Genomic DNA, 72,089 nt, shown 5'->3' on the forward strand with positions numbered 1-72,089 from the left:
ATTCCATACATCATGTCTCTCCTGATTGAACTTTAGTTTGCTAGTTATTATGAAGATTACTTCAGGAAATGGTGTCTATACAACGTTTTCATTGTTACCAAGTTGGTTGCTAGGGACGCTGCTATCGATATTATTTCTGTTATGTTGTGTAACTGTTTAATGGTGTTATCTTTATTGCTACCCCCTTCCCCGTCAAAGTATAGTGTTGGTCCACAGCGCAAACGTATTAGTTTAACAAAATACGCATCTAAAATGGTGCAGAAACGTTATTTTCCCCTGTACAATTCCAGTCTCACATCTCACAGCACATCGTCATTAACAAATACCGGAAACAGACCTAAAACACTTTATTCCGAGTGTACTTGCTTTTCTCTTTGAAAGTCATCACATAACGGCATTGTAATACACGGTTCGGCTGCATTAAATATTACATATCTGCCGTAGTTCGGTATTTATAGAGCCCTGATGAGAAGACTTCTAGACAAACATGAGGAACTGCAGCCAACACTGGAAACGTGACGTGGATCATAAATATATCAACAATTAAACAACATCTTACATTTCTTTTCACACAATGCGTCTCCTTGCAGTATCAACACTAATTCGGCTCACTTTTATATTTGATCCAATTGGTAGATAGGCTGTATTTACACCATAAAGGTGCACAGCTGATATAAAGGGACACCTAGTGGTTAAAGCATGTTATTGAATTTCATTATTTTTATTATTAGATATTAATAGAATCCCTATAAAGTATGTTCATTACTCGTTATTCTCTACTAATAGTTAAGTAAAGACTGTATATAATGACTATTTTGCACATCCCTTTCAAGATTTCAAGATTTTCTAAGGTTTATTGACATATCATATAGGCCTACACAACTATGGTGTAGTTATGCAATGAATGAAAAACTTGGGTCGCAGGTTCCTCAACAGTGCATTACAAGACATCTATCAATATTTGTGCATACCTCCAGCAATGTTAACTATGTTGAAGCACTTATTTTAACTGATATTATACATATGTATTATACTCTTATAAGATGTATGTAGATAGTATAAGAAATGTGCAGAATATGACAATTTAATGGTGGAGGTACACATATTGAAAGATGTCTTGTGATGCACTGTTGAGGAACCTGTGACCAAAGTTTTTCATCTCCGACCTTGTCAGGTATTGAACAATCAATAAATAAAGAACACAGAATTATTAAATATAAAACACAGAATTTGTGTGATTATACTAAATGATTTACAAATAAACACCACTGCATATTTACAACTATACACATGCTGATGTAACGCAAATGTTTCCAACTTGGGATCAATAAAGTATATCTTATCTTAAGATGATCGATGGCTACTGCCATATTTGCACAATGTGCCTCTGAACCTTGACAAGTGCATGTTTCAGGCTCATCAATGAACAACAGGAGGGGTCACAGACATAAGACCAGCTGTTAAATAAAGCTCTTCTGACCTTAGCTGTCGTGTGGGTATATATTAATGCTGCCCATTATGGGCACAAGCAATTTTCACCCATTTATTAATTATATGTTTTAAATTTGAGTGTTTCCTATCCCCTAAACCTCCAGGGATGTACACAGTTTAATACTGGCAACTTCTTATTATGGGAAATATGAAAACGTCTTTTAAAACTACAACTCCCAGTAGAGACGTGCCATAGATAGAGAACATGTTGCGAAACACACAATAGCCAGCATGTGTAGTTCATGGGGAGGGGGTGGGGGAGGGGGGGACGCGGTGGACCCGTTCAAATCCAGTTTTGGACAGTCTGCCGTGGTTCCATCCCATTTCAAGTGCTGTTCGACGCTCTGCACACTCTCCAATCACAGAGCTTGAGGACTATCACGGGGTTTGTCAAGCGAAGCGGAGAGAATACTTACTTCCGGGTGTAATATTCTGTAAAGCAAATGAGCTGCTCCGACCCTCGGTCCTGACGGACTCCAACTTGTGTTTATTAATCAAACAAATAAATAAACACAAGGATAATTATGTGTTATTGTTGAGTAAATGGAGAATTGCACAGGGGAAAATAACGTATCCATTGTGGTGATTGACATTATTCACCCACGGATCTATGGGTTAGGGTATTGTTCTGCACGGACATTTTAGTGAGCCGGACTTCCTGTCTCCGCCGGTCTTCGCTTCCCGGGCATGAAGCTGTTTACATGTGTTTTGAGATGCTAAATAAAAGTCTAGCTTGTACCTTTGATACCCCGCCTCCGACTCCCATCTCTCGGCACCACACTATGCCACAATTTTAGATGCGGATTTTGTTAAACTAATACGTTTGCACTGTGGACCAACACTATACATTGACGGGGAAGGGGGTAGCAATAAAGATAACACCATTTTACCCAACATAACAGAAATAATATCGATAGCAGCATCCCTAGCAACCACCTTGGTAACAATGAAAACGTTGTATAGACACAATTTCTTGAAGTAATCTTCGTAATAACTAGCAAACTAAAGATCATGTACATCCACTGCACACATAATCTGAAATAACAACTCATATTTCTCGCATCAAATGACATCAAAGGGCATTTTAATCGCCAAACTAACCTTAAAATAGGCATTTTCCACAGAGAATAAAACGAATGTCGGCCATGTTTTTTTTTTCTGCAGGGAGAAATGTGAAGATCACGTGACATAGACGCCAGCCATTGGAATGAATGGTGAAAAAAAACGTAGGCATTTTACAATTTCAGAGGCGTTTTCGTAGAAATACTACGTCCTACGTTGTGGACCAACGTAGTTATTACACGTTTTTTTATGAGACTGGGTTGGTTAACCCCGTTTGCAGGTGTTTGTGTGCTTGGTAGCTTAGCTTGTTACTTATTAGCCAGCTAAGGACGTAACCCTTTATGCATACATATACATTTTAGTTTATGATTCAGCCTTGGGTAAGACTTTTATAGTCTATGGCTATGACGCCCATAATGCTAAACGCGAGCAAATGTTAATAGGGGACCCAATTATCCGAGATGGGTCTGGCTGCAGACCGCAGCAAGGAGGCGCCCGGGGCGGATCCTATAGGGGCGTTTCCTAACTTTTTTTATCCAATAGAATAATGACACTCAGCAGAAATACATACTGTAGGTGCAATTTAAGGGATTCCAGCTGCTTTTATAAATCCTCGCAGAAGAAGTCATTCGTTCTAGTGATGGGAATTCCGGCTCTTCTTGGTGAGCCGGATCATTTGGCTCGGCTCACCAAGAAGAGCCGGCTCTTTCAGCTCCCAAAGGGCTCTTCAGTTTACGACATATTATACCTTTTAATTAAATCAAATGTAGCCCTGTTTTGACTGATTTATATATGTACACATATATCACTTAAATTATTCAATACATCCTTTGTACTGAAGTATTCAAAAGTAAAAATGACATGTTTAATATAAATTATTTGCTGTGGCCAATTGTTTTCATTGTATTTACAGACCCGTGTAACTCTCTGATACCACCCAATTAATGCATTGACTTGCTTGTAGAACCACGCTACACAAAACAGATAGCAACACCTATAAAAACTATTTAAAAAAAGGGGCTACTGTATCAACCTATATAAAGTATATAAATATAGTTTTTCTCCCTGCAGGAGAGGGGAGCGTGCTTTGAGATCAGCTGCTAGGCTGCAGCGGGGAGAAGAGGGGGACAAAAAGAGATCTCCGTCCTCCGTGTTTTATTCTTATAGAAGTAAGAAGAGAAGTAATGGGGCAGAAACCCTCCTTTTTACGCAGCGGTCCAGACATAGACATCAAACGGCGACACATATTCAGTTGCCAGTTACTTTTGGCATTAGGGCAGGGATATCTAGATACTTTCCAAGGTTTGACATAATGAATTGTGCTACTTTTAAAGCAAGTAACGATGTTTTCAAATCTGTAATCAAAAAGCTCCTCAAAAACACTATAGAAGCAGTTCCTGCCGTTGTCACGTTAAATCCATAAAAGCATTTCAATTATTATTGGGAGTCATGTCGTTACTTTGTTGAGAATGTGGCCATGTGTAATAAGCGGGATAATGTCCACATTGCACATTGCATAATGTGCCTTCATGCCGATCTAGATCCCTCCGCAAAAAAACCCCGGCTCGTTTGCGGGCGAGAGCCGGCTCCCGTCGTTCACTTAAAAGAGCCGGCTCTTTGAGCCGGCTCGTTCGCGACCGACACATCACTAATTCGTTCATTCAAGATGGTCGAACAACAAGTTGAAACAGCGGTAATAGTATATTTATTGTAATGTCATTTTTCTTAACACACAATTGTCTGTTTTTATGATGCTGGAGGCACCTTCCATGAGAATGGCTGATGGGGTTAATAATAATTAGAACAGCCAATAAAATGTTTGTTTAATAAAGACTTTCCTCTTTGTATGTACTGTATATATTTTTTAATTAATCTTACCACCAGACACAACATGAACAAATGAATGATACACATCAGGACAGTAACTTAAACTTCAGTATTTTAGGTGTACAGAAACCTCTACTCATGTTGTTAAATGATATACAGCAATATCTTCCATAAAACGTAGTTGATTGATTTGAATAATAATTACTCCCACTGCACAAACAGTGAAAAATGATATGCCTACAATTTATGAATTTGTCTTCTCTGTGGGTTGTATACTCTTCATTCTTTATGCAAATTAATTATAATTATTATTTTTCAAAGTTCGTTTATGATTCATTCAAAGCATTAAAATAAATGAGAAACAGAGAGCGTCATATACCTTTAAGAAATACGTGGGGGCGGGGTTCATAACCCTTTAGGAAACGCCCCTATACGATCCGCCCCTATACGATCCGCCTCCTTGCTGCGGTCTGCAGCCAGACTCTATTGAATTATCCCAGTGGTGGCCACCGGAGCTAACGGAGCCGCAGGGGGCTAGCTCCAGCCGGCGTCCCGGAGCTAGCCCACTGCGGCTCCGTTAGGTCCGGGCGGTGGAGTCCGTCGTTATAACTGGAGATCAAGGAATGCAGCGAAACGCAGACTTGGTTCGCCTGCTGTAGTATTAGCTAAATAAATTATGTTGAACAAGGCTTATTAAACTGAACATCGCCACAATTGTTCTGCTATGTATCGGTAGGCCTACTTATTTTCTTAACGTGTGAATGACAAGCATTAAGAATAACAAAATATAGCTAATTCTCTTGCAGATTGTCTCATTTGATTATGAATGTAACATTTATATAGGGGAACTACACTGTTAGCAGTAACTTGGTATGCATGCATGTTAGCATGTATGTCATGTTAGCTTATCTTCTTAGCCTGAGCCAGAGCTATTTAATAGAAGAGTTACGACACCGGAAGTCCAAAAACGGTTATCATCACGTGGTTCATGTAGACGAGGGATCGTTCCCCGGAAGTTCATGGCAGGCAATGTGAATGCATTGATAACAGGAGATAGAACTACGATTTTTGTTAATTATTAGTGAATAAAGGTTTTGATTTGCAATATGTATACAACAAATCGATATGTGTATGTATTTACATCAATATGTTTTCAAAATAAAATCGAATTTGCTAATATTAAGTGATAATATTAGGATTAGTGTGAACAACTAGTTTACATGTTACTAACAGTGCCTTGGTTAAAGAGCCTGTTGCTGTTTATTTATAGCTTTGAATTCTTTCAAACCAATATTATCTTCTTAAACTTGTATGGTAGTCAGGAGGATCACTTTCTAATGTTTATTGATACATTTAGAGGGAGGGGATCTAAAGTAATGCTTTACAATTCAGATTGGATTCATTTCTACCATTTTCTTAAATTCATGGTAGTTTCAGTAATCCCCTGGTAACTGAGGACACGAGTTATCTAAATGACTAATGTCGTCTTTATGGCTTTCAGAAAGGACAGGAGACCGACAGGATATGATGATGATGATAATGATGTTAAATGTGTTGCTTTAGGAACATCCATTGCAAATACATGGAATTCAATAAACATAGAAGAGCATATCATGCAGTTTGTCGGTGCCTTTTCCTCCGTGTTGTCCTGGTTTGCTGTGCTGCCTCCTAGTCGCCACCATGGTTTGCTGTGCTGCCTGGGGATGCTCAAATCGCTCAGAGAAATGAGTACGAATGTACGGCTTCCCCACTGACACAGAGCGGAGGAAAAAATGGCTGGCTCAAGTCAGCAGGAGCAATTTCACGACCAACAGCAACAAAATATGTGATTTATATACAAACACTGCATTTGCACTTTTTCACAAAACGAAAACCACACCATTGGGAGAGCTTCATGTTTTGTTTAATACAAAAAAACAGGGAAAGGCTTGAAAAACACAGAGTTGAGACTCAGGGTGCAGGGTGAGGGTCTCAGTGCAGGTATTCAGGCTCCATTGAACCCCCCTCTGGTTCTTGTGCTGAGAGAGGGAGCAACAGACAGGAGAAAGGGTTATACACACCTATATAGCACACCTATTGCCTTGGGGAGATAACATGTTTACTTATATAAAACAGTAGTATTAAACGTACCTTGTGTTTTCACTCTCACTTAAGTCCCTATCCCTTTGCCATCAATCCAGAATCAGCTGGGCTGCAACATTATACATAATCACAAGGACACAATATGGCTCTGCTAAAAACACTCACTCTTACACGCACCAAAGTTATATTTATCTAATATTTAACTCCCTCCACCCCCGCATACAATCCCGTTTAGAAGCCCCTCTTCTCTAATTCAACATGTTGGACGAAATGACATAGAGAGAACGGAATTTACAATTAAAAGGCTGTTCAACGTGTGTTGCTAACTTGCTTCGGTATGCTAGCTTAATCTGTTATCTGTAAACGTTCCCTAAATCTACTAATTTAGGGATAATCCACTGACATCCTTTAATACACATGTTCATTTGAATCAGATGTACTGATAATATCCGCAATATACATCTTTAAACTTCTTCTTACCTTTAAAAGTCCGTCACGAACGGTGTATTATGCTGCAACTCCACAGCTCTGCCAGCCTTGGCGCTAACTTCCGGGGAACGATTGAGAGGCTCCACGATCCGCCATTGCTGTAAAAAAGTGGTCCATTGGAGTGAACGGAGATGTCGTAACTCTTCTATTAAATGGCTCTGGCCTGAGCTAGCTCTGTTTACTTCCAGTTCGCCTCGGCTCCGCCTCTTTGCCCTTATTTGGAGCAGGCGGGATTAGACTCTGATGTTGCTGTCAAACCGTTAGTGGCCGACTCCGCCCACTAAGGGCTTCTCGGCAACTCTGCAGAATCCTATGGGTGACGTCACGGACACTACGTCCATTTATATACAGTCTATGGTCTATCCACTCGCCGCACTTTGTAGAGCGCTGTGTCAGTGCTTCACTATCAAATCCATTCCACTTGTTTATTGAGAGAATGCCCAAATCAATGAAACTCCGTACCATCTTTTCACTGCTACTTTGTAGCAAGGCAGATTCTCCCATAGCGCGCACATGTTCAAGGAGTGTTGTCATAGTTGTACAGCTCAGATCTGTTGTATGAAGCGATGCCGGTAGCGGAGGTAAGGCACACACACCAAGTGTTCAGCACATTGTTAATACAGCGAAAATCATCGATCTCTTGGTTTGATATGTTTTCTCCCCCAGACAACATGGACATGAGAACATTTTTTTCAAAGAAGAGGAAAGTAAGTCATCAGCTGGTAGCAGTTAATCAGTTAACAGTGATGGCGGCGGTGGCGTCTCACTTCTGGAGAGGAGTTTCGTCTTTATGTCATGATAGAGATACAAATACTGAATAGTTTGGATGAGAAAAGGCATCGAAATGCCAGGTTACTAGTCTTTATCATGTAAACAGGGAACATGAATAACCCGATCTCTCTGTGCTCATGTAAACACCATGATGTCCATGTAGAGTCAGTGTGTTTTACTGGAGCCTCAGTTCGATAAGAGATTATTTTCTGAGTTCTTTAACTTCGGTACTCTCTCTCAAAATGGTAATGTGCATTATGTTTTAATTATACTTCTTATCATTCAGAAGCTTGTTGTGTGTGTTTATGTTTTACTGAGTGCTTATAGGCAATTTCCATCCCAGTATTCAGTTAACTATTTATTTTCTGTGCACATTACATAGACTAGCTAATATTCTACCTACTGCTTGGGACTTTGAGTCTTCAAAATGTCCAATGTCACAGATTGGGACTTACTTTAGAGTCAGTTGTATGTACATTCAGTATGACTTGTTATTATTCAATGTGAAAGAGTATACTGCTCAATCAATAATGATCACTTCACCACCTCTCTTGACATCTAGGCGCTCTTGAGAGTGAGTCAGAGGCAGAACACAGGGACAGTGGAGAGAGGTACGTTGCTGAGGTGAGTGATGAAAGGGAAATGACAGTTTAGAGTAAATTGTGATGTGGACTCTCATCCCAGAATGTTAAGGAAATCAGTGGGGATATTGAACAGGAAGCATTTCAGTCAAGGGGCATCATATGACCAATATAGACAGAAGAGCAACATTTAAGTCAATGATACCATTCCTCGGTGAACTTAACATCTGTATGGAGTCAGATCAGTCTCAATATTAATAAATGCTCACAGAAGGATTCACAAATGTATTTTGCGATTTATATATAAATGACTCTCCACAACAATATCTCTCAATGCACTCACACATATTTATTGTTGTATATAAATGTACAAAAAATGGGCATTTAAACTGCTTTTTATTAATTCAAAGACGGCTCTGAATTAATAATCAAATATATTTCCTTTCTTTACTACTGGATGAAATTACAAAATGTACCCATCATTTTCCTCATGCTAGTATAGCCACATAAAAGTATCAAACCACCTGTTAAAATGCACCAGAATACAGGAAATCTATATATATATTTTTTTTAAATGTCCCCCCCACATTCAGGATGCTTCCTACGCCCATGCATGTAGCTCACCAGTTGATGAAGTCCACGGACTGCATCTTCAGCTGGTCGGCGCTGCAAGGTGGTGAGGATGAGGATATCTGCGGTGCTCCAGACTCAAACTCGTGCACAGAGCATCCTCGCACATCACCTTCAGCCTCTCCAGAACATACTGCCAATGACAGAGGGAGAGGAGGAACAGCAGGTAAACTAAATTACTTAAACAGCGCTGCCACAAACAACTGTTTTCACACTGTGTAATGATACGGAAACACAGAATTACTCTACCGTGGCGGCAACAAGACTTAGATTGAATAAGAAGAAAATATGGCGAAGAGAAGGAAAAGGAACAGTTATGCAGACTGATGGTGGGAAAGAGGTTCACCTTCAAGGTAAACAAATATTTCCACTGCGTTTGATATTAAAAAATGGCTAGCTGTAGTAATTTTCTCTCTTATTCTTATGCACTTCAGGATGACTCATGCTGGTTTAGCATATACCTATATTTAGTGTGGTATATATTAACACTAATGATGTAAATGAGTTAATTTAAATGAACTCCTACTAAATACTACTGGTGCTAGGATGTCTTACATCTAGTAAACAAAGTGTTGTCTTCCAAAATTAAATGAAGAAAACCCACATTTGGAACTTCCACCTTGCATTCTTTATTCATGTGTTGAAAGCAAAAATATATTCAGCTCAGTAAAAAATCAAGAGACCACTTTTTCTTTTTCTTCTATAAACTACTGACAACATTTCTCTGTGTGGGAATTCAACAGACGCTGGAATGGAATGGCTGCCATACTGTACATGTTAAGATTTAAGAAAGATGGGTCTCTTAATTTTTTTCAGAGATGTATGTTCATCCTTTTTAGCTTACAACATTCAAATGAGTGACTGCGTACATGTAAACATTTTTGGATTTTTGCAATTAAGTGGCCAAAACTTTGTTGACAAGATTAAACAGAAAATCAAACATATCACAATGCATTGTACATCTTTGTTTACATAGTTCTTTGGTCTGAAAACGAAGCTTTGTTAAACAGTTCACTAAATCTTTTCACTAACCACAATCATGCTGGTCTGGTTAGAGGGTCTCAGGACAGAGAGAGGAGCGATGCAGGAGGAGGGCTGTGATATCTTCAATGAACAGCTTGATACTATTAATAAACCAAATATAATAAGCTCTCAGAAAAATTCAAGATAATGTGGCTCTACAGTACATAAATAGACAGTAATCTTTGAGTATACAGGGCCAGGACAGAAACAAACAATGAGTAATAGGATTCATTGGAGTCTGTTTACCTCTTCCTATACAGTGTGTTTGACTATGTGTATGTGTTCAGGCCTTGAAGAGCACTTGGTGCCTCTCGGATGTTCGAGGACATGATTATTCATAATAAAGTTGTAACAGGTGCAGGTACATCCACACACTCTCTGTGTACCTTGTCAGCTGCAGCCAGCAGGTCATCGGCCATCTTGTCCAGGTTGGGGGCTTCGCCTGTGTAGATGAAGCACATCATCTCTTTGAAGACATCTGGCTCCATGTCATATAACTCCATGCGGTTCTGAATGGGAGGAGGGGACAGGAGAGGATAATTCACAAAGGGTTTAACAAAATAAAAGGAAAGAGAAGGAAAAGACAAAACCATGAGGAGCAGAGCATTTTTTATTTCATGTAAAAAACCTGATTTCATTTCACAAACTGACCCTGTTGAACACACACAGGGACAGTCTGCCACACAGTGATACAAAACAGCTCATAAAAAGAAGGGGGAAAATGAACAACCTTCTGAACAGTCTGAACACATTTCCGCAAAAACTACATTTATTTAATTATTTTCGGCTGATTCTTGAAAATTAATCCCAACATTCATTCCTTGACGGCGCCTGCAGCCAGCGAAGCAGGCTTTATCACTCGCTGGCACAGTGACGCCAACCTGAACCTTTCCCTCCACACTGAGAGGCAGAACAAAGCAGTAAACCAATTATAACAGTGCTTTATCGTCGCCACGGTGACCGGCGGCGTTTTAGCAGGGTCAGGCTGGGTGTACCAACAGCTTAGTGCGTTTGTGTCAACTCTGACCACTCAACAGCAACATAAACACACAAAGAAATAATAAAGGGAGGGTCTGAAAGCAGCCAGGTTTACTTTACTGCATGCAGTGTGCTGTGGTGCCTTTTTACAGGAACACACACAAATACATAAAGGCATGTGTGTGTGCATTCATGCATTCATGCAGCAAAAAAACAATAACGTGAATCCTCTTCTCACTCCCTAATGCAAATAAAAAGGCCATATTGTTTTGAATTTAGCCTCAGAAAAAATAACAACTTGTGCTTTCTTACTTCTACAGCTTGTACACAGTCCAGCCATAAAGGAGGAGGCGTGACACACAGAAGATGGAAACTTGAGTAATTGCATTCTGCTGATTTTTTTACAAGCAAAGTGTGTTGGAGTGTTGATGAAATAAAAAATGCAAGTCACATGAGAAAAACTAACAGCGCTTCCTCAGTTCTGTGAAGGCGAGCTTCCACCAGTCTCATAAATAGACGACGCTTCTGTAGTTACAGTGTCTGAAGCTCCCCCTTTATTCACAGAGCAGTCCTCTATTAGAGTGTTTCTTTATGAGCTCATTTGTCTCTCCTATATAGAGTGCTGCAGAGGAGTGTTAACCCATCTATCTGTTTTCTGTGAATTGTATGGGGACGTGGCCCCCCGTCTCTCCCTCTTTCTGATGAAGACGCCCACTTAAACAGCAATTAAGATGCATTTCCTGGCTCTGTGCTTTATAATTTCCCCATTCGAGCCGTGCAGGCATCAATATTCCGCTGACATGCACGTCTAAATCACCAAGGTTCAATCTCACCACCTCCTACCAGATGAAGACAACCGACTGTGGCGCAAGAGCACAATCACACACGGAAACATGGACACATGCTAACAGAAATATCACAGAGGACACATAACAAATGCCAAGAGGCACACACTGCATGAAGTGTTGAAAGACATGTAAGACAACCACAAATATGTATTTAAAAAATGTAAACTAAATAAACCTCACATCCATAATATCAGCTGCACTCACAGCAAATTGCAATTAATGAATATATACAAAACAGGTTTCAGAGAGCTTAGTTAAAAAATGAATGCCGCAGTACTTGACATTAAGGTTAGGAAATTCAACAACTCAAAAATATCTAGCACAATTATAAATGAACTGTGGGCAACAAGATGACATTTAATAAAGGTGCCTTGCCTTTGGTTCTGTTTGAAGACACCATTAAGAAATAACTATGAAGTCAATTATGTTAAAAAAAGCACACACAATGTATGAAATGATTTTGCGTGTCTCTACTGTGTCATGTCTCCATGCTTTAATGTTAAAAAAAAGGAAATATAATGTAATCATACTGCCTATGCTGCAGCACCTCTTTTCACCCTAAGCTGATGGAAGCTAGCCAATGGAAGCACGAGTGTTACATAGTGATGTCACTATGTTACTGAAGTAAACAAAGGAGTCCAATTGAGGCAGGGAGGGGGGGAGTTTGTGGGAGAGAAACTCCCTCTGGAGGGAACTTTAGGATGTTAGCCTTTGCAGACCTTACATGAACAAAAACCCTCAACAACAGACCATAGGAAAGGGAAAACCAAAAAAAGCCAAAAATGGCCCCTTTAATGCCCAGTCCTATCCAGATTTGTTTTTTCTAGTCGTTTATTGAATATAATATTGAAGCAGTATGCAATACTGTGCAGCTCTAGTGTTACAATGTACAACTTTAGGTGTAAAAAAACACCAGAATTCCATCATAGAACTATTGAGATAATTGTGACAGACTGCAGTTATTTTCCCTGGTATCGTCTTATTTTGTATAAAACCAGCACATTGTGCCTTCAGAATCATTTCAGACGCCATTATCATAAAACAAATTCATCAATAGCTTTAAAGACACCAGATAATTGATATGTAGTCAACCAGACATGAAGAAACACATGCACGTGTCACATTTGGATGTTTTGCGAGGTGAACACATCCTGATGCAACAGAGAGAAAGATTAGACATCCGCCTCTCCGCTAAGGGAGCAGGAACAAGAGAGTCAAGTGCTCAACTCACCTTCTTACTCTCTTCCATCTCGGCTCAAACATGGCACTGAACACCGGCGAGTGAGCTGAGACAGACAAACAAAAGACACACACAGAGAGGGAGGTTTGTTATTGTGTGTAATGTTGATGCATGCTGAGGTTTCTGATATCCGTTAACAGCCTGCCACAGGGTCAGAGGAGAGCGGGGGGGGATGATTGACAGCAGTGACAGCAGAAGAAGCTTCATGTGGAAAAGCTCTGACGTGCTGACAGACTCATGACGACCTCTGAGGTGCGCTTAGCAAGAGTGTAACGCTGATAGACCGACGACTTGACTGACGCTTGTTTGATACATTATGCTTTAATTAAGATGTATCTTCCTGGCTTGATAACATGGTCACGTGCTGCCACTCAAAATAGACTATTCTCTAGTAATATATAAGACTGGTAAGGCTTATTTAAATAAAAAAAAAACTTAGTTATCTACTATTTTTTCCTTATTTACATTCATTTTCTTAAATTGTATTTAGCTAATTCAATTTGAACATGAATACATTTAAACCCAGTTACCACAAAGTGCTGTGCTGTAAGAGTTGTGACAAATGGAGGATTTAAGTGTTTCTATCACTTCACAGGTGAGACGGCCAATCACTTGTGTGTTTTCTCTCTCACTACTCCAGACATGACCCCATCTGCCAAGGTTATGTTCCATCTTCAGCACAGACCGACCATGCCAACGGTGTGATCCAACCACAGCACTTCCAATTACGTAAATCAGTCCTACTTCTTTGCTCAAGATCAACTCCTGTATGATAACGCGGCATGAGTAAAATAATCACCACATCTCGTCTCAACAACACTGTATTCTCTCTCTTATCATGGCAGCCGTGAAAGCTGTTAGCCTCGACTCAGGCTGAGGAGGACGAACCTCACACATTGTTTGAACTCCGTAACCTATTGCTTGTTTAACAGCGGAGAAACTGTCTCTTATAAATACCTTTAACCTTCACTAAAAAACTAAAAATCCCAAATGAACTAGCATTGTGCTCTTCTGTTTGACTCCACTTTGTTTGATAATGTGCTCATTGGGTAACACTTTACATTACTGTTCACTAATGAATGCTTAATTAACTAGTGATTAAAATGTAACAAATGTTTCAACACGTTATTAAGTATGTGTCAAAGGCAGTAATATGTTAATTAATTTCAGTACTTAATAATGAGTTATCAACCTCAAAGCTAGCTACCCATTTAATGACTCTTTGGAAACGTGGTGTCATCCATCAACTCGGAACGAGACACAAATAAGGAGAATACAGATAGTATCAGTAAAGCGTGGGCCTAAAAGTGGATCAATAAGGTAACCATGGGACATAGCTTCTTTGATATTAACTAATATCATCTATAATTAAAACAGTAACCAACACCAGCCCCCAAAGCACTCAACTCAAGGAATTCAAGGTGTGTTTCAGATATAATCCAGGGTCAGAAAAATGTCCAAGGTCAGGCCAGAAACAAACGCTCTGGGTTAACCCACTACCTATATTTCAATAGCCAAAACACAGAGATTTACGTTTTATTAATGTTTTCCGATACATCTATTGAGTTGTCATGGTGAGAAGGGTCTGCGTTGCTTTTATCATGAGATAAGATGTGACAAGACATGTGACAAACCATTTCTCAGTCAGTGTCAGAGGGAGCAGGTTAATGCTCTCCCTCCCAGCAGCTGGACCATCATAGAAGCTCAAAAGTGGAATGGGTGGTATCTAAGTATTAAAAGGCGAGGGTTGTTTAAGGGATTAGTTAAATAGATACAAGGCATTTTAGTATCCCTTCTGCTTTCTCTGCAGAGGTCATTTGTTTGTTTATTTTACACAGGAGGTGAACAAATCTGTCTGGACAGTTTAAGCAACTTAAGGTTTTGGACAAATCCACCAATGATGAGAATGTTGCCGTAAGAAAACATGGTCTACAGATAGAGAACCAAAAAAGGGAGTATGTGCAGTGTCAAAGACAACATGCCAAAGATTCTTGGTGCTTTGCCATGTCTTATATGGCAGGCCAACGTATCTTGGATCATGATTTTCCTACTAATGCTTTTGTCCCAGATCAGGTAGGGTCAACATCCGACAAAGCTCCCAAAAAAAGTTAGTGTAGTTGCCAGTGAATAACATGCATTCTGGATAGCATACTTAGCACTCAATGGGCAGGTGGGACTGTGGGGACAAACCTACAGTAAGTGTGTCTGGTGCAGATCAATACTGGTGAGCTCATACTGCAGCAACAAAGGGAAGGGGCGGGCAAGAGAGACAGAGCCAGAGAGAGAGGGTCATAGAAAGTAAATGTAGGGAGAGAGAGAGAGAGAAAGTCAGGATTTGGCAGTAAAGGGAACTGAAAAAAGAGATGAAGCAGAAACTACTTACAGGAAGACAAATAGTATAGTGATAGGGAGAGAAGGGGGCAGGAGAGAGGAAGGATGCAAATAGAAGACGGTAAAAAGAGACAAGGAAGAGATTTAAAGGGGAAAACATGAGAGTGAAAAAGGGGATATTGACAAAAGGTAGAATGAATGTAGAATAGGAAAGAAAAGCAGAGAAAGAGCAGGTAAGAGAGAGCGGTGTAAAGATCACATGGCCAATGAGGAGCCAATTTCAGTTGCTCTCCCTCCTTCGTTTGATCCCTCTCTGTCCGTCTCCACGGCGATTAACGGCCGGGAGAGTTGTCACGGGAACAGCCGAGAGGGGGAATAACGAGGAGGAGGGACTTCGTCTGGACCAAGTGGAGCAGAGAGAGAAAGGGAGGGAGAGGGGAAGACCCCAAACCACAGCAGCACATAATTAAAATGGCTCCTCACACACACATTTCAACAAATCCAATAATGAGCAGCCTCTGCCTCTCTCCACAGAGACGCACAGTTCACCAGTTCCCTCAAACTGACTGACGCCGTCCATCATTAAGGTGCCAATATATGCAACAAGTTGTTTACCGTGCATCATGTTTGTTTGTTTGTGTCTCAACATTAAAGGTTGTGGTCAATATATGTATATGTATATGAAGGCAGATTAAGTGCTAAAGGTGCTAGGAGCTGATACGTTGTTTTGATATTGGATCTGTTGAAATTGAACCATCTCTGTGATACACAGAAATTATTCATTAAAGGAATGTAATTTGATTAAGTATTTCCTCCGGAATTTAACTCCTTGAAGAGGGGGAAACATTTGAAGCAGAATTAAGACTGTATTTAAACTTTCAAATAAAAAATTCAGGATAAAGACAAACATTAATTTCCTCATACAGTATATTAGCTTGGAAGCATTCCAACTCTTACACCTGAGTCAATACTTGTTTAATCAATCTGCAGACACCAGTTTAGATGACCCAATAATATAGGTAACGTATGACACAAAAATGCCATTGAGTCACTTGTTTTAGATTGTTAAATGAATGAGGATTAGCTGTTTTTCTTTGTTTTATTTTATTATAATTTCAGTATCTGGGTTCTAAAGAAAAGGATTCACCTTGGATGCCTTTCTGGGATCAAAAACATCAAAGAATCGAAAGGCAACGAACCAATGCCTTTCAGTGTTTTCCCACTTGAACGCTAAGTATGTCTTATTCTGTCACCTATTTTAGATATGATGAATTAAAAAGCATATTATCCCCCACCATAAAGGCTTTGAGCGGTATTTCTGTCCGGTCACACACACTTTCGCACAGATCTCCAAGCTCGTTGTCCAGTCTGCAGTCAGGAACTTTCATGGTGTTTTGGTCACATGGTGTTCACACAGACCTGCACCACATTCACCTGAAAACACAGACGAGTAGAATGTAACATTTTAGTTGCTTGTCTAGCTTGTCTGAATACATTGATTAGAGTATTTACACACAGACTTTGAATTTAATAACTGCTCCTTTACCGCACTCACTAGTTCACACAAATAAGAAACGTGCAACGTTCATAAAAAGAAAATGAATTGGGTAATAAAAACATGCTGTGAATGACAAATTAGGGTTCTCTGCTTCTGTAATCAATACATCACACACTCAATATGGAGGCTATTCAAACAGAACCGATTCTTCCTTCTTTATCAAATCACATCGGCCACGCTCTCAAACAAGCCAGAAAATCGGCATTGATGTGAAATTGGGCGTGCACGTGTGTGTGTGTGTGTGTGTGTGTGTGTGTGTGTGTGTGTGTGTGTGTGTGTGTGTGTGTGTGTGTGTGTGTGTGTGTGTGTGTGTGTGTGTGTGTACATCAGAGTTGTCTGTAGCTCTTCCCTGCTGACTTCACCACCTGTTCCAGACAATGTCAACCAGACTCATTTATCTCTCAACAGGAGTCACTGCACACACACACACACACACACACACACACACACACACACACACACACACACACACACACACACACACACACACACACACACACACACACACACACACACACACACACACACACACACACACACACACACACACACACACACACACACACACACACACACACACACACACACACACACACACACACACACACACACACACACACACACACACACAAGGATAGTCACCCACAGCCCTGCATAAAATATGATAAGCAAGTTATTTACTAAGTTACAATTCATGAACAGGAGACCCGTCATACTCATTTAGAGTGAAAATAAATCCTAAAGTATTCTTTGATGGTCAGCATCAAGAGTGTAATAAAGCGTAAGGGTTGTACTACTAAAGTTCAGGCAGTCAACTCGAGCACCAATGATACATTAACACGTGACGTGTCTCTCTTACAACCAACCAAACACAATCTCCTTAACTTGCCGCTCTATTTAAGCTGCCAGGTCTGCCAGCCTCTGCCTCGCTAATGCTGCGGCTCTGTCACATTGCTGATGCGTTCACGTGCTGCTTGCCTGCCCCACCACCACCCCAGCTTCCACCTGTAGGCTCGGGGATAGTTACAGTATCTAATCATCACTCAATGTTCTATGTACATCTGTGGAGTGATGAGCCTAGACGCCAAACTCAACTATATGCTGCTCTAATAAACATATTAAGTGAGTTGTCTGACTGAAATACACTATACCAAAGGTTGTGATAGAATTTCACCTTATACTATATCTTGTATGGTGTGTTGTACTTTATCACATTCTTATGTTTAACTATAAATCAAAGTGTTATAATACATACTATGGTCAAATACTAAGTATCATTATTTAATCATTCTATACATTAGTCTGGTAGACTTTCTGACTTTAAACCACTGTCTCTTTAACCTTGTGATTGTTGTCTTAAATGGTATTGTTTTTACATAATTTTACTTTCCTTTAATTCCTTGTTTACCTCTTAAATGTTATATTTCACTTTCTTCATTTATCTGCACTTCTTTTTGACCTTGCGCTGCACCAACAACAGAGTTTCCTTAGGGATCAATAAAAGCTTATCTTATCTGATCTTGAGGCTGTTAAATGCATTCAGCAGCTTTTAGATGTTCGACCATTAAACAAACTATGGTGCACTTTAAAAATGTCATCTTGTAAAAAAAAAAAAATTCTTTAAATTGGCCAAGGTTAGACATTTTAATTAAAGGCATTAAAGTAATACAAAACAAAAAAAACAACAATGCTTGAAATACAGTCTAACAAATCTGGAAAACATTACTAAAGGTTTGTCCTAGGTTTGTTTAGGAACTTTAAGGTGAGATAATAATCAAATTTTTTTTAATATAAATCTGTCAAAATATATTAAAGCCTACCTAATTGTTGCTGGATAGTAATGCATAGATTCTGCTAAATGTTTTCACATTATCAAGAAAATATATAATTTCTAATAAAGTAAGCCTTTGTTTAATCTGAGAGTGCACATGTAAAGATGTTATACTATCAAATTGAAACTTTTAACATAAATATCAAAAGCATTTATAGGATTTAAAATAGTTTAGAGCACATACACCATTAAGTTATAAAAGGATTTGTAATACAAAATAGATTCTAAAGAAGATTTGTAACATCTTAAAAAGATCTTACTGGATTGTGAAACTGTTTTAAAGGTTGTTTTTAATTACCACACAAGAGGAAGAAGAAAATAAACTTGAGGATAATCTTGGTTCTCTGGCTTTTATTGCTGACAGATATAAATACATTTAGTATACAACTTTCAAGAAAAGGCTGAAAATCCCCACAAAGTGACCTTGCTATTAAAGCTTCACTGGGCGGGCACCCAAAACCAAAAAAAATAAAAGTAAAAACATCCCTGCTTATCCATCCCCATCCATCTGCCTGCCTATTCATCCAATAGCACACCCATCCACCTATTCAACTCACACAAAAAGAGTCCTAGAAAAGGAGAGAAAGCACATATAATAGACAAGTACGTGGCAAGCAGGAAATTGAATGTCAAGGAGCCTTGTTTGCTCCTGATGGAGGTTTTGGAATTACCCTGAAGCGGACAGAACGACAGAGAAAAAGAGATGGAAGGAAACATAATAAAACAGAGGAAGAGAGGAATAAAAAGGAGGATAGAGAAAGGGGAATATAGGGATAATAAAAGGCAGAGAGAATACAGATGCAGAGATACCAAGAAGAGGCCATCACACATGGGGGGCGGGGGGGATATGGGTGCGATCTGCAGTTGGAGATGGCCTCTCTTAAGAAGCAGCTCATTTGTGGCTGAGAAATGACAGGGACACAGTGAGAAGGAAATGTGACTTTTTTAAAGAAAGGAGCTTTCACAATGTGTGTCTATGACTGTGTGACAGTCTGGTTTTCACAGCTGGCTCTGTTAATCACACTCCAGGGGGATGCAGGTCTGACTGACTGACGTACATCCATCTCCTCACAGAGGAATGCTCACACACACATATATATACATTCACACGAGGAGGAGACAGTCCCACTCAGACACTGGCATTCATAAAACGCTGATAAGCAATATAGAAAGAGAGTTGCTGTGCGAAGGAGAAGAGAGGGAGAAAAACAACAACAAAAAAAGGGGAGAAAGACAGACGGACAGACAGAGGGCAGGGGACATTATTCAGTCAGCTCAAGTGTAAATGAAAAATGGCTTTAAGAGAGGAGGAGGAGGGCTGTGAGTGTTGCTTTGTGTCCTGAGAAGTAAACAAGTGCTGAAAAGCGAGTTGGAAGAGAAGCCAGCGAGCCTGGTCAATGCCTTTCGGTATAAATAGCCCAATTATCATGGCGGAGCTGTAGCTGGGCTCTCAGACGCAGCATGGCAGAGCCGGTCTAATTACTGGCTAACTTGACCAATTATTCCACTGTTTAACCAGGCAGAAACTAAATCGCAGCACCTGGTTATTTAGACACACCGGCTGCCCTGACAGTCTTCACGCCATAAGCTGTCATCTTCAGTCATTGTCAACCTCCTCCTCGTTCTCCTCAGAAACCCTTCTTCTCTTCTCATACTGCTGGGTGGACAGGGATGTAAACGGGTTGGATACATGTGCTTTTTTCTGAAAATACCGTTAAATGTACTCAAATCTATAATGGTAGTTTAAATGAAGGGCTTAAATTCTATTTTAGATTTTTTTAATGCTTTACAGACATAAGAACTGCAACTATTAGTCGTTAATCAGTTAATAGACAGAAAAAGAAACGTAGACTGTGAGTAACTATTCATGCAAAATTGGCAGAAAATTCAGTTTTCAGATTTCCTGATTTCTGCTTTATATCATATTGAACTTAACATCATTAGGTATTGGACATTTCTTTCCTGAATATGTAGTGTCCATCTTTTCAAGGCTTTTAAATGTAATAGATAAGTCATTACGGACTGAGTCAATCTGTTCATGTGAGTTTTGTAATTCTTATAGCAGTGGAATGTTTTTGGCTTGATGGTAGTACAACAATCTATGTCAAAATAATCACTAAAAATATTTGTGTTCAACCTATGTTTTTCACAGAGAATTAACTTAATACTTTTTAAGATATCAAGTAATAATAGGTTTTTCGTATATATTTCATTGTAATCCAACAAGCAATGGTGAAAATATCCAAACAAATTGTTAGACTGACCAACACACTGACTTTTATTTACTCCCCACTGGTGCTAATTATGATTATAATGACAGAAATACATTCTGTGTGTACAACCTAAGGTAAAGAATAACAGTAATGAAGAATCATTGCTGCTATATCACCACAATCATCATTTGTTTTAGTAATTAAGTTCCCAGGATAAGTACACACTAAAGCGCTTCCCAGTTAGTTCCTCAGACATCAAGATGGATCTGTTGTAAGCTCCCTCTCAACCCTCCAGGCAACGCAGAGTTAATATTGAGTTTATCTATCCAGATGATTTATTCATAATGCATCAATCTTTTTGTTTGTTTATGGATTTACAGTGCTTTGCCATGTGTGAAATAGTTTGGAAAAGGGGGGGAAAAATCTAATTAAATGAAATTCATTAAGTTATGGAACACTTGTTCGTTTACCTCCCAAAGTCTCACTTTCCTCGACACACGCGGAGATCAGGGACACATGGACATATTCATACAGTACACTGACCTTATCAGACTGCACACACTCATATGACACTACAACACTGCAGCTGTAAGGTTTGAAATAGAAAATCAAAGTGTTTTTTTCTCGCAATATATATATGCAATATTTGCATGAAAATTATTAAATGTGCACATTGCATAGTTTTACTGACCTGAATTGAAGAGGCTCCTTTGAAATCTGATTTAATATTACTGTAATATATTTCACTCCAAATTCAAGATATGTCAGTTGAACATGACATTTTCTTTCAAGCCCCCTTACCACACATTTTCATGACAGCACATGGTTCAAAATCAAACAAATATTGTTTCTTGACATAATATGAGAAGGGTTGCCAGTCTATCCCCATACTAGCTGGACAATTGGTATTTATTACATACTGTATGTGAAAAATAGGCACCGGTTTGATTGGGGAAATAATGGAGAGCTGCTGACAGGCAAGCACAATGTCTAATGATCTTTTACTGTAATCGATGGAGAAATTGTGTGTTTTTTTGACAGGCCGATCTTTCCACAGACTTGTGTGTAATTTATTACATTTGAGACATAATAAACAAACAAAAAATGACGGAATGTGCAAGAGAAAAATAACCAGCCCCATTCTGCTGACAGAGGGTCTGACAGCAAGTTTTGGAAATGGCTGCCACACAGCTATTGCCATAATGGTGGTCACATTTAAATGGTTCATAGCTAGAGTCATAATGGTCCCGTGTAATAAACAATATTTCAGTGAAAATACCAAGATTAGCTCAACTTATTCATGTTCAAATCCATATTGCACCTGCTGCAGCCCACTGTCACCTTCATCTTTATTTTTTAAACTCACCCTCTTCTATCTATTAGCTCTGACTGCTCACAATATTTTATTGCATTCCCTACTTATCTTTTATTCAGTTTTGGCTGGCAAAGTATTCAATGTATTATCCTGTGGGATATACTTTGTTGTTGACAGGTATCACTACATCATTTTACTCGACACTTTACTTTCACATTGTATTTCCGGCAGATGAAACCAGCACACTTTTTTGCCTATAGGTTAAAATAAATACTGAGCATTAAATACAAATGGTCGCTTTTTGAGGAACCAAACATACGAATTCAACAAAATGATTTAATTTAGCTTTACAGAAGGGGAAAACCAGATTACTGTATTGTGGCTCCATCATATTTTATTCATTAAAAGTTTGTTTTCAACTTAAACCAAACTTTTAGCAGGAAATACAGCACATATTAAGTCTATCACACACCTCATAGGTGAATCTATTATAGCTGATAAATGTTAAAGTAACAAGTGACTGCAGTATTTTCATTTAAACCACATAAATACACACTCAACATACAGGCAAACACTGCAATGGCTTAATGGATCTGTGATCTTTAAACTTGTCCTCTGAACCCTCCGAGCACGGAGCTCATCACCCGCTCTTTATAATGCATCACTCGCCCTCCAGTCTGCAGCCAGCCAGAGTAAACAGACCCACCTCTCTTCAGCTCCATTTCTGCCTCTGCCTTTTCTTATTCATCCTCTGCAGCCACTTTAATATGGTATTGCCTATTGCTCATCAAAACCAGAAGCAGAGGGCAATGATGATGATTTTCCAGTCAGGAGACTCGGATGAAAGATGTAGTTAGCCGGCCCTCTGGCAGCTGCAAAAGGTGACTGAACTGATTAAAACTGAGAATAATAGCAGAATCTGATTTGTTCTTGACACAATTAAACAAACACAGCCCCAATTCCCAATGATATTAAACCGAAGTCAACAATAAACACTTCTTTCCTCAGAAGGCAAAAGCCAGAATATTCTTTAATTGCAGGTTCTTCATTTCATCTAACTTACTCATAAATGTATTTCAAGGCACCATGTTCAATCAATAAGACACTTTTATAGTGGCTGTCTTAACAACATTTAGAGCACAATATGTGACATAATATGTTTGTTGTTGGGAAAACAGGAGAAATACTGGGCAGCGACAGACAACAAGCTGGAGGAGGAAACAAAAAGAGCGCACCATCACAAAGCATATCAAAGGCTGCTCAGTTAAAGGGAAATGGAAACACTTTTCAAACTGCTTTCCATGCGACAATATTCCCATTAGGAAATGTATTTATCTAGTCTATTTCCAATGTAAACGATCGAGATACGCGAATTTACTTTTTGAAATACGTGCCAAATGACCATGGGCGCTTCCATTGCTCCGGGACTTTCCCAGTGACGTCACTGATTGGGTACGGCTTCCTGGGCCAAAGCTCAATAACAAACAACATGGCGTGCAATGCACCAGTAGTTTACATTACAAGAAAACGGTCGTCGTCAGGAGTTTATTGTATTGCCCCAGGCTGCACAAATGGATTTTATACAAAGAAGGAAGAAGTACATTTCCATAGGCTGCCACTAAAGGATGAGAAGCTGCTCAAAGTCCAGTCTGGATGCCTGGTTCAATACAAAACATTGGATTTGAAGCCAGGATCTGTTCCCACAATATTCGATTTCTCAACGTATGCAGTCGGGAACACCGACCGTCCCAGCACGTCGGCCGCGCAAGACAATGACAGTGTCAACAAACGTGAAGTTGGAGCCACCAAACGAGTTGCTTCAGCTGCCGAGAGAGAGGTAAATATTGCAGCACTACCAGATTACTAGCTCACACATGTATTTACTGACACAGTGTGACCTTATTAATTAACGCAATCGCGTCCAAACTAAATGGTAGCTATTATTATGACGCACAATAGAGAATTGGGGGTGTTCTATAGCTCAACTAATTAAACTGGCATACACACGCTCATCTGTCGAAAACAGCCCTAAAAGGGCTAGTATTGCTATTGATGGATGGTATTGCAGGACCCAGAGCGCACGGAGCACAGAGCGGACAGCAGATAACGGAATTGCAGTTGTATTGCTTATAGATTATCAGAACATTTCAAAGGGGACACAGCCCCATTGGATATTAACCTATGGATTAACTACATCATCGTTTTTATCGTTGTAATGCCATTGAAGACCAGTTTAGACCAGACAATGAGGAAGGTAAACCGTTAGCCTGGCGTATGTTAGTACCTAGCGCCACTTGTTTTGATGTACGTTTTTGTGGATAACCTCGCGAGTTTGTATCTTCCAGTGTTGAGGTGGGCACCGTTAGATTCTGTGTCTCCTTGCGATCATAAACGATGTGTTGGATGTGCGGCTAGGATAAGTAATAAGGGAGCTATCGGTGCAGTAATAGGTTAGCATTTTCGCTCGGGGCTAATTCAGAGGCTCACTGTTAGCATTGTGTTTTTTTAATTTTTTTATTCCAGATCGTATGCCACTCTATTCGACCGAATCGGTTCATAAGCATAGGCCATGGGATGCCTGGTAACTGTAGATGCTTCCACATCAATGTCATCTCCCGACGAATAGTCAAATTCATCGTTCAAAACGTCGATCTCATTGTAAAATTCCTCCATCGCTGCCATATCTGCTACGTTGTGTTGACTTCAGGTGGAGCGAAAACACAGCCAGTGACGTCACCATTTGGGACTCCCCTAATGGCGGCGGCCTGGTCCCGGAATTCCCCACCCGGCCGGCGGATAATTAATTTTCTTTTGGCGAGTAATATCCTATACAATAAATATTACGATCAATATCCATTGTAAAATGAATAAACTACCGGAATATTATAACTGTAATTGGTGTTTCCTTTCCCCTTTAATCAGAGACTAAAGACTGCCAGTGTAAGAAGAAAGAGCTGCCACAGTGAGCCTAGGATGAAGGCTGTACAACAACTCCTCTGCAAGGTAACAGGCTTATGAGGATATTTGGCAGTACACTAAATGTATACACCAGTTGTTTTGAAAGCAAAGTAGACCTGTAGTATTGAACTCACTGTTACCAACAACAACTACAGGTGGCGCTAAAACACTCAACACAGAAAGATTATGGAAGGAAATAAGGGTCATTAATATTCTGAGCTTGTGAAATAATGCTCAAAGTATTTGACAGCCTTAATTAAAATAATTATAATAATATTAAAGTTTATGAATGTGTTATAAAGTGTTACAGTGGTACGAATATTTTGTTTATGTTTTGACAAAGTGATATAAAAGGAAATGCCATTTGTTACACATGCACACACATTTACAGGTGTATACAACTAATGGCCCTTATTTGAATCCATTGGCTTTCTCTTAAAGAAAAGAAGGTCTCACTGAGTTTCTGCTGAAACCCGAATGCTTGAACTAAACTGCCATGATTCTTCACTCAAATGTAATCCCACGTAATCACAAAACTGTATCCATTCATGTGTTAGAGCTGTGTAACCTTTCAGGTGGCTGTTTGCAGGGACGCAGATGTGTCCATTTCAATGGCTCAGACAGGCGTGCCAACCTGCCATTGATACATTTCATGCATGATTTCAAGTCAAGCTGCTCAACGAGTGTTGTGGCCGGCACCCCCGTTTACAGCCAAGTGCCTGCCCGGCCCTGTTCTTACATATACACACCCAAATACAAGCTGTCAGACATATGCAGGGTTTCCCCACACTCACACACACAATCACACACACTTATTCCCACTGACAGTTCGCATGAGCCTCTGCACGCCATCTGTGAGCACCATCCATTTGGGTCTCTTTTTAAGTAGATTTGTTCCCTGTTGAAAGATCACAGAAACAAAAGTGAAAGCTTTGAGACTTTGAGGCCCGATTTAAAGCGCTCGAAGGAAATGTTTGGACAAAGAAAACAAATAAATAAGCAGGTAAAAGTGTTCTGTTTGTTCAATTACTTCTGTCTTTACTCCTGGAGAAGAAAAAGGCTTTTGATGGGATATAAAAGACCCATTGATGTGGTGCTGCAGAAAACATTTTTCAGAGGAAGTATCACTTACAAGGATCCATAGTGAATCAAAAATGGGCACCAACAAGCTATCATAAACAAATCACAATGCAATGAATCAAGCTTTTATTTCCGTTAGGGTGTTCTCTTCCTCTGCTCACCGTCTCAATCAGCATTTTAATTTCCATCTTTTCACTCAGGTCAACTCTAAATCATCTAAGCCTTTAAACATTTCCCTCCTGTTCTGTTTGACACAGCTATATAATTATATTTTATGTAATTTCCAAGGAATTCATTATTGTTTTTGTCGTCCCTTTTTACACAAACCCAAATCTCTTGTGGACCCTCTCTCCTCGCCCTAATCTCCCAACTCTGCCTTTTTATCCCCCTCAGAGGGCTGGTTGGTGTGTGTGCGTGTGCGCGTGCGTGTGTGTGTGTGTGGTGCTCAGTGTGCAGGGAGGGAGCAGCTGGAGCATCTGCAGTCGTCTCCTCTGACAGCAGCACGGCATATGGCACGGCCCTGTGAAGGATGGGTGCTGTCACCCGGCAAAGTGCTTACCCACCGACAGGAGAGGCGAGCGGCACTAACACCATGAAGAAGAGGAGGAAACAGCTGAACATCAGCACCCCACTCATTTATTCTCCCACTGCCACCTCACCCAAGGAGGGAGACACGAGAGAAGCCTTAAAGGAAAGACTAGCTAGCATTGGCCAAGACGGTGCTTATAATGCAATTCAGTATTTGAAGAAGATCTACCAAACTCAGGTCAGAAAATAAATGGTGACACAGTGAATTTAATACAAAATGATCTACTTTGGTCCACTACAACAAAGACAAATTGTTGTGATGACACAACATATTGCTCTTAAAACGATATGATAATATTAAGCACATGTATAAAGAAATACAGAGACAGAAAAAGCAGGCAGAGGGGGAGAGGGTAGATATGATGTCCATACTGAGGTAAATGTAGCCAAACACACGCTTAATGGTCTAAACAACACAAAGAAAGATGCAACCTGTAGTGATTATACAGTTCAATGGTGGTCACGTTCAGGTTCAACTTTAATGGACACAAACCACAACATCTGTCCACTAGTCCACAGTGTCCATTAATGAAAGCCTAATTGCTTCCTTTTAGTTTCTTATAATCACTTTTTAGTTATTTACAAGCCTTTAGTTGCATGTTTCTTCTCCCACTGCAATCTTCCTTGTGGGTCTCGTAAATCCCATCAGTGCAGTGTTTACGCCTCGTTTTCAGAGGCCGGGAATTTGCAACTGTAAATAGCATGACCTCAGCAAACCTAGCAGAATACATAATCATCCTGTGTTAACATGTACCTCCTATGAATTATGATATTCTCCCTACATGCATATGCAACAACTGAAGGGTTGCACCTTGCAGACTTTTCCACAAACTGACTAATCTCTTCGACTATCCATCCATCCATCCATCTTCTCCCGCTTATCCGTGGTCGGGTCGCAGGGGTAGCAGTTCCAGCAGAGAGCCCCAAACTTTCTTTTCCCTGGCGACATCAACCAGCTCTGACTGGGGGATCCCAAGGCGCTCCCAGGCCAGCGAAGAGATATAATCCCTCCACCTGGTCCTAGGTCTACCCCTTGGTCTCTTCCCAGCTGGACGTGCCTGGAACACCTCCCTAGGGAGGCGCCCAGGTGGCATCCTAACTAGGTGCCCGAACCACCTCAACTGGCTCCATTCGACGCAAAGGAGGAGCGGCTCAACTCCGAGTCCCTCCCTGATGACCGAACTTCTCACCTTATCCCTAAGGGAGACACCAGCCACCCTGCGGAGAAAACCCATCTCGGCCGCTTGTATCAGCGATCTCGTTCTTTCGATCATGACCCATCCTTCATGACCATAGGTGAGGGTAGGAACGAAAATGGCCCGGTAGACAGAGAGCTTTGCCTTCTGGCTCAGCTCCCTTTTCGTCGGTGCGGTAAAGCGACTGCAGTACCGCTCCCGCTGCTCCGATTCTCCGGCCCATCTCACGCTCCATTGTTCCCTCACTCGAGAACAAGACCCCGAGATACTTGAACTCCTTCACTTGGGGTAAGGACTCATTCCCTACTTGGAGTGGACAGCCCATCGGTTTCCTGCTGAGAACCATGGCCCCAGATTTGGAGGTGCTGATCCTCATCCCAGCAGCTTCACACTCGGTTGCGAACCGATCCAGTGAGTGCTGAAGGTCGCAGACCGATGAAGCCATCAGAACCACATCATCTGCAAAAAGCAGTGGTGCAATCCTTAGTCCACCGAACTGCAGACCCCCTCCCCCATGACTACGCCTCGAAATCCGATCCATGTATATTACAAACAGGATTGGTGACAAAGCGCAGCCCTGGCGGAGGCCAACCCTCACCGGAAATGGGTCCGACTTACTGCCGAGGACCCGGACACAGCTCTCGCTTTGGGAGTACAGAGATTGGATGGCCCTGAGTAGAGACCCCCTCACCCCATACTCCTGCAGCACCTCCCACAGTAACTCCCTGGGAACTCGGTCATACGCCTTCTCCAAGTCTACAAAACACATGTAGACCGGATAAGCGTACTCCCAAGCCCCCTCCAGGATCCTTGCGAGAGTAAAAAGCTGATCCGTCATTCCACGACCAGGACGGAATCCGCATTGTTCCTCCTCAATCTGAGGTTCGACAATCGGCCTGACCCTCCTTTCAAGTACCTTAGAGTAAACTTTCCCGGGAAGGCTGAGTAGTGTGATGCCTCTGTAATTGGCACACACCCTCTGATCCCCCTTTTTAAAAAGGGGAACCACCACCTCGGTCTGCCACTCCTTCGGTACTGTTTCCGACTTCCACGCAATGTTGATGAGACGTGTCAACCATGACAGTCCCTCAACACCCAGAGCCTTCAGCATTTCTGGGCGGATCTCATCCACCCCCGGAGCTTTGCCACTGTGGAGTTGTTTGACGACCTCAGTGACTTCCCCCCGGGAGATTGGTGTTGATCCCCCGTCATACTCCAGCCCTGCCTCTAACATAGAGGGCGGAGTTGTCGGGTTCAGGAGTTCCTCAAAGTGGTCCTTCCAACGCCCTAACACTCCATCAGTTGAAGTCAACAACGTCCCATCCTTACTGTACACAGCTTGGATGGTTCCCTGCTTCCCCCTCCTGAGGTGTCGGACAGTTTTCCAGAACAACTTTGGTGCCGCCCGAAAGTCCTTCTCCATGTCTTCTCCGAACTTCTCCCACACGCGCTGCTTTGCCTCGGCCACGGATGAGGCTGCTGCCCTTCGGGCCTGTCGGTACCTTGCAACTACCTCGGGAGTCCCCCGGGATAACAAATCCCTGAAGGCCTCCTTCTTCAGTCGGACGGCTTCCCTGACCACCGGTGTCCACCAGGAGGTTCGAGGGTTACCGCCCCTTGAGGCACCTAAGACCTTGAGACCACAGCTCCCCACCGCGGCTTCGGCAATAGAGGCTTTGAACACCGACCACTCTGGTTCAATGTCCCCAACCTCCACAGGAATGCCCGAAAAGCTCCGCCGGAGGTGTGAGTTGAAGGCCTCCTGAACTTGGGCCTCCTCCAGACGTCCCCAGTTCACCCGAACTACACGTTTGGGCTTACCAGGTCTATCCAGAGGCTTCCCCCGCCACTCGACTATCCGACTAATAAAAACAGAACATGTGTTTGAGTGCTTCACATCTGCTCCTTAAAACAGGCTCAGAAGCGTTTGTAAATCTCGCCCTCTGTTTTTCCCTCTGTCGCACTTCACAGCAATGTTTGCTGAACATGACCAAGGAAACTCTCTTCATCTCCCCTCCCTCATGCATTTTATGTCAGACGGCATTTCTAAGTCAATTTCTGGATGTAACAGCGATTTGACCCAAAAACAGATGATCTTCCATGTCCACAAAAAAAGGGAATGTATTCCAAAAACAAATGAAGGCACAATGTTTGTTTGGGGGTATAAAGTACGGTAGGAATTCATAACCTAATTATAAACCCTTTATGAATCCTTTATAAGGACAATATAGTCTTATTGTAAAGTGGAACCTAAAGTACAAAGCCTTTATTATACAGCAGTGGTAAGTAACTAAGACTAGAGTATAGCACTTGACTGCACGCCCGCCGTCATCTGTTGACTGAAGGACTCCTGGCTGACTAAAGGTGGACTGGTGTGTTCCTTCACTTTTGAGCAGCCAATTTAACACGACTGACAGATAAGTTTCACCATATATTTCTTCCTTTCAAAACAAGCCCTTCTTTTCCCTTTCGTCAGTCAAAACAGACTTCCAGAGTGGTAACCCTCACAGTGTCAGTCAACACGACTGCCTGCAGGCAAATCCCGACAGCACAAAGTCGGAGAGATTTTCAGGGAGCCACCAGGCCCCACGTGTGTGTGCCTGTATAACTGTAGTATCTGCATTAGACAATGAACAGCTAGAGGGCAACAGTCTGACCAAAGAGCAAGAGGTCACCTGTTGTGCTGAAATGGAAAGAGAGAGGATAAATGAAGAGAGGATTTATTTATTTTACCTTTTTCACTTCTACGTCTCAGGAATACAAAAAAAGACATGTTATTCACATGAACATGAAACCACTCTCTGAAACCTAATCCTGTACCATTTTTATTTGTCCTTTTCGTCTGTTCTACGCCCCCCATTGGCTCGATGTTGCCAAGAGTGGCCACTTTTCCTGAGAAGGCCTTTTTCTTCAGTCTCTTATCACCCTGCCTTCTTCCCTCCTCCTTTATCTCCCTGTATGTTCCTCATGCTCTCTTTTGACAGCCAACGCAGCACCTTTAATGGGAGCTATCTCCTCATTAAATACCTGCAGGTGTCTGCAGCGCTTTGGCAGGGACAGAGACAGAAAGAGAGATGGAGACAAAGAGGGGAGACAAAAGGTGAGAGAACAGTGAAAGGTGTTGTTCAGGCTTTCTCCAACATGACATGTCAGATTCCCTGGGCTAAATCGGAATAACTTATGTCTCCGGAGGAAAATGAACCGAGCTCAGGGACCAGGGGTCAGGAGGAGAGGTTGAGCCAGTGTTCCCCTCCAACAGTGATCTGGTCTCTCCACATAGCCTTTTCGCCTCTTTGACACTTCGCTTCACAGAATAAAAGAGGAAGACAGACGGAAGATGAAGGAGGGCAAAGAGGAAGAAAAGGAAAGTAGGAAGGTTGAGCAGAGGGGGAGATAAAGGACACCAGGGAGAGATAAAGGTAGTGATGGGGTAAGAAACGGTGAAACTCCAAGTGTGAGGCATCCAGACATTAAAGGAAAAGGCAAAAGAGGAGGAGAGGATTTGGTCTGAATGAGAGATAAGATGGAGGGGAAAAAGAGGAAGTGTAGGGGATGAGAGAAGAGAGGGAGAGCGCTGGGCTCTGGGGCTCTCTCAGATGCAGGACGAGACCATCTGGACGAGAGAGGAGCCAGGTCTCTGACGGTAAACACTGGGCTTCACTTTCACATGGAAAAAGACCAGGAAAAGAGATTCAAACACCCGTTCTGCACTTACTCACCACCATCCACCCAGAACCCAACTCCAACAACCATCCGGCCCATGTGTCGGTGCGAAACGCTATAGACCTCGCTACTGGCAATCTCCTCACTTACTGCACACAACATCCCACTTCCAGACTGCTGCTTGTTATTTAAACACACAAACATGTTTAAGAATGACTGGTTGTTTGTATATTAAATCTCTGACATGCTTTAAGAAAACAAACTCTGTAAACTATGACGGAACATGTTCGTAAACAACATAATTACAAGACAAGATGGCAGTGATTCAACACAAGTTATTGGTTTTGGCTAGACTACATCAACTGAAATGTTAAAAATATAATCGGCAATTGCGTCTGAAGAGAAACACAAATTAAAATGGTAAATATAGCAGCCAAAATTGACACTGTTCTTAGGTCATCTGAGGGCTGTTCTGCTGAATGTTTTCTTTAAATCATGAAGCTTTAGTTATTATGCAAAGCACAGTTGGAGAAACCTTTCATGATACTGGAGAGTTATTCTAAAACCTAGAAAACGGAAAATATTGGTACAGGGAATGTTCTCTGCCTTTTTAAGTGAAGTACATTTTAATTTCATTTAATCATTTTTTCTGTTTGACTGTTTGTATATTACTTTGTGAATATAATGTAATATATAAATCAGGTTTGCCTCGCCGTGGTTTTTCATATAGTGCCGGTTAATTACCACAGTACAACAGATATTTACGGGGGAGGAAGTGGCCACAAAGGACTTCAACCACCAACCCCATCTCTCCTCCCCTTCAGGAGAGTGGATGCATTCAGTGAGAGGACTCTTCAAGGTAACTCATCTCTCTCCTACAGCTAAATCTCTCCAGAAATCCTCAGAATTACGTCCCAACAAGACACGCTTGCACAAACATACATAATATGTACAAGTTACTCCTACCCATACACACACACGCACGCACGCATGCACACACACACACACACACACACACACACACACACACACACACACACACACACACACACACACACACACACACACACACACACACACACACACACACACACACACACACACACACACACACACACACACACACACACACACACACACACACACACACACGGCTCTACCCCCTATCCCACATGGCTCTGGAGAAGCAGCACTGCCCCTCCTATCCCTCTGTCAATAAGCCCAGTTTGGAAACACTTTAAACAGACTTGCACATCGCTCCGCTATACAAAAAGGGAAAACTTCAAGACATGCTCTCCTCCATACCCGCAGGGTTAATTTGAATTGTTTTAAACAGCCACTGCCATGCTATTTAAACATTTATGGGTGCATGCATTACAACTAAGGCATTAACATATCCAGAAAGTTTAACCTCTTCTCTGCTCCCGGGCTCTATTATGAGGAGCAGAGGGGAACCAGAGTGAGGACAGTTGACCTCTGCTGCCCCCTGTGTTACAGCTGAAAAACAACAAGGGAATGTTCAATGAGGAGCAGCAGCCCGCTTTGGATCAGAGGAATCAGAGCCAAGCCACCATGCCGTCTGAATGACAATCAGCTTGTATGTTGGTGAAGAGAGAGAGGTGTAAACCCAGAGGCTGTGTAGTACCAATAAAAACATACATTATTCACTAACAGGGACATACAATGAGCTGTAGTGTAGAATACAAAGATGAGTGAGAAAGGAATTACAGTGCTGATCACTCTGAGGCAAACTCACTAGAACGTTTAGATATTTCAACCTTATTTTTAGATTAGTCATATATTCTGGGGAAATACAAGTAGTTCTTGTACTGTACACAAAAGTCTGCATCAGTAGATCCAACAGGACAATTTAGATTTTGAAAGTTAATCAAGTCTGTTTGTCTGCAATATTGAAAAGTTAATAATAATTGTATCTAGCAATATAATAAGGATTAGGGTTTCTTGAAAGATGTCAGCATGTACATTGACGGTCTTTTGGAAAAGATTTAGCTGAAAATCAAGACAGTGTGAACCTTGTGTAACAAATAAACAGAGTTCAGGTAAACTGGCTCAATCCTTAGCTCACAGAAAAGTTAATTTGTCATTGTTGTAAACTTTCCGAAAACCCCTGTCCTTCCCCTGCACAAAAAACAGTACGCTCTCTGACTGTCTGCAAAACATGACACACGGACAAAGAAGGAGAAACTAAATTATTAAGAGACTTTTCACGGTGTGATTAAGCCCTGCTTGTGTGAATGTGTGTGCGAAAGAGAAAGTTTGTCATGAGTCATGGCCATAAGCAGCGGAGAAACAACGGTGAAAGAGGCAGTGTGCAGGAAGTATAGCCTGCAGGGAGCTTTTAACACTTCAGAACAAAACAGAATCTCTCTTTCTCTCCCCCTCTTTCTCTCTTTGTAAGCTCTCGCTGCCACATAAAGACTAGTGGTAAACATGAGACAGAACTGCTCTGCCTCTTTGGCCAAGAAGTGAGAAATTGCAGGGATCAAAGCAGTCCAATTATCATGTGTTTATGGAGTGCCAATTATCTCTGACAGTGACAGGAAGGATTCTGTATCACTCAGTTTCACTACAAAGACATAGGAAAGGTGCCGGAGTTCTGCACAATAGTCACACTGTGGGGGTGGTCACAGCTATCTGCAGTCACCTAACAGTCACAAATGCTCCCACAAGGTCAAAAGATAATGACTATGGACTATGACTCCTGCAGAAATCACAGCAAATTAAAGCTAATTGCCGATAGAAGGGAGGCAGTCCACTGAATTCCGCAAGTAAGTGGAGCTCTGTTGGAGGGAAGTAACACCATTCTTTGGAGAAATTACATCATTCGCCATTTTGTTAATGAGGCGAAAACGCTTCCTCGGGCACTGCTCTGGGATTTCTGAATGTATTCAGCCGAGACGAGCTTCAAACCCTTTCTGAGTGTTGAGACATCTTTGTCCGTTCCTATCAGGGACGACATGCTTCCCCACACGATGAAGGTAATATCTTAAGGCCGTTTATGTTTGTTATTTTTCATTTGTTCCTATAAAGGCTTAAATGGCATCATAAGCTGCAGGGAAACCACTCGAAACCAATTCCCTATTTCATTTTCTTTGGTCATGAAAATGACCTACACATGCGTTGACATGCATCTGGATGATTGGATTGTGTTGAGAAAGAGCATAAAGACAATCCAGTAGTAAATTCACTAAAAACACACCAAATATCCAATCACCAGAATAGGTTGTCCGACGAACATTTGCTCGTAATGTCAAAGCGATATAGCAGTGTGTCCCCAGTCTACATTCAGTACATCAACTCTGTTATGGAAATGAGCATTTGTGCATGTATCATTTCAGAAAGCATACATGCAAAACCAAACCCCTACTAAGTTCTAAGAGGATAGTAAGGTGCCTAGCAGGCTGGGATTGGCAAGAGATGTCAGTATTCAACATGTAAATGAGGATTATTTTAATGTCACTGTTATCATGTCCCCAGCAGCATGAGATATAATGAAAAAGAGAACAATGTACAACAAAATAAACCTCCAAATGAATACAACTGTAAAGAACCTGTGTCTGCTTGAGCAGTCCTTAACGTTCACCAAAAGACACTCTGAACACTGTGGCAACTGCAATATAAAAGTCCTGCACCTTTTAGAAGGAGGGAGACAGCACAATAATGTTATCTATTAAAACTGTCCATGGGTTACCATTATTAAGTGGGGGTGCCTACACAACTTAGCTACTTACATTTTAACATAGTGCAGTCAGGATGAGGAGCTTTAAAAGATCTTGTTGGCGCAAAAGGTTTATTTCGGTTGAAAGTTTAAGTAAGACATGAAGAATAGCAGAACATACAAACAAACATACAGCCACAGATTTAACTAGCTAGATTAGGAAAAGCTATAAAACAACCCTTTTCAAACTGTGGAACATTGAACAGGAGTGTTTTTACTTCTTTGTGTCCGTTTAAAAAAAAATTCATTATCATGTTTTTTGTCTGGTAAATAAAAGAAAACGGTTTTAAATAGTAAAAGACTTGTGTCAACTGAAACAGGCTCACCACATACCAAGAGATCATCACCTGACACTTTCATACAGCTGCAGAGTAAACACTACATGTGGTTCGTGCCACCAGTTCAAACCGATTTCTCCTTAGGCCGCTCTAGAGTAGAGATCCCAACAGGAGATCTGCAGACAGATCACAGTGGGAAGCACTAAGATGAAGTGTCAATGCTGCTGTAAGATCCACTGTCAAATCCCCCTGTTTGGATCTGAGGGAGCAGGCAGCCTAAGAGGGGATTGGTGGAGGAGTGCAGTACATATGCAGTTATTCCCACTACTGCTCATGCAGGCGGTCCTTCACTGTAATCCTCTGTCCCCAGAGACTGAGAATGCAAAGACGCTGGCAGAAATCCCCATGCAAACTCACACACACACATAAGAATGCATACAAGCACAAAAATTACAAATCCTTGTATACTGCTTTTTCACAGCACCCTACTTTATTCATTCAGACGGGGAGAGTCAGTGCTTCAAATAAGAAGACACTGAGTTTTATAGACCAAATATCTCCCAACCAAAGCTGAGCGTGTTTGAAAAGGGAGTCAAACTTCTATACACTGTACTGTTTTTATTGGGTAGACACAAAGTAATCGTACATAGTACCTGGATGCCTCTAGAGCGTCTGAAGAAACTCTTTCTCTGCTGACTTGCACGTTCTCTTTCATGTCCTTTAAACATGTTTGATAAGACTTAGCATAGACTCTCCTTGTGAAGTTGTGTTATTTAGGTATGAAACAAGACTAGGAGTGATGAGTGAGGACTTCCCCAGGGGCATTATCTAAAGCTAAACTCGGGGTGTGAGGAGAGAGGCTGGCAAGCCAAGAGGAAGAGGTGAGGAGAGGTGAGAGGGAATGCTGAAAGAAACTCCAGCTAGTGAAGGGGCAGAGAGGTGTGACTTTTTCAGTACTTACCCGACACAGTGGGGGCCTGAGCGTGTATGTGCACTTGCATACAGGCACAGATGATTAGGATGTGTGTGTGTGTGTGTGTGTGTGTGTGTGTGTGTGTGTGTGTGTGTGTGTGTGTGTGTGTGTGTGTGTGTGTGTGTGTGTGTGTGTGGTGTGTGTGTGTGTGTGTGTGTGTGTGTGTGTGTGTGTGTGTGTGTGTGTGTGGGGGTGCGTGTGTGTGTGTGTGTGTGTGTGTGTGTGTGTGTGTGTGTGTGTGTGTGTGTGTGTGTGTGTGTGTGTGTGTGTGCGTGCGTGCTGAGCTCAGCTAATGCCATGCTGCCTTTTCCAGTGGGGCATCGGGAACTTGCATTGGCAGAGAATCAACTGCAGGTCAGATCTCTGCTGCTCACTCTTTCAATGAGTGTGCCAAGATGGCAGGAACACAAGCACTCTGCCAGAATAGCAAAAAGAGCTGGCCAGCGGTGGAGGGTGTCGGCGATACTGTCAAGACATCCAACGGGAAAGGTGTAAGTGATGAAAAAAGGCTGAAAGCCAGAAAGATATTTAAAAAAAGCCTAAAAAGGAGATGGTGTTTAATGTCACAGCAAACTTAATTACAATGGAATTTGTGTGAGTCACAGTCACAATGTAGACATGATAGGTACTGCTCAATAAAGAACAGAGATGATTTTACAACATCGTGATGCACTTCGATAGCTCGCCGGCATTGAAGGGTGAAGTTTCTCACCCTGCCAAAAATAAAGACTGAGGGTGATGGGGAAGGTGAGAAAAAAGATGTCTGAGCTGGAGACAGGAAAGATGAGGAAGGCAGGAGAGATGCCGGGTGTTTAAATGAGCGGGGGCATCCATATTCAGGCAGAGGGCTCAGGGGCACGGTTGGCACACAGAACGAGAAGGTCGCCAGAAGACGAGCTGGCATGTAGAGAAATAACAGCCGACACCGCAGCCAGAGTCAACATCTCCCTGTCTGTCTGTCACTCTTTAATATATATACATATATATATATATATTATATTATATTATTATTATTATATATGTATTATATATATATATATAATAATAATAACCATCATCCACAACCACAAACACACCATGCACACATCCATTTTCTAACCTCTCAAAACATTAAAAGGTAATTAGCATATCTATTAATTCACCAGTCAATACAATGGTGTATTTATCTCACTAGTAACAGAGTTTAAAAATCGAATAGCCATCGTAAATCCTTCCACACACTGATTCACATTGCAGACACATAAAGATGACACACAGTCTTTCGAGAAGAAAATCAAATCTCTATTGACAATTGGGCTCTATAAGCTAGTGTCTGCACAAACATGTCTATTGACATCCTTTCTACTTATGTCAATACCATCTGATTATAAAGACTGACCAATAGCTCCTCCTCCATTAGCCGTGCTCCACTCACCCACACAGAATGTCTGATCACCTCCATCAGTTACTGCGGGCAACACACTCTGACAAGCTCACACACAGAGCTTCAATTAACTGCAACAAAAAACACACAGTGAATCTCCAGTTACAAAATATAGAAGAAGCCCGCAGCAAAAACCTGCTGCAACGAGACTCCGTCCAACTCATACACACATAAGCTTACTTAGCCTTTGGCTACAAAACAACAAAACCATTGTCTGTAGGGGAGACTTAACAAGGAGACTATTTGAATACAAAACAGCTTGCGGCAGAGGATGAGAACTTTCCATCTCTCCTCTCCGAGCTGTCAGAACAGGAGTCTGCAGGGGGGCAGATGTTTTCTCTGGCAAAAGGAGGAGGAAGGGGGGAGTGTGTCAAGAGACAAGTTACAACCCACCCAACAGCCTCCGACGAGAGGAGCAGCACATTAAGCCAGGGAGAGAAATGATGTGGCCAAGCCGAGAGTACAGGAGTAAGGCGTGGGGAGGGGGGGGCGCAGGGCTACTAGTGCTGCCTGAATCTATCTCCATTAGCAAGTAGGGACCATCAGAGGATCCAAACACAGACACACACTCTGTAGTGGGGGGCTCAAGCGCTGAACGATGCCCATGTGGTGTTTCATCAGATAATGTCAAAATCTGCCATCGTAGCACAGCCTTCAAATCTTGGACTGTTTTTATATCTGCTTTAAGTACTGCAGGGTTGCTCTAATGCTCAGTATGCACATGCCAGTCAACACAAATCAACATTTATACCTGCTCAAGGTCTGGGTGAAGTTAAACAATTAGCGTATGGCTGATGCTTTTTCATCAGTGACATAGACTGGCTTGTGAGAGTCTGTCTAAAAGCTACAAAGACACACATTTCAACTGACACGTCAAACACAAACATCATCTCCTCAGATGCGCAGCCCAGCCCTGAGAATTTCCATCAGCATGATTTTTGACATTTGCTTTCCGTTCTAATGTTACTCTGTTTTGTTTCCATACAGCAAACTACAAAACGTTCCTTTCTGCATCGACAATCCACTCATTCCTCTATCTTACTTTTCCTGTTTGAATGAAGTACTTGTAAAGTACAAGACCTAAAGCGCCTTGTATTAAAAGTTGTCCCCACAGGGACAACGTGTACAAGCAGGCCAAGCAGTGACCTGCCTCATGAACAGTTCACAGTCACCCAGCTTTCGTAATTAAGGTACTTTGTTTTTATTTGGCCTTTTTTTGCGAAAGGCCTGGATTAGATTGGATTCTAAATGATCCAGAACCGATAGAGCAATCTTTACTGCCATATTGTTCGATGGAGTGCTCACTAAACTGTCACAAATATGCTGGCAGTTGTGTAATTTTCTCCTGTGACAAGGCGAGCGAAGACGAGGGCCCAGGTCTCCCCGGGGGATAGAGGGAAGATTGGAGGAGGGCATATGGTAAGAATGGGATGCTGTGTGCACCATAGAGCACACCATTTATAGGCGTAAGCCCCTTGAGACACAAAAAGAGAGGAGAGGAAAATGAGATCCTCTTCAATTTGCTCGGTATTCCCCACATTCAGGCTTTTCTGTGGTCATTTAAGAAAGCAGTGCTCACAAAATTGCCCAGTAAGAAAGTCATACACCTCAAAGGTCTGTTTATCACTCATACAAGAGGCAAATCCTCACCACAATACCACATCGCTGCAAGCATAGTATGATGAGCTTTTAGGACAATAACCGCAGTAAGGTTAGGTTTGTGTGAGTCTGTCACTGAGATTCAAGAGGTAGTATTTTAACATTGCAGGGCAGAAGTGGAATAAAAAAAGGATTAAAGACAAAGAAAGTGACATTGTGAATGTATAGAAGAGGAGAGAGAGGTCTAAGTGAGCAAACGAAGCAGCGAAAGAACACACAGGGAGGTGGGGGTGACAAGTTCACATGGGGGAATGTTTCTCCGCAGGAAAAACGATTTCCCTTATACACAATCTGCACCGCGGGGGGTTGTACACAGTTACACTGCGTACGCCTTCGACTTAAACACACTTCCGCCTTCCACCTCTCCGCTTCCCACCCGCCCCATCCTCCCTCCTCCACGCTTCCTGTACAGTATGCTGCAGGGCACAGGGAGAGAGGGAGGCAGCCAGAAAGCCTGATAACCAGGAAGCGGTCACATCTGGCCCTCACTAATTCAATTCCACACAAGTTTGCTTTTCCTCCCAATAACATAACCTAATTAAAAAAAGCAGGAATTGGAGGCACATTCATTTCCAATTCATCAGCGCGGCGAGAGGCGGACGAAGGTTTCTAAAAAGGTTGGGTCTTTTTTAATTAAAATCAAAATTGCCTCACGCTACTTTGAATTATATATTTACTAGAAATTAATCCAACTTGCAGTGATTACACAAGCCCATATGGCTATCAATAACTCACATTATTAGACACACTTGGGGTATTAGACACACTCCTCACCTCCTGCATTTACACATTTCACCGCCCCAAAGACACAGGTGTGACAGGAGGTTTTAATTTCCAACCTCTCAAACTTTTTATAGATATCCTCACTTTTTCTTGCTGAACATAGACTTCTAGGCAGTTTGTGCCAAAATAGTTTTTCAGTAATTAACACCAACTTATTTTCAATCACAAGTTAAAAGAATTACAGTGGTGGAAAGTTAAAGAAAATTGGAAATCAGGACTTTAGTTAGAGTTAGTCACCCATGGCTTTAGCCTCTTCCCCTTTGGCATTGAGGAAAGAAAACGTCCTCCGTACACCTCTGTTTGGACAGCAAAAGGAAGTAAAGTGACGGATAGCCTTTACTCTCCTCAGCTAGACATTCAGGGTTCACACGCAAACACCTGGAGAAAAGAAAAGAACATGTTGATCAGAAAGATAAAAAGGTTAAGTAATGCTTCAATTTCTGAAACATTTAACTCAATGTCTGCAACATTAACATTATTCCATCAGCAATGGCAACCTGGCTATCCAAATGCATGTTAGACTTTAGCCTGTAAAAGATGGTTGCAAAATTAGCATCCTTGGTTTCACAGTCTGATACAGTATATATCGATTTCATCCACAACACACATAACTGGTTATAACATGATATCCATGTAAGTTGTATTATTTCATATTTTGAAAACCGTGGACCAAAGTTTTAGCAATTTTAACAAAAACTTAAACATGTGTGCCAATTCATTTTTGGGCAAAATAGCAATACCCAATTGCCCCTTGCGGGATTAATAAAGCTGTTGATTGATTGAATACACTGCTTAAACGCTTATGTAGATGCCAAAAGCAGGACATTTCATTGATCAAACTGGAGGGGAAGGAAAAAGCCCCTCCTTAATAGTGGTGCTGTGTCAATATGATATTGTGTTGTTGTGTTCATGTGTTAATATTTGAGCCGTTACCGAAAAACAACAATGATTATTTGACCAAGATTGCAGTCTTTAGGCTAACCTTCGTGAACTCAAAATGCAAGCAGAGATTTCCATAGCTAACGTAGAAACAATGTACAGTTTCTTTCCAAACAAAAATATGTCCAAGCACATGAACAATATATTTTACCCAGGGTATTCTAAATATTTGCTGTGTTTAGTGCATTGACGCTACGGGTGAGTCGCAGTCTTTTATGTTTACAAAGGGCAGTTTCTCAAAAGAAATCCCTGTCAATTTCTAACATATGACAAACAACAAACAGTCCGTTTGTTGTACAGGCTGTTAGACATTGTTAGAACAGGGACATGAAACACATAACCATGGCTATTTAAATGGTTGCGCTCAACCATTTGTAGCACATACATTTCACATTTGCAAAAGAGAAACAATCCTGTTGTGCTGGAGCTCTTTACAACAAACACAAATCAATATAATTTCAAAGAGTCTGTAATGAATGATTCATTTAACAGGCAATTGTTAAATAGCTTTAATACTCGCTTCATCAAATATACTGCCAAATGTCTACTCCATTATTTGTATTCCCCTGTTTTGTTGATAACATATCCTACATTTTTGGAAAGTTGTTGAATCCATGATTACATGTGTTTTGATTAGTGTGTTAGAATTTGTGCTCTCTCTTTTTGTAATGCCTAAAGATATGGGGCTGACCTGCAGCGCACTCTGGATCTCTTTTCTCTAACAAGCATCTTTGGGAGCATCGAGAAACAAGCAAAAAGGCTCCTGACGGTGAGCTAAGATACAGAGGGCTGGAAAAGAACAATCACAATTGTTCACTCAGATAATATGAAACGAGCATGTTACTTGCAGGAAGAAGTGGACTAATGGCATAATGTCCAAAAACAATTTAAGTTAATGTGGTATTCGTAGAAAAGCCAAGTATTCTCTGAAATTGCCTATCACCATTTATTTCTAATTTAAGCAGGTATTTTACTAATCCTCAACTCACTGTTATTGTTCCCGAAGCTACAATCATTACATTCGGCCCCCCTAGAAGGAACCATGTTTTTGTGAGATACAGAATCTGTGTCCCCTTTTCTAGAAGCCAAGGTGTTAACATGATACAATTCAAAATAAAAGGATTTCAATCCGACATTATTTCTCTTTTTTAATCTATTGTATATAGTACTTTATAAATAAAGGACAGCTGTTTATGTGCATTAGAAATCATAAGCAGACGTTCTCAATGATTAGTAATCGATCTTTCAGAGCAAACCATTGTAGAATAAAATCATTATGTTTTTTAAAAAATATTTTTTACATCAATTCTTCCTCCGAGTTTTCCTCAGTTCTCAGATCATTGTGACACAAAACACACATAACTACCCCCATGCTGAGCTTGCCACTGCGGATGTTTAAACTTACATTGCAAGCTCATTATGGATTCACTCAAATATTCTAGCTCTGCCTCTTCTGCAATAATAATAATAACTTGAATTGATATAGCGCCTTTCATTAACCCAAGGTCGCTTAACAATGAACATATAACAAGACGACGTATACAAGACATAAAACAGGGGGAAGAAGAGGAAGTGTTACATTGCAGGGGGGGATGAGTGAGTTCATGTTGGAAGGCTTTGTTGAACAGATGAGTTTTCGGTGTTGATTTGAAGATGTTCAGAGAAGTGGCGTTACGGATTTCAGCAGGGAAGGAATTCCAGAGGGTGGGGGCAGCGACACTGAAGGCACGGTCCCCGAAGGTGCGGAGGCGTGAATGGGGAATGGAGAGCAGGCCGGAGTCTGAGGATCGAAGGGAGCGGCACAGGATGTAAGGGTGGAGGAGATCTGTGAGGTACTGAGGCGAGAGGGCATGGAGGGACTTGTAGGTGACGAGGAGGAGTTTGTAGGTGATGCGGGACTTGAGCGGGAGCCAGTAGAGGCTGAAGAGAGTGGGGGTGATGTGTCTACAGATAGTGTGACGTCGGCATGTACTGACCTAGATATACTTTTACAATTGTTTTCCAATTTTACACATATACATTTATCATGGCTTATCAAAGGTTCCATCTTTCACTCTGAACCTAATTCAATGTGAGAAGGGGAAGATGCAGCCATATTTGACTAAATTGAAGCAAGAAAGAGTGCTAGGTAATTATTATTTCAAGGACGTATTTAAGTTAATATTGTTGTTAATACAGAAAAGATTAATGCATGCAACGTTATATGTCTTAAGATGCAACAAGTGGAAAATGCTTGAGCAGTTCGATAGCTTCAATGCCCAGCCCTCACTAACCATTTGAGTTTGTCGCTGGCTCTATAGGAGAAAGTTGAGCTTTTGCTGAGTCCTCTCATCTCCTCGCGCCAGACACTGAAGGTGTTGATGGTCCCCATGTAGGAAAACCTCAGCACTTTGATCTGTGCAGAAAAGACACGGGAAGAGCTGGAACCAGATCTCTTTATTTATATATTTTGCTATTCTATATACGTAAGTGGTGTTTGGTCAGCCTGGACTTCAAAATACACATCAAAACTGCCTTTCATCTTAATAAACACTGACAACAAACGGAGGCAAAGAAGAAAGGATATTGTAAAAGCGGCAACAGAAAAAACAAAACAATTTTGCAAGAGGAGATGAAAAAACCGACATCATCAATGACTTTATCTACCTTGGCTCTTTACAGCAAAGTGATGTCTGAACTAGCAGAGCCTGTACTGCAATGACTGAAACAAACACCATTTTGAAGTATAGCTAACCTTGAAACAAAGCCTTAAATAACACCAATTTAGCAGGAAACATTACATTACATTACATTGCATTTAGCTGACGCTTTTATCCAAAGCAATAACAAGCGAAACAAAGTAGGCTTGTAATATTGAAATCATTCAGGAAAACACAGTTAATGTTAAAATCCCGACATGATGTATGCCACCTAAGTGCTTATGGATCAATCACATAAGATGTGAAGCTTTACAATGTTCTGATGTTTATTTAAAGTGAATATCTTCTGTTTTGACAGACAGGCTTACTTTCAGAAGCTACATTCACAGCAATGGAGTAAAAATTGGGCAACAAAAATAATATTTTTTACAAAACAATGAAACCCGCTCCTTTTAACACGATGACAATGCTTTACTTTGAACAGTTTTGCTCTGCATGCAAAAATGTGCTCCTTTGAGAACACACTCCATCCTCACCTGAGTATAACACCATGCTCTCAGCTGCTGGCCTGCTGCACATGTCCGCCAGGGGAGGGGGGAGGGGGGTCTCTGGACATTGCCAGCCTCAAGGCAGAGATGACCTCTATGGAGCCAAAGCATCAGCCAGATGTGGGGTGAGGTTCTATGGGGAGTGCAGGGCCAATACTCAGTCAAGCTGGCCGCCTCTTAAACAGCACCTGCCGCACAGAGAGCTGAATCCAGAACCACAGGACGCCCAGACTCCAAAATAGCTACGGGCACTCTGTAGGGACACACAAGCAGTCATTAAAATAACTTTAAACTAGTGAGGCACACTACTATGAGAAGAAGTGACCTTGTGTGAGAGCTGGTGTGTATCTGTCTGTTTGAGCATGTCAAGGCAATTCCTAATTAAACGGTTAGTCTAATTGAGCGGTATTTCCTAGTAAACGCAAGTAGGACATTAGGGGTCTGAATTCATTTGCTTTAAAATTAGCTTTAGCATTCAAAGCACAGCATCGGCACCAACTCTACTTCACTGGGGGAAGCCTTCCTTTATCTGTGCGTGGTTTCCTCTTTGTTTTGCTTTGAGAGGAGCAGAGCGCTGTGCCAGCCATCTGATTGCAGCCAGGCTGCACCCGTCCACTGTGGCTCCAAGTGAAGTGCAAGACTTTCATCTCAAGCTGCCAGTCTTTACTCGTACAAACACCCACAAGGTCATGTATTACTTTGAAAAGCTAGTGCTGGCTTAGAAAGGTCACAGTTGTTTTTAAAAAGAAGGATTTTTCTATTCTGAAGTGCTGCGATTGAGATTTAAACTGCAATTGCCAAATAAAAACTGGCATAGAGAAAGTTCCTCATTATTTTTGTATAATTTTTATACTTTCCTTTTCCTTTCCTTCACCAGCAGTCTCGTGGGATTTAAAATCTTGATGGGGAAAAAAAAGCAAGAAAAAGGAACATGCAACAGTTTGGTTTCAAAGCTTCATTTCTCGGCCGCCTTAATCTCTCATTTCCTCTGGTTTCATGCTCCTCTCAAGTTCCTCTCACATGTTTCAAACCTCAGTTGACAAAAGGTCTCAGGATCTTGCTTTTCTCATTCAACCTGCAAGTCCCCTCGATCTCCTGCCAGAGAAAACCTTCCACTACACTGCTTAATTAGTAGCTGATTGAAAGAGGAGTTCAGGACCTGAGAAAACTTGTCAGAAACTGAATATCAGCCCGAGAGCGCAGAGAGACAGAGCGAGAAATGAGAGAATGGGTGTAAAGCGAGAGAGACTCCTGTACCCGCGACTGGATTGTAGACGGGAGAGGCAACCTCAGCAGCTCCATTTTCACTCAGTAAAACAATAAAATATTAATTACAGAAGTTGGGAGAACAAGGCTGCACTGATTTGCAATTTAAATTACTTGAGACTTCCTGGCAATTAATTATCTTCTATAAGAGTGAGTGAGGGCGTTTACGCAGATTTCCGCACGTGTGTTCCTCTGTGCACGTGTGTTCCTCTGTGCACGTGTGTTCCTCTGTGCACGTGTGTCATTAATCCGGCAGGTCTGATTATAATGTATCAAGCGCTTTGCTGGAATCCTGTCACCTTAAAAAGAAACATCAATGCCAAGTTATCACAGGGAATCAATTTAAGACCACACGACAACACTGACTGCAGCCTCTCAGCTTTCTAAATAGACCCAGATGACATTTTACCAGAATAAAGAATAAAGATAAGGATGTGTTTTTTGTATTATCCTTTTTCACATCAAAAGCAGGGCATCAGGAGCACAGCAGCAATAACAACTCAGAGAGACGGAGGAGATGTATGCTAATCATAGGACTCCCTCAGAAGAAATGTCTTCAGACAGTTCATTTGTCATGGGAATCAGATGATGACAGCATACATGGGGAGAATGACTAATAGGTGATAATGCACATAGAATAGAAAAATAAATATTGTCACATAACGGTGTATGGCAGGGAGAAATGAACAAGAGTGTGTGTCCCCTAAAGGCAATTAAAAGACAGTAAAGGACATGCTATACTTCAGATAAGGGAGTGTTTGTAGCTGCTACTTTGGCTCCTTTTGTACCTCGTATGTTTGATAAAAAGCAATTAAAGTGATGATAAGGTAGAAAACGATGAGGAGAAACTAGTTCAGATTCTGCACAGTATACAGTCTTAATCTCTTCTCTGGCAAATACAGCAATCTTAAAAAAAAACAGACATATTTTCATATTGCGTACATGCACTGAAAGGCGCCGCAGTGAATAGGACATTGAGAAATGTGCAATTATTGCTCGGATTCACTATCATTTCTGAGGACTACTGAGATATGAAGTAGAGGATTTTTCTTCCAACAAATTGAACATTATGAGTTTCAGAGAGATAGTATTCATTTCATTGCTTCGTCATTTAATTGAATTTGATTGTATAGGTGTCCATGACTATACTGACCTTTAGAAAAAGAACAACTAATGCCACGTTGTGTTTGAATAAGACATTGGACTGCATAATGACTTTTTCTACAACCCAGGTGTACTTAAGCTGTTCTATAAAGACTATTTATAGTATATAGTCTATAAAATGCCGGAAAAACACACATGTATCATTTTAGAATTATATGAAACGGATAAAAGCAGCAAATCATCACATTTCAGAAGCTGGAACCAAAGATATTTTTGACAATTTTGCTTAATAAAAGACGATTACTGGTGATTGACTCAACAAATCCTTTCAGAACTGATAGGATGTATGTGTATCTTAAAGTATCAAAAGATGTTGTCACTTATCACACCAACTTTCCTAATTCATTGATGAAGAGATCTCTCCTGTCATGAGACATCATCATCAATCAACACAATTAGCATACACCATGAGACAAAGAGTAACATGGCAACCAACCTAAACTGATATATACACAGTTCATTTTTATAGTACAAGTACACACTCTGCCTTAACATTGTGCTCAACGTTTTTGAATATATTAGTTGAGAAAGTGCTTGTCAAAAATATATATATATATATATATATACATATACATATATATACATATATATATATACATATATATATATTCATGGATTTCAACAACTAATCATTATTTGAAAAGAATCAAAAAACACATTGTTGTAAGTTGTACCTTTTCTGGAGAACTAATATAAATGCTGGTATTTATTTTGGTTTACCTCGTTCAACTTATATTGTTCACATTTCTTGGATTTACTGAATATGATATGAATCTCTTTTCCCTTTACCATTTGATTATTTTATATATTAAGTATATGTTATTTCCTTTATACATTGCTTTGTTGTAAAGTTGTTTGAAAAAGTTGTTGTCTAAAAGAAAAGTTACAAATAAAATTGAAAGATTAGTTTTAGATAAATTCACTTTCGTAATAAACGTTAACGTTAAAGTTAACTTGACAACACTCTGAAGACAATATTAAAAACGCTGGTGTGCTCTGCATATATTGCAGAGATGAAGGAGAGAAGGAGAGAAGGAGTGTGGGCTGTCTCCTTCCCATATCCTCGTCCTATGGCTGCTTTCAGAGAGGGGCGCAAGATGAGGAGAGTGAGACCTGGAGCCCATTTATATTCATTACAGAGAGACAGTCAGCTCTCCCTCTGCCAGTCCAACCTCCATCTCTCTCCATCTCTCTGTCACACACCTCAACACGCCAGGGAGGAGAGTCTGACAAACCAACAGACAGATAGATTCAACTTCCTCTGTATAAACAAGAGCTAAGAGAGGTGATGCCACATCGGTCCCCCCACCCCATCAGTACGAGAGCCCCGATACTGACCAGCCGCACTACACAACGTACACACATGATACTCAGCTTATGGAGTAATAAAGCTTGTGCTGTGATATTAACTCCATCTGTACATTTTATATGGTGATAGCATATATTTCTGCACATATGTTACCTCCATCTGCAAAACTGGTAATGAGAATAGCCACAATGCATATTTACATAGAGTCGAGGACTCATGACTGTTGCTATGTTTTCCCATCTGCACCCGTGGCCGTGACAATCTGAATAGCTGGTGATGAACGTGTCATCATTGCCTTTCTAACCTGCACGTCTGCGTTGGAGACAATGCATATTTAACTGCTTTATTATTCAAGTTTAACACGTTCAGCTGTGAACTGTCATTATTCACATCACAGGCATCACCTTAATGAGAAAAGGAATACCAGCAGCAAGTATCTTGATAGATATATATTTAAGTTGTGTCTAATGTGATGCTAATTTGGTCTATCTTCTCACTTTGATTAAAATGGGAGGTTCAGACTCTTGGCATCAGGCTCTTCTCTGCTGTGTTAGCCGCACAGTAAATCACACAATGTGTCAGTCATACCATGCATGTAACTTATTGAGTGTTATGAAGGTGATGTTTAGCAATTGCCATTTAGCATATTAGCATGTAAATACATATTATATTCAGTTTTGTATATATATCATGTAATCATTTATTTAACCTGCTTCAGTTTCAGTGTATTGGTATAGTGCAGGCATGCTAGTTCACTGTCCCATTCTTCTAGTACACTTAAATAAAGTCTTATCTGATATTGTTACATATCAAGCCACATGGCAAAATGCCTTCTGTGAGAACAGCCTTTGTCAAAAATATTTCACTCAGAATTGCTGAAACAGACTGATTTAAATATAGAGCCACGCAGTTGGCATGCTTTCTGTAACCCATTTATTTCATAATATGAGCAATATAATAAATATGAGGACAATTCATTATTACTTCATCAAAAAATCTCATTTCCAATTCATTTATTTGTATGTTTAATAATACATCATGTATTAATTAGATATTTTATGTGCGATTATTTGAATCTGCAATATAATTAAATTAGTCACTTACATATGAAACAAGTACAATATACAACCTTCCCTCTAAAATGTATTGGAGAAGAAGTATAGAGTAGATAGACTTTACAAATGTGCAGTAAATGTACATAGTTCATTTCTACCACTGGCTGTTGGTAATACTGATGATAATACCCTTCATGAGCAGTTTTATCGACAGATTTGTATAAAATAGTTAAGTGTATTCCTCAAATCCTTCAGTATGGCCATATGGCCGAGACTTTAGGCGACTAGGCCTGCTGTGAAATGGGAGGTAAAGAGTGACAGAATCGAGAGATGGAAAGCCTTATATGGAATTCATTACAGCTTCTGCTGAGACTCTCAAAAAGAGAAAAAACATGTATTATTAAAAAACAAAAAGAAACACACACGCACTTACAAACACACACAAACACACACACACACACACACACACACACACACACACACACACACACACACACACACACACACACACACACACACACACACACACACACACACACACACAACGCTTCACCATCTAACTTCCCTTTAACTTAGCAAAATGAAAGGGAAACATCAGAGAATTTCCCACAAGCCTCTCCCTTAGGGAGCTGCTTTCTCCTGCTGGGAGGAGAAGAAAATGGGTGGCACGGTGCAGAGACGACAGGGGGTGGAGCGGTGCGATTTGGCTGCTGCAGAAAAGGAAGGGATCACAGCAGGGATCCTGGAGTGTAGAGGGTCACCTTGTGCGACAATAAGCAGCGAGAGGAACTGTGAAGAACAGAGATGGGCTGCAGAGTTTAAAGGGGAAACACTACAAACACTGAAAACATGCCAAAAAGCTGAGGCTGAGCGTTGCAGTGTGACGCATTTCTGAGCGTAAATAAAAAGCCCACACGCCGGCTCCCTCTTCCACGGCTTAGAATCAACCCTGTGCTTACTTTAACAATCCCCCCCCCCCTCCTACCGACATCACCAGCCTCTTTTCTCCCGCTCTGGAGAGAAATCTGACAGAGGGTTAATGAAGCCTGTTTATTATAAGGTCAGACAGCATTAAAAGTGGACGGGATATCCAATGAAAGCTTACAGGAAGCATGTGCAGAAGCATCCAGGGGATCAAGTGAAGTAGCTGACTTTCATTTCTAAAAATCCAAAGCTGGCTGGAGGCGCGCTGCCTGTCAAATAAGCACACACACACACAGGGATCAAATGACGGAAGTGATTCCAACTTTTAGATAAGATAGATTTCAGGAGCTTTGGCAGCACACATGAGAGAGGAAAGTAGAACTGTGGTGTCTCTGATGTTAATGGAGAGAAAACCTATCCGAGGAGCCGCTTGTGCAAAACAGGCAGAGGAATCGATAACTTCTCCTCAGGTGTGAGTGAAAGACACATCCTTGTGAGCAAGTGTGCATGTGGAACATGTTTGAAAACATGTCTGCTGTAAAACAGTGTCTGTCCGTCTGGCCCGAGGCACTGCTGGTAGCCTGACACTCACTGAGAGGATGAAAACAGGGATAAGGGAATGCGGGGAGCAGTGGGCACACATGCATGACAGGGCTGAGCGCGATCTGGGCGGGGGGGGGGGGGGGGGGACACTGGAGTGTATCGGATCCAGGGCCGCAGGAGGTGTGATGGATTAAGAGGCGCTGGCAGAGACACGGGCCCTCACACCGCGGTGCAAACTCCGGTGAAACAGCACCACCATGCCTCTATCGCTGATGGTCTCCTCTCTTTATCTCTTTTTCTCCCTTTTTTAAACCTCCTCCATTTTCTCCGCCTCTCTTTAAACTAGTCACAAGGGCTATAAAAACCAGGCAACCATGCCAGTGCCACGTTTCTTTCTTATTGCTTTCATTTTGATCACATTTCCTGCTTTTCGAAGATACACAATTGAGAAAAGTTTGAATTTCTGCAGATGAGATAATGCAAATTACCCTAGGAAGTCACACACAAAGAAAGAAAGATAGCTTAGCCACAATTATTGATAGTAGTAAACCTAGCTGCTGCACCTCACAGCATTACATATGGCTGTTATTATAACATTTAATTCTGGACAATTAGAGATAAGCACTGAATATATTGATTGACTACATTTCTAAGAGATCATTTTACCTTGTTGATATACCTTTGACGTACGACTGAGAGCAGTTCTGAAAACATAGAGTATTCAAGTAAGGCCAAATACATACTCTATGTATTGCAACAGGTACATCATAACAGTGTGTCTACCCAATTGCTTTTTTAATTAATCAAACAAGCCTGCCACACAGGGAACAGCGAAATGGTCAAACCTTGGAGACATGAGAGAAGAAAATCAGCTCTCTATGCTACATCATCCTTCATTGTTCTAATACAATCAATGGCCTACAGTGGCTAGAAGCTGTCTCAGCCTAATGTTATTCAAGATGTGAAAAGACAGTACTGTAGGATGATGGCAGAGAATACCATCTCCCCTTCTCTCTCCCCTTCTCTCTATCCTTTCTGATCTTGAAGCTTTTATTTTCGGAGAGCTCAACAGCTACTGTGAGACTTGATGTCTCAGTGTAAAAGTCCTAAACATGTCTACATCTTAGACAAACAACAGGGCAGCCCCAACAGTGTTCACCACATGAAAACAATCTCTACCGTCAGCATGTTGAACACTTCTGTGTAAAGTTACCATATGTTGGGACTAATCTGCAATCTGTGAATGAATATCTCAGTAAATACATGATCTGGTTTACATACTTCAGAAATACCTCCCTACTTAACAGATGTCCATTCTTGGTAAAGCATATTACCAAGCCCGCCTTAACCTGCCATCAGGCCCTGGGGCTGATGGCAGGCCCCCTATTTAAGGCCCCCTATTTAAACAACAAATCAAAGTCATTTCCTCGGCAGGCTCTGTGATCGCTCTGCTCTACGCGCGCCTGGTCCTCTCCTCCAGATGACTGATGTATCGGGCCTCCCTCATGTATTTGTCCGGTTGCCGTTGGCTCCCTCACGTAGCAAGTCCTCGTCGTCCTCTCCATCTCCTCCAACAGATAATGTCCCTCCTGTCTGTTTTTCCTCTCCCGCTACTCCATCGCTATCAGAACCAGACGGCCTACTTGGTTCCGAGGCCCCGCTGCCGCTCGGTATAGAACTCATCTGTCCTTCCTCCTCATCCTGGCCTACAGGTTTAAAATAACCTGTAAGCTTCGGCATTTTTTGTAATAGCTGCTTGTCTCGAAACTCCTTTTCCCTCAACAATTTCCTTTCCCGAGCGCCACTCTCAAACTTTCTCTTCTCCGACATTTTCTCCTAAACAACCTTCATCTGTCACTCAATCACTCGCAATTTGAATAAGTCACATGTGAAACATATTCTCATTCTGATTGGCTGTTAAGTGGTGCCCACTGACTGTTTCGGAGTCATCATGTTTGAGAAAAATCTCTGGAATCCATTGGTCTGATTGATTAGCGGAGCAAATGATCAAAATACTACGGAGGGAAGATATTTTCGTTTGGATTACTGGTCTGGGGGAAGCTCGCGAGTGTGTGTGTATACGTGTGTGTGTTTGTGTATTTTTGCGTGTGTGTGTATTGTGTTTGTTTCCCGGGGAAAACACGTCACGAGAAACACCGGCTGTTGTTATGCCTGCTGTGACGTTAAGTTACTCCGTTCTCCGCTTGTAATTATGCCGTTACAAGCTTCAAAGCTGTATTTATCATCTGAATTTGCCGAAACAAGTTTAATATTCTGAAAGCCAAGACTTTGTTTATTTGAAACCAGATGAAAACAAACTGTAATGGACCCTGCCGTGTTATCTATGATTACTATACGCCTTACATTCATAATTTCAGCGGAGGGAGGGGAACAGCAGAACAGCAGAGTGGCGAGGGAGAGCTGTCTTCTTCCCTTTACAAGCTTCAAAAATGTATTTATCGTGTGATTTTGGAAATAAAAGTTTCATATTCTGAAAGCCAACACTTTGTTTATTTAATCTTTTTTTTTAAAACATCTGAAATAAAAAACTTTTTTTGTTGTTGTATTGGCTCATGATAGGCCCCTGATCTCCGTAGGCCCCTGGGCTTCAGCCCGGGTCAGCCCGTGCATTAAGGCGGCCCTGCATATTACTCATGCAAGTCAATCTTCTGCATATCTTCTTTTGATATTTTGCACACTCAGCTTGAAAAAAACAATGTTACTCTCGATAAGATTGGCCGGCAAGAAAGATAAGGGGCTCGTCGGCTCTAAAAACTTGGTCATAGTTTTGCACGTGGTTACACACACTACCCTTAAATATTGCTATATATATGTTGCTATACAGTATGCTGGAGCATTCCACATCTAAAGCCTTTCAGTACGCACCATCACCATTTGTCCTCACACAAACCAATGCGATCAATTAATCGTCTTGTGTGAAAAAACACACTAACACTTCTACAGAAGTCACAAACACACACAGAAACCCGGAGTGGGCCAAATCTACTGTGAACATTTGAGACATGAAAAATGCTGTACTCTGAGGCAGACATCAAACCACAATGGGTAGCCAGATAACAACAGAAAAGTGCTTTCTAAAGGACAAAATGGTACTGACTGCAGCAAGTCCACAGCTCGCTCTCCCTCTGCGTTTTCTTCTCTAACACATGCGCCCACTGCAACACAGCAAAGTCTCTCTAACCATCAAAATAAAACTCTTTGGTGGCATTTGATTTCTTCCTTTCTCTGTACTGAGCTGCTGAAAATATCTGTGCAACAATGTTTGCATGCACCCACTAAAGTAAAGCTCCTCTCACCTTGATTCACTCGTGTTATACTTACCGTGTCTCAGTGCTGTACGATACCAGTCACCTCTGTGGAAACATTGGTATAACTGCCTTTTTTAATTTATAGTTGAGTGTTGTGTGTCTTTTAAAAAGATGGACCAAGAGTCTCTTTAAATAAAGCTGATGATTACCCTGCCTGTTTATTTTCTGCCCTGCATGAAGCTTCTTTCTAATGAAGTGAGTGGAGCTGGATCAAAGAGGAGAGAAAGGAGGGAGAGAGAGTTGTTTTGTCACTCAGTGCAATGATGCAATTTATAATTGAAATGCAAATAGAACGACAAGGAGTCTCTCTCTTCACCTTGTTTTCACTTTACTCAAACATTCTCAGAGGAGGCGCATCTTAGCCCAGGATCAATGTATCCAAGCCAGTAAATCAATATTCATATGAAGCGCTGCAATCAATTTCAAATTTAGGATGCTGCTTTGCAGGGAGAAAACTTGAAATGCATGGACAGACACACCCAGCCTGTGGCTATAAAACATTTTTCTACTTTGCTATGATGATGTGTGAAGGATATTTAAAAGCTCACATCCCTAAACTGAAGGCTAAAAGCAATTATTTTGGCAACAGTGAAACACAGGCCTGTCTGACACGTCCGCCATTGGCCTGTCTCAGTTTTGTCTATAGCTTATCACAATAGGTGGCTCATACATCCCCTAAGCTTCAATCTCGACAAACAACAAAGACAAACGCTGTGGAATGAATCATTTGGGGGAATTTTATTTCAAAAGTGTTCCTGACAGAGAAAGCAAGGGGGGGGGGGGAGTAGAGAGAAGGCCTTTTTTAGTGGTTGTCCTTCAGCGTGACTTTGTCATGTAACACATTTCCAGCTAAATGATCTGCATCCAGTGGATTTCAAACACATTTAGCAAGGACCAGAGAGCTTGGTAATTAGCAGGAGCCCTGGCTCATAAGGGGGCCAAAAACAAAGCCTGTCTTTAGCTCTATCTTTATCCCCTCCGCTTGTCTAATCTCTTCTGATCCTTCTCTTATCACAGAGTGTGTTAGACAGTCAATGCCTTTGCGGGCCAACAGGTTTCAGCTTCTGTGGACCAAAGCATCATGGGAAAACCAGATATCTAGTGCAATAGAATAAAAGAAATACGTGAACCTGACTGCAGGTATTATCATTAATAAATTGCAATACTAAATGTAACATAAATATCAGTTATCTCTAAGCAAAGGAATGTAAAGTAGAGGTATTTATTATTATTTGAATGTATACTCACATAGAGTTATATATAAAGAAGAATAAACAGGCCTAACTAAGACTAAAAGACCTTTGATATTCAAAGAGAGATTTCTGAACCATTAATAGCTACAATGCACTCAAGTGTGATATTGTTCTGATTTCCTCAGAAAACAGAACATGTAGTTGTGATGACATTTCACACAGAAAAGAAACAGCAGTCTGAAAAAATCGATTGAATGTTCAGATTCATGACATGATTAGAATTTCAAATATAAAGGTTAAGACCATTTCAGACTATTGGTCACCAACCTCCTTCTCATGTTGTTTCGACTTTAATTATGGTTTGAAATCATGTCCGCTTGTTTTGGAGCAGAAACGTTGCCTTAGGTAAAACTATTTTGTATTATATCCCAACATACAAAGGCTCATTTCAGCAATGGACAGCTACAGCACTTTGTCCAGAACCATTGCCCATTTCATTGCTTTCCAAGTGTAGTATACTTACATACTTACATTCAGATATTTTAAAAAAGCCCCCTAAAAAATAGAATAATGTAATGGTTTGCTGCCACTCCTAAGGTTACACAATATAATGATTCATGATAGAGTCTTGAATCTCATCATATAATAGACTATTGACTGTTAATATGCATAATATGGTGAGAATTGTAGCCTGAAAAAAGAAGGGAGCGATTGCAGACACAGTTAGGTTTTACTCTTTTTAATCCAACACTTTTTCCCTTCATTCTCTTCTCACCATTTCCTCCATTCTTTCCGACAATTAAAATGATGAAGTGTGCCGGCAGCAGTACAAGTAACTGAATTTGTGATATGTCATCTTAAACGGAGTCATGAGGGAAAGAAGAGAAAAAAATGTTGGTTTGGCCAAAATATCCATTAAAGTTTACTCTTTTGGGGAAGAAAAAAAGAGCCTTAAAAAAATACAAGGCATGATTGACAGCCAGGTGTACCCGGGAAGTATCCTTTATCTCAGCACACCACCAATGAAACAAATATTAGTGACAAGTCAACATCTTTTTACTCTACTGTTGGACTTTTTATAAGCACAAGGTACTTCAACACAGACACACTGAAAAGGATCCAATTAAGACCAACTGCTCACTTAACTTGTCATACTGTCTATTGCTGTGCAGAAATATGGGGATCAAGGGCAATCTAACACTATGGGGGAGAGGCTGGCATTCTTCCACACAACAGCCCATCTTCACCTCAGGGGACGATATCCCTGCTTCCTGCCAGATGTCACATCTAATCTTCTCTCACTTTGGACTGGAGACCGTTCGGTACTGCTGAAGCAGGGAGACGCAGTACGGGTTCATCATTACGGGTGGTCCTGGGTCATCCCTTGTTAAGACTGTCTTCCCAAGGAAAATTACAGGATCACTTGTTTCAGCAAATGTACTAACACAACATTGTGTTAACGTTCAAGTGACCTCTATAGCCCTGGACATGATGGTGGCTGGATGGGTCAATCAAACAGGTTTCCATTTTTAAAGCCTGAGGCTGCGGCCACACGAGGACGAAAACGGTCGTTTGCGTTACTGTTTAGTGTCATATAGACCGTTCGGCCACACGAGGACGACCGAATACGGCACTAAACGACTGAGGAAACGATAACGGGTCCCAAGGTGGATAGAACGGCATACGCAACGCTCTGGGGGGTCCAACGGCTCCGTGTGTACGCCCTATACGATCATTTTCTGATAATGATGAGGCAATAGCCCCGCCTCTCCCCACCTCTGCTGCTCACCCCCGCGTCAAAGTAAACTGCACCCTGAATTCAGATTATTTATCTTTCTCTTGATATGGACCTAAACGCGAGTGAAGTCTAATATGACAGGACGGAGACACGCAGCTCTGCTCACCTGCAGCTCCTCCCGCTGCAGCAAAACACACACTTCAAGTCAGATCATCACCCTTAGCTATTTTAATTACCTCTCAAACTCCCTAAACTAGTTATAAATATGTTTATTTTTACTGTCGGCCGGGTCACTCATTACTGGATCAGCTGCTGCATGAGACAGACACTGACGCTGTCCGAAGAGAGGGAGGAAAAAGAGAGGCTCCGTGTATTTTATTATTATATATATAGAGTCGTTATTCATTTGTTTTAAAGCTCAATAAATAACAAAGAAGACCTTTGACCGGCACTTTTATAATTTTGTCCGGAAGATTTAAACTTTAATACACGTTGACTGGCGAAAAACTCTGCCCGGTTCCCTCGGCCCCCACCGCGGAGAATAAACAGAAGGGCAACCATGACAACCATGCTTCTTCGCTGCTTTTGTGGAGGAAGTTACAGCGCCACGTACAGGCTCCTGCATATGTACTGCAGCTTCTCCAGCGGTTGGAGCTAAACGGAGCGGTCTCGTGTGGACAGACACTATCCGGATAACTATTGCGTGTGGACGGAAGCTTTTTTGCGATTGTGTATGCGTTAATCCTATGCGTTTAGCCGTTTTCATCCTCGTGTGGCCGCAGCCTGAGACCACTCTTTGTTTCCCGTTTCTAACCAACAGTCAAGCTTGGGTTATTCCAACTGACCATATTCCATTAGGATTAGCAAGTCTTTATTTCCATGACAATGAAACATCCCCTAACCTTTACAAAGAAGTAATTTAAACCCAAACCAACAGGGCTGCACCTTTGAAACACTTGTTTGAGTCGTAGTCAAAAATTACATATTCTTTTGATGCTGAATGATAATTCATTCAAGAAAATGTACATTAAAAAAAAAAACTGAAACGTTGAATTTAAGCTATTATGTCAACAGATTTCACATAACTGTATTAGGTTAGTTGAAAGCAATAATATTATTATGTATGCTCACATCTCTGGTCAACACATAAAAGGGGGCTTTTGCATGATTCTTTGTGGAAAGTCTGTTGTACAAATCTGTCAATTAAACCGACTAAGCGATTAGGCAAATACATATTTTAAGGTTTACATATAATAATTCAAACATCAAGCAAGTCCTAAACTGATGTTTGTTATGCTGCGAAATGTAAAATGCAAGCGGTGGGTTTCAATCACCTCTACTGAAGTGAAGACATTGGCTTCCTGACGGCAGAGTACAGATACAGCCTTCAGAAAGTCAAGGCAAGATGTTGTTCTCATTTTGTGGTCTACTCATGTGAGGCCATATTTGATAAAACCCAAAAATTGAAACAAAAACATGTGCCAAGTATTTAAACAAATCAGTTCCTGATGGTTATGCAAATACAGGTGTTTTATATTTCATTTAATAACGGTCAGCATCTATCTAATTATATATAGTTTAATCTGTCAACTCCATGGTTTTTCATTCAGATTCACCTTTTTCTCAATTGCTTCAGATACTGAATTCACATATTCATTTTACAGTGTATGGAAACCCAGACAGAGTCTAACAGACCATTGTGATTTGGAGACAGGGAGACAGTCGCACACGGCACACCCTGTCTTATTGCCTTGCTGTTGCTCTTTTCAGTGAAAGGAAGGGAGAATAAAGGTACGTCAGCGCTAATAAGTTCACTTCTATCCATCGGTTGCACTTGGTACGACATGGGTTACTCCTTTGTGTGCCCTAACGTCACTCTGCCTCCCAATTATCACATTTACACACACATTCACACACACATACACTAATTTATATTCAGAGAGAATTTTAAATGCTCTCCATTAAATTCATAAAAGATGGAACGTTTTTTTAAACCAACAGTGATCTCCTCACCTTTTATACATTGCTAGCTATACAATAAAGAGCACATACATTATACAGTGTGCTGAAAATGAGCCGTCTCACTCCGGAGACTGTCAAACCACAGCCCTTATAACGAAAAGGGAATTGCCAGTTATACTAAGTCGAGAAAAGTATTGCTGGACAGATGAATCATTAAGAGTAAAAAGAAAAAACAGAATCGGCTGCAAAGAGCAACGCTGATTGAATTTTACTGCTATTCCATCGCAAATAATTCAGTAATGAGCATGAGCCTTTACTTGTTGCTAACCGTTTCCTTACATTGTTAGCTCCTTATGCATTATAGTAGAAGTATATATTTATGTGTGGCGTGTATGTAAAAAGAGTTACAGTACAATGACACTACCATACATTTGTTTCCGATGAGACCTGTAGATAACTGTCTTTATGAGATAGACGATATTAAAAATGCTAAAATCTCAATAGTTTCAATATTTACATATAATTTCCAGGTGACATTTTCAATATTCACTCCCTGAAGAACCCTAGTTGAGATAGTGGTGGGCGTCGAGTACTTGCAGTCGTACGTCTGTTTGGCTGCTGGCACCTAAATGCCAACCTCTATCCACGCATTGCCGAAGTGGAAAAGACTGCAAAGTTGCAGCCACAGACTGATGCCAGACAACTGTGAATATGTAGTATCTTCTGTATTAAACAGTCAGATTTGAGATCCGTTCATTACCTGCAAACCAGTGCTCACAGACAAGCCAAAAAAAGAGGAATCAAATCCGAGCTCCTACGACACTATTAAGATAAAGCGCTCAAAATAACGGCCGGTGTTAGCAAAGGTGACAAATCCCTGTATGTCATCCTACAAATCCCAGCTTTCCTAATTCAAGTTAAGGTTACGTGTGTTCCCCTCAATATTCGAGCCTTTTGGAGGGTCATCAGATGGTGCTAGTGCTGTGGTTGCTTCTGAAAGCAGAAAATGCCACACAGATAAAGCTGCGAGATCAACACAAACACACGCACACACAAACACACACACACAGTGACATTTCAGATCTCCGCAGTGCATCTAGTGCAGGGACCAAGTGTTATGGCTTGGATTCAAGCCTTTCTAGTACATCGCCCTCTTTTTTTGCCATCGCTAAAAGCACAACTGCCACTGAACTAAACTTGCAGTCTTAAAACCAACACATCCTCACTCCCAGGTCGGCCTATGTTGACGTTATGTCAAGTCCCCTGTGTCGGCTTTTTCCAACGCAAGGGGGGGCCCTTAGCGTACATTTTCAAATTTCCGGGATGTCCATAGGCTTCTATATAGCTCCCTAAACGTATGTTGTAGACGACTTGAGATGACGAGCGAATGCTACCCGCAGATCCATTCTCACAGCGTTTATCAACCTTTTTCTTACTCAATATCAAGCCACACTTATTGTTTTTACTTCTTTATTTTAATTGAATAATGTAGGACTTTTGTTGCCGTCCGTTCTGCGGCGGGATTTGATGCTCATGGAAGCAAGGCATTTGTTTGTGTTGACTGCCTTTAAAGGCAATGTGAGCGTCCATTCTCATTGGATAACGGAGAATTGTACACCCGGAAGTAAGTATTCCCCTTACTGTCGATTGATTTTACAGTGATATCTGCACTACTCATCGACTAAAAAACACCAGATTATCCTTGTTAATTACACAACATTGATTGGTTTAAATTGTGTGCAATGCTTTTGTATTTTTCCCCTTCGATTCGGAGAAACAAATATTTTTTCGGAGTAAAGGATGGCAGAAGACACTACACTACCCAGAATCCCCAGCCAGAACTCATCTTCTATTCCTATTGTGCCATTTTTTATTTCTCGTGTTAACTATTCAACACGTTTTATCTTTGTCTAAATGGCCCTGACAAATCATCGCATCAGGCTGCTTTTGTGGCAACCCCCTCTGAGATTATCACTCTCTAATGAAGCCATTTGAGTCAGGCAGGCACATTCCAATCTCTGAAAGCCCAATCAAAAGCACCAGAGAGACTTTCTCTGCTCCGGCAGATGCCAAGATGGTGGTAACAACAGACAGTGATGGACAGAGGGACAGAGACAAATAAACAGAGAGAGAACAAAGTGGAAAAACACAACAGTGGGGAGCCATATGTGTTTATCTTTGAGCATGTTGAATAGGTACTCCATAAATCCATAAAGATATTTAGATACAGTAAGAGTAACAGGGAAAAAGTGGTTTTTCTTACATATGAATCTAAACATGAACAGGTTTTCTTACAGTATAATCTGGCCAACGAGTAAAAAAAAGAGACAGTATTCTTTTGACAGATAGAAACTATGAAAGCAAAGCAAACAAGGAAGACAGGTGTCAAAACAAATCAAATATCAGTACCTGTAACGTTGGATAAGCATGATGGACTTAAGAAGTTACTGAAGTGACTCAAAGAGGCATTTTCTTTTCAAAGTTTTCCCAAATGCCAATATTTCTATGTTTTTTTAGATGCCATGATCCCTTGGAATTATGACCATAAAGCTTTGCATTTAAGAATGATTTCCTGATGTTGAAAAGTACTACTAGAGAGCATTATTGTAAATAGAAATAGGAGAAAAGGAGCGAAAGAAGAAGTGAGGAGAATTCCAGCTGAGCAACAAACAAGCATGAAACTGTCCAATCTCACGGTACATCTACAGTATATCGTGTTAGTGTTTCAGTGTGTCAGACTAGTTCTGATATCATGTAGACATCAGCCAATACGGAAATTACAGCAGTTACAGAATATGGGATGATTGTAATGGGCAAATGATTGGCTGAGAGTGCTTGGGCACACGTTTCTTATATTATTAAACTTTACAAGGGTTTTGATTAAACTTGACAATTCTAAATTATTAATGTTTAATACAGCTCTGTTGTGTTTTTATAAAAATAAAAATATGATGACTTGTAAGTTGTTTTAATTAAGGCATCACTGTGGAAGTTGGCATCCTACAAATAATCTTTCAGGGATGCAGCTGCTGTAAAACATAACAAAAAAAAGATGATATAATAAATTGAATCTTCTGCTTTACATTTCAGTTTAGGTGATTTGTGCTCATCTGCTTTGAGTGAATGCAGACACTGAGGCAGATCATAAAACAGCAGTGTTGAAGCAATTTTCAAATAAAATGTTCAAATTAGGGTTGTCAGTCGATTACAATATTTAATCGCGATTAATCGCATGATGTCCATAGTTAATCACGATTAATCGCCGTATATGGCCCGCGAGACCATTTGGTACGGCCCTCGAGGTAATTTATAAACACACGCAAAAATGAAAGACATCTAGACTGCCAAAAATTAAACAAGTATATGTCTCGTGCCTGTTTTTCCTGGCCACGGTCAGGGTCCTTGAACACAACACGAGCCTAACCTGTCATCACGTGGTATATGTCTCGTCCGATAGGGGTGCAGTTCTAACGGAGAGCACCAGAACCCCGTCGGCACTTCAGAAACTGCAGTACTCATAAGGAGCCGTACACATGCCGCAGTTTTTGCGTGGGTGTGTCTTTAGTTGTAAGCCCAGTGGTGATCTGTTCATCTGTCATACTGATCATACAGTCAATAATTTTGATGTTATTAGCATCTGGTTAGCTAGCTATGCTAACGAATATAAGAAGCTTTTTCTCCAACCAGTGAGGTAAAGGCACATCTTTATATGATCATTATAGTTATACAAAAACAAGAGAATAAAGTAAACAGGTGTAAAATACTATATGACAGTAACAAAAAGTTGTTATTAATAAACAAGAATACAGTTTGAAAGGGGAGTGATTTGTAAAATATCCATAAAGAAAAATTAAATCTGCTTGCAGTTCTGTTTCATATGGGTGTTGAGAGATGTATCCATAGATCTCCTAATGTTGCTCTCAAAGTGCACCAGATTGATGCTTTTAACTTCAATATTTAAAAACAAATCTTCCTGGGGGAGCATGCCCCCAAACCCCCCGAGAGGAGGTGAGGACCACCCCCCCCCACACTTAAATCATGTCCACGTGGATAGGAAACTCAATACATTGGCACACATCTTGTGTCCATATCTTTCTGTTTTGGTGGTCTTGCCACACCGTGCATGTGCATGCGCGAGTCATGGTGAGATATCTGGATTAAGAGGTTGCTTTTTCTTTGCACAGCATGAAAGAAAGGCGAAATTAATGGGCTGTGATTTTAGTATTTGTAAGCAGAGGTCAATCATTTGTATGGCCCCCGGAGGATGTTGAAAAAATTGAAATGGCCCTTGAGAGGAAAAAAGTTCCCCACCCCTGGTATATGGCTTCGCCCTCTAAGGCTATCCCTATTGGGTAATACCCCTGCGCCCCCGCACAGCACTGAAACACTTGTAGTCCACGCCCACCCGCAAGGGATATATCATGAGCTATGACCAGCACGCAATGTGCGAATCCTGCCTGGGGCCAGAGCACGCGGACGCAGCTCTCAGCCAGCAGGTCGCTTGCTCGCATTGTGCCCGTCTCCCATCAGCCGACAGGAAGCGAAGAGCGGACGCTCTAGCTGCTGCGGCCGAGGAGGACGATTGGCCTGTCCAGGAGCACAGGGACGGCAGCATGTCTCTGGAGCCGAGTGCTGGGCAGGAGTCGGACGACTCCTACCCCGTCTCCCTCCATGGGTCACCATGCGGCTCTCCCCTCCCCCCTCTCCCCCGGACGGGGGAGTCGGAGCAGGGTGCGGGTGTGGCGGACGAGCACGTGGTCCCCTTCTCCGTTGCCACGGTGCTGCCGGCGTTAGGGGGCATCATGGTGGAGCTGCCGGAGATCATCGGCAAGGCGGCAGCCTGCAGAGGTCTCCCCGTTCCCCTAGGTCGGGAGAGGGTGGCTCTGGATGACATGGCTGGAGTTTTTTCCCGGGTTCAGACGGGCAGGAGTGATCCGGTCTGGCCGCGCTTCCCCGCAATTAGGAGGTACCAGGAGGGGGCGGCGGCGAACCCGAGGACCCTGAGGGCTCCGGTGGCCACCTTTGTTCCCTTCACTAAGGTGGAGGGATTCACGGACCACCACCCCAGCTCTCCTGCCTCTCGGCACGCGGAGAGCGGCCCTTTTTCCCTCTTATAGGAGGGATGTTCCTTTTTCCTCTGACACACTTTGTACGGAGTGCCTGGTCAGAGTGAGTGGCGTCAGGGATCCAGCTGGGCGCTCTCCTACCTGTCTGACACGCAGAGAGCTGCTGTTCCCCCTCTATGATCGCTGGGCAAGGTGGGACCTTCCTCTCTACTTTCTCACAGCGGCTGGTATGTATTGTTCCCATAGACTGTATATATAAATGGACGTAGGGTCCGTGACGTCACCCATAGGATTCTGCAGAGTTGCCGTGAAGCCCTTAGTAGGCGGAGTCGGCCACTAACGGCTCAACAGTGACGTCAGAGTTCAACTCCTGCCTTCTCCAAATAAGGGCAAAGAGGCGGAGCCGAGGCGGGACCTGCTGCCACATAGCTGGAAGTTCTAGAGCTAGCTGAAGCTACCAAGCTAAGCTAACATGGTCCCCATCTGCACGCTGCCGTCGCATTTTACGTTTCTAAGGTAAGCGGCCTTGAAACTATTCAGCAACACTATAAATAATAATCTAAGTTATTGAGTTTTTAGCATAATACTTCAGAATCTTAAAACCCCTTAACGTTTGTATGCAATTGTGCTAAATTCAACACTGGAATCAAGCATATATTAATGTTTGCATGACATTAGTTATTTATATTTTGATATCACTTAACTATACATGTAAGTCAAGCTAAGGTACATGTGATGTTAGCTAGTTAGTGCTCTTACCTGTGAGGCCTCCTCCAAACAGCATAATAACCAGACTGTATTATTCAAACTAAGTACCAGTTCTAGATCCTTGACTTTAGACAAACAATTCAAAAGACAACATGTATTTAAAGACCAATCTTTATTTCAATGTGCCTCTTAACCTGAGATATTAGTTATACAGTAATAGTATTGACAATCTAAAAAAACTGAGCAACTGGACTTCTGGAAGTCTGGAAGTCAACTTTATGTTTCTTATTGTCTAAAGCATTTATTATTTTCATTTTCCCCCTCTCATATTCAGTGTGGACGGATTGAGACAGCGTGGTGTCCAGAGGGCTGCAGAGACTTCAGGGAGAAACCTCCGTGTGATGGACGTCCTGTCTGTCTGTTGGTTTGGAGAGGACTGAGGGTCTTTCCTCTGCGAGAAGGACCAGGGCTGATGGAGGAGCCCATGCTGGGCAAAGCTGATACCAACTGCACAGGCCTAGTCTGTCACTTTATTTGACTAAATGTGTTTACTTATACATTTAATAGGTTTACACCTTCTGTCCATATGTGCTTTTTATTTAAAACATTTGATTAACTTTTGGTTCACATTTCAATAAATTGTATTTGTATTTGCACTCCTTTTGTCCATTATTCTTACTGAAAATGTTAGATTACACATTCACATCTGACTGAAGATTGGCCCCATTTATTTGTGACGTTGCAAACTCTGCGGTACAAGGCACAAGTGATGTGAAGCTCATAAAGTGAGGCAAATAGAAATAATCAGCGGATGGAGTGTAGATGTGGAAATAGCTGCATTCGATCAGCTGACTGTTTTTACAATAAAAGTAGTTTCTTAGTGAATATCCTGTACTGGTCTTAAAATCTCATAACATCAGCTTTTAATGTTCCTCTTGGATGTTCTTCTTGACCCTCAGAGAAGGAGAACATGTCGTGTCTTTCAGGCATGTCCTTTCCTAACAAAAATGACAGGAAACATAAAACATATTATTGCAGAACAAGTGTGTTATTTATGAAAGCGGTGTGTTTAGGGGCTGTAGATATAATTATTTTCTAATTGTAATGTTTTTTGTTTTTTTTAACAGTGAGCTACAAAGACAATCAGATTATGAATGAACAGTATGAAGTTCATCAACATTGAAATATGTGTTATTATCAAAATAATATTTAACTGTTACAAAACGTAGTGCAACTGTAGAAGCTTGCTCTGTTGTCTCACTGAAAGAATAACTTTTACCACGTTTTTACAGACAATATTGAGAGATAAATAGTAGCAGTTCTCATTGTGTTAAATATCTTTGCCTTCAATACATTAAATTAGAAAGCTGACAAAGTCATATTGCTAAATATCTAAATGTAACTTTTTGCATGGAATAAACCCTCAACTTAACTGATGTGTAGGTGATCTAGTATTTAGTATTGTTTAATGAATGTATATCAATGTATTCAAGTCAATACTACTACAATTCATTTAAACCAATATCTTTCTTGATTCTTTGTACAGTATGAAAAAAGAGTCTTTGTACCTGAGCTGAAGTTCACTGCTGTGAGGAGTCCAGTTCTGTCTCTCACTCTCTGGTCCAGCCTGTCTGCATCACCTGGACACCTTAAACAAACATATTTATATGTAAAGTACCATGTGTACAAACAATATAACTGATTCTCTTCTGTTGAACATGTTGGATTGTGTATTGTCCGAGTCAGGGTCCTTTTATTTTACTGTAACTTTGGAAGTTGTGTTACCAATGCTTACTGTTTATTTGATACCCATTTGGTAATGCAATTAATAAAAACAATAAGGTTTGGGTTCGTTCTTCAGATGACTGTGACGTTAACGTGTAAGCTCGATAATGAACTCCAGCTCAATCAACCATATTGTAATATCTAAGTAATCATCTTGAAATATGACATTAATAATTGTAATATACACACATCTTATTGTGAGGTTGATTTCACATACACTACTTCGACATTAGCTTGTCTACATACTTGAGCATAGCCAATTTAAATGAACCTTAGATGCATACAGTTCTACCTACATAATAACATATCTCTAAGTTACAAGGATGTAACCTTATTTTATCAACCTCAAACAGAAGCCGTTTGTTCAACAGTATTATCCCACTTAACGCTTAACACTTGTCTATTTCGTTTTAACCTTTATATATACAGTCTATGATTTTAACTTGGAGGCTACGATTAGCATCGTTAGCACCGATGTAGCTACCACTAGCTTACATGCTAACTCAAGCCTTACCATTCATTACGTAGCTGATTAAAATCATTAACACATAAATAAAGCACTCAAATTTTACTTACCACATTCATGCACCGTCTGTTTTAACCGCAGAGCGAGTCACAATAGTCCGATATATATAAGCATGAAGAACAAACAACCACGGCCGGCTACAAGTTTCCTGGATGAGCTGAGTAGGCAGAGTCCCTGTAGCTAGCTTCACGGAGCAGCTAGCAGAGAGACAAGAAGCTAACAGCGGCAGGCACTTGACAGAGCCGTCACTCAATGTGACCACGCCCTAATTTATGCCCAAACTTTAAGACCTAATATAAATAAAAGGGTCGTGTTAGAAAACAATTCACTCACAGATCCATAATCATGAAGGTGGAATCTAACTATATCGATAATAAAAATGTATGGAGTGTAAGGAAATATTTGTATGTATTCATGCAAACTGTGAAGAAGCTTGAAAATGATTTGAGTAAGAAAACTGTGAACTGTTTTTGGGGCCTGTGAACATTTGGTTTTGTGAGGACAAAGGAAGAGGGGAAGGTGTGGAGTTGACATACAGTCATCTCAGATCCCTGTGATAAGGAAGCTGAGCCACTGGGATTGGGGACTTAAGATGTGAGCTGTTGATACTAATTTGGGCAGCCAATCACTGGTCTGGAAGGGAGGCGCAGATAACTCCTCCTTTGGTCAGCGAGGTATTTAGACAGGAACCCCGCTGTGTTCGCTCTCTCTCTCCTCGTGCCGCTGGGACTGGAGGTCTGGCGGCCTGTGGGCAGGAGCCAGGAGTAGGCCAAACTCCTGACATTACACATATGATACGATATGGTTGTGTATGGTAATGTATTTGATTGTATTGCATTGTATATTACCATTAAAGTGGATTATTGTTTAACGGTTAAGTGTATGCTCTGGATTCCCTTCATGTAAGATAACAGCTTGTGTAGGAACGCGAGGAGATTTGGAAATGCGGCCTAGTTAGTTATTACCATAGGAAATATGAAATGACTTCTGTTTTTAAATCCTTGATAAAGGAGGGAGTAATGGTTGCATGTTCGGACATCCAGGGTTCCACACACTGCTAAAGAGTTTAACATTGGTTTTTAGGTGGACCAGAATTGATGACATGTGGTTGTTATACCATTGTTATCGTGAACAAAACATAAATAAGGACATAGTATCTGCTTGAAGATTAATGGATTTCATATCCTAGAGGGGATTAGTTATTGTGAAGACTCCACAAGGTATCTACTAATGTATTGTAAAGAACTTGAATTGACTTGATAAATAAGTGAAGATAAGAAGATGTATGGACCATAAATTAGTCAAGTGGTAAATAAAAATAGCGGAAAAGAGGGGAACTATTAAAGGGAAGTGGAAAATCAGTCTAATACACACTGATAAAAAAAGGGGGGGGGCATGAAGGAAGTATGCACTGGACTTTTTATTCGTGTGTGAATTTGGTAGTGTTTTAATTTGTTACAGTATTGATCAGTTCAAAGGGAGAGTTTTAGTAACAGCTCTATAAGATCAGATAAATATTTATTTATATAGGTCATGTTGAAGGGAAAGCTGGTTCTAAACAAAATATAGTATTTCAATTTGAGGTACTGGTTTCATGTTCAGACACCCAGAGTTCCACGCACTGTTAAAGAGGGTAACATTGTTCTTTAAGTGCACCAGAATTGAAGATAAATTGATAGAATGAGTTATGGAATACATAGCAGATCTTTACAGATCCTAGTAATGTTTTGACACAAGATAGTGATGTACACATGTTTCTGAAATAGATATATTAGTCATTTTAATACTAATTAGGTGTAAATGAATTGCAGTAATAGTAATAGTACAATAAGGAAGTGACATTTTTTTGGCTAGACACTTTTCAGGGAATGTGGGAAACTGCAAGGAGGGGTTGGAGATATCTTGAACATTATAGTTGTAATTGTGAATTAATAAATGATGGCGCTCCATATACACAGATCTGTATAGACGGAGGATGCTGGCCTGTGCTGGAACATCAAAGTCTCTGCAGAGCAAGACACATGGCCAAAAAGACTGAGACCAACTGACCGACAGGGTAACTTGGGAAGGCACTGTCAATGACTGACTCTGCGGTGAACCTGACCAAACCTGACTTTACAACCTGACAGTGTGAGTGTGAGTGAGTGTATGTCTGCACCTGATCAGTGCAACTGCATGATTTAAAACGATGACTAATCAAGCATGTTTTGGACTAACACATTATTTTTGGGTGATAATAATGTGTGAAATGAGAGGTTTCCTAACATTGCACAAAAGGGGAAACCGTATCTAATCTGCTTCATGATGTTTCACTCCCACAGGAGGTGGCCGTTTGCAGAATGTGAAACTCAAACTATGACATTTGGAATTCTGTTTCTTTTAGGACTGAATGATGGAGAGAAACACTCTCAAGTGTTTACTGGAAAAAATGTTTGGTATTGTCTTATAATCCATTATGACCTGAAGGTTTTCTTCCCATACAGGTTTTTGTTTACACATGAGATAATGTGTAAAAAAGGGGGAGTGTAAACTTTACAATGTACATTTTTCATTTAGGGACTGAAAGGAACCGGCTGGCACAACTCGATTGTTCAATCTGACCATTGATTGACAGTTTTAGAATTGACCTGCTCCATATTTGGGGATAACACACTGTTTGATGAATGTTGACATGTCTCTAATATTGATTGAGTTATAGCAGGTAACACAGATAGAGAATCAGTGGCCAAGGGGCTGCTGGGAGAGATGTAAGTCCAGAATGGAATGCTGGGAGCTGACCTGTGAGTAATGTTTCAACAGACAACATCATGTAACTAGCCTGGTAAAGAAGTAAAAGCCATAGACTTTATTGTTTAGGTCATTATGGGGATATACATTTCATCTACATTTGTAATAGAAAGACATTTGATGACAGTTTGTGGGAATTCTGTATTCATTTTTTAGTGGGATAATATCTAAGCACTGACGGGTAGAAGCAGTATCACCAGGAAGCCATTCACTTTGTTAGTATTGTGATTTTGGTTGTTTTTGAATCCATAAGATTAGTGTGTTTCTTTACCAGAAACATTAACAGTTCAAATCATATTTTTAGATTTTTAATGGGATCTCAGGGATTTCATTTAAAAATAAATACAGATGCTTGTCAGAAATTCAGAGCTATTGAAATATGTTATTTAGTTTACCTAAAGATGTTGGGGTTCTTATTTAGTGGGCACAGTCCAAGATTCTGAAGCAGCACAATTAATTTAGAAAACCTGTGCACACACGTCTGTTGTTTTAAGACACCCCACCAACAGGCTCCAAGTTGCCACGCACTGGTGGGTCAAACAGCCGAGGGCCCCAGAGCCCGGAGCGTAGGCTTGAGGGATTTGTATCAGATTTCTCCACACAGGTTGCTGACGCCGAAAGGGGGACCCGAGACGCAGGAGGCTGACTGTCAACCCCAGGCTCTCCGGCCCCGACCGAGTGACCCAGAGGACATCCCATGCCGTCCGCCTACAAGGAAAGGGGGACAACTGGTACCACGGGAGCCAGTGTGCGGCGGGGAAAACACCTGCGAGGACCCTAGACGACATCAGGACAGATCTGGCTCTCGTCATGGAGGTCGACTCGGATGCTGTCATCAGCGGATTGGAGGAGAAGGACCTCGAGGACATCCATCCAGCAGTCGTCCCGGGAGGCATCATCATCGGACCGGAGAAGGAAGATCGGGAGGACATCTATTCAGCATCGACTCGGAAGCCGCCATCAGCAAGCCGGAGGAGAAGGAAGACATCTCTCTAGCAGGCAGCCCAGAAGCCGCCGTCAGCGGATCAGAGGGGACAAAGACACGGCAAGCCAGGATGGCACAGGGGACTCCACTCTCCGCTGAAACAGGAGTGTGTGTTAAGTGCAACAAGACGGTGTATGGAGCCAGCCAGGCCTGCCAAGCTATGGGCAGCCTCTACCATGACAGCTGCTTCACCTGCAGCGCCTGTAGTCGAAGGCTGAGAGGGAAGGCGTTCTACTATGAAGCAGGAAGGGTTTTCTGTGAAGAGGACTTTCTGTACTCTGGGTTCCAGCAGTCTGCAGACAAGTGCAACGCAGGTGGACATCTAATCATGGACATGCAGGCCGGCAGGCCCTGGGGAAGTCTTACCGCCAGGGTTAGGGTTACCGCCGGGGTTAACCCTACCTAACCCTACCTAACCCTACCTAACCCTACCTAACCCTAACCCTACCACACTGCAGTGTGTGGTACTTCCGTATTGGCTTCCCGGCTGTTCCCCAGAGTTTGCCGCTTGATTGTTCCCAGCCTTCACCCCGTCGGGAAGATAGGCATGTTTTGCTATGTTCCAGGGACGGTGATGCGCCATTACGCATGGCACAACAGGCAGGGGGGTGTTATTGAGCAGGTGTGTCTGTGCTTATAGTGCCGGGCGGACCCAGTGAGGCGCAGACTACATCATGCTTCGCCCTTTACCCAATAGCGATAGCCTTAGAGGGCGAAGCCATATACGAAATAGACTGAGGTTACCTACTGTAACCCCAGCTTCTATGAGTAAATGGCGTAGCCCTCTAAGTGCTGGGCCAACCTGGCTCTACGAATAGCTGAAGAAAAGTTATGTTGTATGGGAGCAGATTGTCGGGCCTCCTTCCTATTTATACCGGAAGGAAGCCCGAGGGTGGGGCCCACCTTGCGGGTGGGCGTGGACTACAAGTGTTTCAGTGCTGCGCGGGGGCGCAGGGGGATTACCCAATAGCGATAGCCTTAGAGGGCTACGCCATTTACTCATAGAAACTGGG

The 72,089-nt window shown here is 41.4% G+C and overlaps 1 protein-coding gene and 1 long non-coding RNA gene across 2 annotated transcripts; both read right to left on the reverse strand.

Moving 5' to 3' along the window:
* Positions 1-6,157: 6,157 nt before the first annotated feature.
* LOC139434320 (uncharacterized) lies at positions 6,158-7,097 on the reverse strand. The gene is made up of 3 exons (XR_011643679.1): positions 6,943-7,097; positions 6,511-6,571; positions 6,158-6,398 (listed from the first exon to the last, which is right to left on the reverse strand). It is a non-coding gene; the product is annotated as an uncharacterized lncRNA (long non-coding RNA).
* A 1,826-nt stretch (positions 7,098-8,923) lies between these two features.
* Positions 8,924-56,877, reverse strand: spop (speckle type BTB/POZ protein). Its single transcript, XM_071203887.1, is given in 16 exon segments — positions 8,924-8,972; positions 8,974-9,003; positions 9,005-9,066; positions 10,343-10,465; positions 13,014-13,036; positions 13,039-13,068; positions 33,230-33,252; positions 33,842-33,906; positions 33,909-33,925; positions 40,848-40,918; positions 40,920-40,988; positions 43,823-43,944; positions 44,725-44,739; positions 44,741-44,796; positions 44,925-44,989; positions 56,822-56,877. Coding segments are annotated over 16 exon segments (876 nt in total).
* Positions 56,878-72,089: the final 15,212 nt, after the last annotated feature.

Source organism: Pseudochaenichthys georgianus, chromosome 8, assembly GCF_902827115.2.
Source record: "Pseudochaenichthys georgianus chromosome 8, fPseGeo1.2, whole genome shotgun sequence".
Taxonomy (NCBI): domain Eukaryota; kingdom Metazoa; phylum Chordata; class Actinopteri; order Perciformes; family Channichthyidae; genus Pseudochaenichthys; species Pseudochaenichthys georgianus.